Below are 51,355 nucleotides of genomic sequence, written 5' to 3'. Positions count from 1 at the left end.
ACATTTTTCCTCGACCCGGATGAAACTCGTGTTCGTTTGATGCCCAGTTAACTGTGTACGAGGCGCGTTTAACCTATGGGATCGTTTACATCCGACAGGCGGAAGCCCATTGGCTCGGATTGTCAGCGATACCCGCCCACGCGGAGTGCGCGTTATCACGTCCCAACCACAAAACTCTCGCGCAATCCTCCAATTTCCTGCTACAACGATCGAGAAAAAACTTTTTACTCTCACCAAAAAAATGCAACTAAATAACATTTCGACGGGGCGGGGGAGTAAAGGAAAAAACTAACAAGATTATCCAGTCTTTCCAGTTCATAATAATCTGTTAATATATTTTCGCGTCAATTTATTTACAGGAGCAAATAATAATGAACATAATAATAAAGATAATAATGATAATAATAGACAATTGATAATATATAATCATGTTTCATTTGTTCATTTTTTTCATATTTATATATATAATTTTGCTTCTTAGTTAGCATTTTTTGAAAATCATTCATAAATGTATTTTGACCTATGTATATATATATATTTATATGCTTAAGCTAGTCCTATGTTCAGTATTTATAAGGAGAGATTCGTCGATTATACTATAATTTAGCTAGATCGGGTGTCCTCGTTGATTCGTCCGATTGGTAGAGGGCATTTGAAAAATGATTTTTAAATTCAATGAATCGCGATGACAAATCGAATGCTTATCTACACGAAGAGTGGACGATCGACGGGGGCTTTGTGGGCAGGTTCATCATTCGTTAATAGTTTATATTTGTTTTCAGATTTGCGATAATGTAACACGGAGGATTCGCTGTTTTACTTCTGTATTACTTCCGGAGTAATGATTCGAAGGAAGGATAAATCGATGGGGCAATGGAAAACGTAGCGAGTTTGGGAATAGCTCGTACTTCGTTAAACCTCTGCTCGAGGAGGTTTTGTAATCGCAAGCAACTATGTACGAAGATCTACTTGAATAGTGCTCGAGATTCGGGCCAGGCAAAACGAGCTTTCCGTCGCCGGCGGGGCGCCCGTCGTCGGAGACTCGAAAGCGTTTCTTTGCTCCGCAATATTTGACACAAATGCTCCGGCACGCTCGCGGGTACCCGCGGAATTGGGGAGCTCTTTGACAGCCACAACAGCGCGCGGTGAGCACGTTTTTTTATTTTAGTTAATCAGTCTTTGTTTCCTCGACTTAATCGCAAAGCTTCGTCCTCTCGTCGGCGCTCCTGTCATCGACCTCCGAACGCTCTCTTGCTTCGGGAAACTCAAATTCATTCGACTCGTCGTCGTCGTCGTCGTCGTCGTCGTCGTCCCAGCTATAACGATCTCAAGGAGATAATTCACGGGCGAATAACGAACAAGAATTTTGCACGCACTCGAAAAACTTCAGTCAACTCGAGCGTTTGTGCTCTCAATAAAAAGTGAAATTTCCTCCTTTTTATGCACTCGGCATTTGCTTGTTTGTTTGTTATTAAATATTTATGTATAGATTATTTACAATAGTCTAGCGTACGAAAAAAGGCGGCGACGATCGGGAATCGTGCTATCGCGTTTACCGATTTTCGTTAACGTACATACATATAAGTAATAAATATATATATATACAGATGTGTAACAACGTATCGCGAAACTCACAGAATCTCAAAGGTCCGATTGCCGTTTAATTTATTATTATCGTCGTAGGACATTTCGACGTTTATTAATGACGCACTAATGAATTCGGTTCGGTATCACGCCGGTGAAAAGGGCCTGTGGATCTGGGGCGGCTTCGGGTTCGGCGGCGGCGTTGATACTCTGATGACACCGTGACCTTGACCCCCCGTGTGGAGTTGACTCGTGTGATGCTGATGGTGCTGCGACGACGACGTCGTCTGGTGCTGACTCGTCGGCGGACTGCCCCTGGACGAAGGCGTGTGCGGACTCGGCACCGCCACCCGCAGAGGCCCCGTCACCGTCAAATTCGTCGCCACCAGAGGCGGACTGTGAGCCTCGGACAAGCTGTCCGACAAACGCGATATCCCACCGTCCGACAGTCGCGAACCTTCCGATATCCTCGATATACCATCCGACAATTGGTGGTGCGGATGGTGCGGGTGGTGCAACAGCGTCTCGTGCGGGTGCAAACGCGGCGGCGCCAGTCCCAAGGGATCCGGTAATCTGGAATTTTGCAATGTGTTTCAGGTCATTTCTTTCCTTCAGCAGGGACGTTTGATCGAACGAGAATTCTAATGTCGAAAGTCTGCTCGGAGCAAAGTTTTTTGTGAAAGGAATTCCAACGATTCTCATTTCCTCGATGATCAAACTGAATATCGAGCTACTAGAGGCGAGAGGAATGACAAACCTCGATCCAAGGTCTCCCCGGGGGCCGACGGCCTGGAAGGGACTAGTCTCGGTGAGCCTGAAGATTCCACCGCCGGCGATGCTCGGATGATTGTGCTGTTGGGGGCTGTGAGGTCCGAACCGGAAGCCAGCGGGAGGAAATTTGAAGGCGGTCGCGTGGCCGAAACGGAATTGCGACTGGCTCGGATCGAAGCGAAAATTTAAGGTCGGAGGGGGGCCCAACGGACCCAAACTCCCGAGCGGTATCGAGGAGGGTTGATGGTGCGTCGGCGGGGGCGACGAACTCGGGGAAGGCGGCGATGTCCCACCCAATGATATGTCCGAGTCTTCGCTGTCGCTGCCACCAGCACCGGGACTCAAGGCCCGACGGGGCACTCCGTTTCCTGGGCCGGATTGTTGCTGCATTCTGAAACAAACCCAAACGTTTTCAACGTTTAAAAAAGCTCTCGAAAATTTCACGGGTTCTTATGACATCTGCGGAAACGCTTTTTTCACGATAACATTATAATTACGGTAATTCCAAGACACGAGAATACCGAGTCCACGGAATTTCTTACTCCGAAAAATACTCGTTTGCTCCTCCAAATTCGAGGCTCACGGTCCGGTTAGTGACACGACGGCTGAATTCATGACAAAACTACGCGTATCACAATCTTAATTTGCTGTTACAACTCCCGAGTCTCGTTTACTTCAAGATTCTCTTTTCAGATAACGGAACCGACGTGAATCATGCTGTGAATACTTGCTTGGAATGAAAAAAAAAAATACTCAGTTCTCAAGGAAGTTTCCGAGCACGAAAAGTCGTGAAAGAGTCGTCAAATGTATTTCTGCCTCGCTGAAAACTGCACGATCAATGGTTTCCTGTACGAGAAGCAGAAAAGCTTGTGACGAAAAAAATCTGAGACCGCAAAAAGGTGGAAGAAGGGGCGATGCAATCGCGTTCGATCGTTGAGGAAAAACGTTTTCCTGCATTGAGATGTCCGGGTGGGTCGGTCGCTGCGGTATGTACGTTGATAATGTACATAAAGAGATAAAAGCCGAGGTCGTTGTTGAGAAAATACTTAGAAAGTAACAGAGAGGCTGATGGGGAGCACAAACTCGAGAATTTTCAGCTGGTAGTCCGGGGGAGGATTCCGTGGAGTGAATGCTGATGGCCGAAAGGGAGAAAGCGATAAAAAAAGGAGGTAAAAGGGGTGCGTTGGATCGATTGCGAGCGGCAGAAACGGTGGCGGCGTCGTCGTCGTGGGTATTCGTGGCTGCGGAGAACGCCGAACGGCTGTGCTTTCCTTTCGACGTTCTTTTCGACGCGCGTCTCTGTTTTCGTTGCTAATCGCTTGTCGTGCTCGAATCACCGTTTAGTTTCGTCTTCCAACAGTTTTGTCTCGTTAAACCCCCGTCGGAGCTCTTCGCCGCTTCCTCACTTTTGCTTTCCAAGAGACACATTTATTACAAGCCGCTTTTCTCTCCTTCTTTTTGCCGCCCGCGCACTATTTTTTCTCTCGAGTTTTTTTTCTCGCCGTCTCTTTCATCGCGCGGGAGCGGCTGGAGCTCGTCACGACTTTATAAACTCTCGCACCTCCGCTGTAAATGCGCCTCCCGCCGCAGTCTATTTTCATTCGAGCTTTTCCGAGACGAGATTCAGTGTAACCGTCGACTCGAGCACTCGTTCGTCGCTCCCTACACGAATCCATTTGCCCATCACTCACCTTGCCCGTAAGATATTCGTTTTTGTTATCGTTGTCCAGGAGACGAGCGCACCGGCGACGTCGGACTCGAGACACTTTTTGTTCCTCATTTAATCGCCCACGAAGTTGTATTTCCCTCAACGTTTGCCTTCGCTCGAATCGTATCGTTCCAAAACTCTAGTAATTCTAATCTTATTATTTTCAGGTAATTTGGGAAATCGAAGCCGCTCCGAGGAGAATGCCCGATCCGAAATGAAAGGACACACGACACTCGACGCCACTAATTGTCCGGCGTGTCCGCCGCGCACAGCCTCCACGCGAAACGTCTTTCGCCTTTGTCTTTCGCCGAATAAAGTACATCGCCAGCGTGAATAACCCCGCACGTGGGTCCATCGCGACTCCATTGTGCCGCGCGAGCGAGTACGTTCCTGAATTATTGTCCCAAAGGAGCGAGTAGCCCGCTCTCGGGGCTGAGACAAAACGAAAGACAAAAAGGACGGAAACATCATTGAATTCGGACTTTGGCTGACGCGCGCGTATAATGGCTTCTGAGAAAATAGCTGAAGCGATTCGGCTTATTATAATTGCACGGGGGAATAATGCCGGTCAAATAGGCAGCGGAGCGCCCGAATTTATTCTCATTCTTCTTGCGATCCCCCGAGTATTTACTCGACGAAAATTCGATCGCCACCCAGTGTTGTTCAGCTTCGGATCGAGGAGCCGACGAACACACGTGCGTGTCCTGCACCAATATTTCGCCGCTGCCACTTTCCTATGCACAGGTGTGCTCACGCGTCAAGCTGACAGTCTCCGCGGAGAGTGGCTTAATTAAAAGCGTGGCGAGGCAAGAAAGAACGAAGTGAATCGAGAACGGAGGAAGAAAAAAGTGGAGTTTTGAAGACGCGAGGAAAGGGGGGCGAAATGCAACGCGTTGGACAATCGCATGATGCAGAGAGAAAAGTATCAGGTGCAAAAGAGCGCAACGCGATAAGTTCTCCGCTCGAGGATACGAGCGTACAGCGTTTTTTTCTCTTTCCCTCTCACTCGCTCTCTCTCTCTCTCCTGATGTATGGAACCTCGACAAGTCGGACGTCGTGTGTACGGCAGAAGCTCTTTGGAGGATCTCAAAACGCCAAGTGATCGAGAGCCCGATCCTCTCTCGTATTTACACGCAATGACGAGGCACTTTTGTTCGGCAGAAAGGAAGACTTCGCGAACTCTCTCCCTTCCCCCGCCCCCTCTTTCACCTCTTTTCTCTCCGTCTCCCTCTCATGAACAAATCGGCAATTAATACTCGGCAACGGTGAACGAGGAGTCACGTATCTCGTTACGTTCGATGACAGCGAGCTAATTTCTGAAGCAACGCGCAAAACGCTCTCAAGCCCGGATTCGGAACTTCGTGAAAATGGGAACGACCGTTATTCTCGAATAATCGTGAGCGATCGATTCAACCGGTGATACGCTCGGAGCGAGGGAAAATGCTGGTTTTGAGAATCCTCGAAATGCCGCTCTCGCCTCAGCGATCTCCTCGCAACGTTCCACATCACAACAATCTTAATGGAGGGCTACTCTTAATTCAATTGGCAAAAAAATAGAGGAGCAGGGACCCCGCGAAAGGGTTCGAGCACACATGACGGATGATCGGGGCTCTTTCTGATGGCATGTAAGCGAAGGCATATAGCGACATGTATAATTATACAAAAGCGTTGAGCACTCGCGAGGCTATCATTTTAAGAGAATCTCGTGGCGGGTCGCGTATAACGTGACACCGTCAGCCCCCATGGGGATTTTCGGTGCGCGGCGAGGCCAGCAGCGGGCATCCGTCGTCGTGTAAGTTCTCCTCGCATCGCATGCCTGCCTGCCTGCCTGCCTGCGCGAGCTTCTATATCGCTAAATACCCTCATACTCACAAAGGGCATGAATCCTCTTTATGTGCGAGCCAGATATATAGATATGCGGCCAAATTTCACTCGAATAAAAATTTGGTGAGCCGAAGCGGCGAGGAGAACGCGACGCGCCGGGTGAAAACACGACAAAAGGTAATCGGAGACACTGCGCGCGAGACCCCGAGAGCCGAGGAACACGTTTACAAGTCTCCGCGTGCAACACACTTTTCCATCTCCACTTTCGCATTGCGCCAGCCCAGCCACGTCGCTGTGAATGCTCGAGACGTTTTTGCCGCAACCCCGTGAAATCCACCCCTCGAGCCTCCATAATTTCAACGCTCCACCGCTGCATTTACGCCTTTCGCTTCGGCCCGAGTGCGCCAAGTTTTTCCGGAGATCGACGCTCCCAGTCGCTCCTCTGCTTTTCTCACTACGCGCTACCGCGGCCGCTGCAGTGTCGCCGAAAATGAGCCGTGAGCGCCGCACGAGGAACGCTCGGAGTTCAATCCCGTTTTTAAATCCTTCGAGAGTTGTAATAGACGCTAATATTGTGATGTTAAAACGATACGGGGGACTCTCGCGTTCCCCCTTCAAATGAACCATTTTTTCGTCCCCCCACTCATCCGCTGCTTCTGTACATATGGCGAACGAGGGTACGAGAGCCAGCGATGCTCAATTTTTTTCTCCCGCAGCAGCAGCGGCTCTTTACAATTCGTGTTTTCATCACGCTTATTAGAGAATTCGTCAAGTGATTTTACTCTTTATATAATCCTTCCCGTCCAATTGCTCGTTCCCGAGCAAACAAAAACGTTCAGACCGAAGGCTCCACCTTCGAAATTCAAATGCTTTCAAGACTTTCAATTCGATTGTTTAAGGTAGCTCACTCAAAATTTACACAGAGCTTTAACGCGAGTGTGTGACACGCCTATCAAATTTTAAGGGGCTCGTCTTAACGCTTATTTAGATAAACGTGTTTAAATATGAAGAAAAACACACGGGGTCACAGGGACTATGCGTAAAAAATCGTTCATCTTTCCATACAACGAATGAACGCTTCTTACGAAATTTATGAAAAAGTATACAACAACGGGGACGAATGAAATTTTGGGTTCTGTCAGTAATTGATCCCCGATCAATCAATGGCTCGTAATTTCATTCGCCAAAAGAAATAAGTTGAAAAAATGTATTTACAATTTTGAATGAATAACTCTGACATTAATTTAGAGTGATAATATCTTTAATCATGAAGTAAAAATCGAGCCAATTCGGATACCCATAAAATGCGATCTTACGTGCATGATCTACCTCAAAAAAGTGAGTTTTTCGCTACTGTCTAGTATTTTTGTGACGAGTTTCTCATCCGCGGGGCCCGACACAGAAAAGAGGATGCGTCAGGGAAAAAGAACCTGAAATTCAGAGACAAAGGAGCAGTCCGGAGTCGGTTACCGCTGCACTTTGCGATCCTGTAAGTGCATCCTGAGCAAAAACAAATGAGCTCCCCGACGCGTGTTTACATATACGTATATCGAATGCACTCGCGTATTAACGAGTCCTTTTTTGCTCGATCTTTCTTCATACGTGTAAGTGGAAAGACGTGCAAGTGTGAGTGCGTTCAGCAGAAGGGTTTGCCGAGGGAGAAAGGGGAAGAAAGAATGAGCGCAAAAGATAAAGTTTTCTCGTGAGTTCGTGTCGGTTTGCTACGCAACTCGAGAGACAGGTAGTCCATGATTTGCAACATTTTATCCCGCGCAACGATCGAAAAAGGTTCGTTGTTTTTTCCCCCGCGTATACACACATTTATATTTCGATATGTCTGTATACACAGACGAGTATTTTTTTCAGAGTTTAACGGAGCTGCAACAGCGCCACAAAATATTATGTTGAACAATATGGCGCCTGTGCGGCTGCTCGTGGCTTGCTTTACAAAGGAAGAGAGCAAACTGCAAGAGATTCGCCGGAACTCACTTTCGGTCGCTACGCCTCCCGAGAGCCTCGTCGACTTTCCTTCGAAGGGAAGATGAAAAAAAATGGGAAAACAAAGCTACATGACGAATGGCTGTTTGTCGACTGTAATGTTCTGCGTTACTCGCAACGTAAACTTTTAAGGCAGCTTGTTTGCTCCACTATCCAGGCCCTTGTATTTCGACTCTGCAAAACTCCGAGCATCGACTGAAATTTTCCCTCGTTCTAAGTGCACCGCACGAAAAACGATACAAAATGCTCCGAAATCAATCCCTCCTCTCAATTTACAAAGTTCAACACGATTTTTTATGTTTGCTCGAGCCGCGGACCCACGCGCGAGATCGTCCTCGTTCAACTATCGATTTTCTTCCGCCGTTTGCTCCTCGGAGCAGCGATCCGTTCGGGAGGAACTTCCTTCGCTATTCTCTCGAATAGAAAAAACATTTTGAGGGAAAATCGTCCCCGAATTCCATGCGTTTTCCTTGCTCTCGCCACTTTTTATTAAAACATTCGATTTTATTTCAGGTTTTCCGGAGAGATCCGACACTTTTCCTCGGTTCCAACGATCCGGGATTTTCGTACGTGCTTACCTCGAGGATTTCGGACCTTCGGCAGTCGTCGGACGAGGAACCGCCCGAGTGTGTTTGCACGAAGGCGAACGCACATCTCCGGGCCGCGTAATCGTTCGCTCAAGCATCGCTCCGTCCATGTTTCACCTTCGTTTTCGCTGGAACGTTGAGCGCGTATGTAAACTCGAGTAGAATCTGTTGTTCGAGTTATGGGATTCGACGCGGGCAGGAAGAAAGAAGCCACGAGAATTGGATCTCCGCGGGCGGAGATGACAGGACCAGATTTTAAACGGTCAGGACCGAGCCGCTGTTCAAGGGGCCCGGAAAATTGGCGGCACGAAAAACAAACGGTCGGTATGAGTATTTAGTGCGATTTGGAGGTCGAGAGAAAGGATGCTGAGTGATTTGGGACGCGGGAGTTAAACGAGCCGGCATAAACGAGAGGATAATTAGCGAAATTAGCGATACCTTCGTCGTCGTCCGGTAGGTCGAACAAACTTCCTCGATGTTTTCGGAGCAGCCTCGCCGCGGCGTTTCACTGGCCCAAGGAAAAAATGGGTGCGCACGTTGTCGAGTCCCGGCGCGGTCCGACGGAGTTTACAGAAGTTCAAACACCCGTGGGTAATTGCGAACGCGATAATGACCAAGCACCATTTATACTTTCGGTGAGAAAGGGCCCATTAATGCGATGAGACGCGAGAAAGCTTTCCGACATTTGGCAGACGCTCCGGAAGCGCAACTCGCCGATCCCTTATTTCTCCGAGTGTTTTTTTTCCTCAGAAAAATGGAAAAAGAAGGAATGGATTCTCCCGGCGATGGCGATCCCGTCACTCCTTCCTGAGCGGAGACCTTCCCGGACGGTTTTCAGCCCTCGCTCCTCCGCGCTGGCCGCATTTCCAATTTAACTGCACGTACGCGCACCCCAGCCCCGAAAATCGCTCGATCAATTATTAATGCGTAATCAGACTCCCTTTTGCACGAGCGCGTGAGTACCTTGAGGGCGTCAAAGGGAGCTTCCTCTCTCCTTTCCTCGCCCGCGGAGGAGGCCAACAAAAGCTTCCGCGATGGAAGAAGTGCCAGCAGGCCTTAAGAGTTTACTGACGCAAACGCGAGCGCAAACGTACACACCTCCAAGGGTCTAGACGCCTCGACAACGCGTCGACGATGCTTGCTCCGCATCGATCTCCGCGGACACACGTTCGTGTGTTCGAGCACAAGTTTACTGCTCGTATATGACACCGCACATAACGTGGACCTAATCGTTTTTTTTCTTCGAATTTCAGGAAAAGGACGCAAACAAGTTGGGGCCTCGTGATAAGGCGTGTCGCCCGGAGTCCCCGGGTTGGGAAAGCCCCGGAAAAACTGCAGTTTCAAAAGGCCGCTTCGATTGTTATCTCTCCTTGGAAAGGGACTTGCGGAAAGTACTCCGAGAGTCTCGGGACTACACCTCGCGTCATCACTCATCGTCCCGAAGGCTATAATTCTCTAATGAATAAAGTATGGGGCTCGAGTACTCTGGATATACATCGAGGCGCTCCTCGTGCCCGGGGAATGGGGGATGTTCGCGCTGGCACATTGCGCGGCGGCACGCGCCAAAGAGCTCGCTCGTGTTTTCTCGAGAGGCCTTCTTCCTCGGAGAGTTCGAGGGCCCTTCAATCGATTCGTGCCACCGTGGAGAGCCGCTCGCCGATCTCTTTCGGACAAATTGAGTTTCGCTCTTTCGAATATGTCGCTCTCGACGCTCCTTTGTACCCCGGAACTGACGTTTCTTCCGGGGTCGGGATACAAACAGTTGAGGAGTTAAATGCTCTCCGCGAGACATCGTCGAAGGGGTTCGACTATTTTCCAAATTTCATAAAAATACGAATGAAAATACGCGCGTTCGTCATTCGCAGCTCCTTCGAACCGCTCAATGACGAATGGATCGAAAGAATATTTGTAAGGACAGCCCGGAGCTGAGGCGAGTAACGAAATCCGAATCCGGAGGCTCTCGTGAAGCGTAATATCGCTAGAGTGGCAGAGAAAAGCAAGAAAAAGGAGGCGAACGAAGGAGCGAGCGAAAGGGCCACAAAAGGATACTCGGCCACACGAATCTCGAGTGTTTTTTTGCTCGAGCCCGATGCGAGAGAAAGAGAGACGCTGCACGCTCAATTAGGCATAGTTCGGAGGAGAAAAATTCGCGGTTGAGATTCTGGGCGACAGCCCGTGAAGCCCGAGGTCTCGTGTTCGGCCCGTTGGGACTGCGAGCGGAGGCTGCGACGATGAGTTCGTATATGCGCACGCAGCCAGGACACACGGCTCTGCGTCGTCCGTGTAAGAGCTTTTCGAAGCCGAAATTCGTTGTTAAGAAGGAAGAGATCACTGCCGAGCGTTCATTGAGGGAAGTCCGTACAGTTTTTCAAAGAGAACTTGTTTTTAGGCTCGCGCTCGTCTCTCTTTTCGCTGATCCTGTGCCCTGTGATCCTGCGGGATGAGACGAAAAAAGGAACGACAACGCGCGCTCGGATATAAGATTTCATGCGTACGCTCCTCGCCGTGTACACGATCGAAGAAAAAGTGGAGGAAGATCGAGACAGGAGGCACGGAGAGGAAGAAGCGCGACACACGAGGGGGTTGCAGGATCAGATTGGCTGCGGCCTTAAGCCGTTGCAAATTACCCGTTAAGCCTTTTAGTCGGCGGTGTCTGTTTTGCTGGCTTTCCACCAACATCCTCGCTCCTTGCACGCACACCCACGCATGCGCATGTCTTGTCCCACGGAGCCTGGAGACCCAACTATGGAGCAAAGTCGAAAAAGCTCAAACGGCCTTCAAATTCGTGTTTGAAGACCGAGAGAAAATTACGCCCTCGTATGTTTATCCTCCCCGTACCACGTCGCTCTTACAAAACGTTATAGAATTATGATGGCCCTTTTCTCCTTCCCCTCGCCCCACGAGCCCCACGGGCAAGCCACCCGACCGAGGCCTTTTCAACTCTCCGTTCCAAAAGGGATGAATCTTATACTCCTCTCCCTTATTTCTATGTATGAGACTTTCCGCGCGACTTCAACCGATGATGGGATCACTGTGCCCGAAAGAAAACTAGTTTCGATCGAATTGCCGGAGTAAATACACTTTTAGGGAGCTCAGACATCGGGAATATTACTTTCTAACTGTTTTTACAGATCGGACAAGTTCGTTGGGTCTCCGAAGACGAAATGATTTTTGGGCCGAACCGCGAGAGCCAACAAAACGTCTTGCAAGTTTCAAAGGAGCCAGGACGACGGAGGGCTCATTCATCCTCCCTTGGGTTTTCATCGGCGCGACAAGACCGACACCGAGGCACCGGCTGCAGGACGCATTCGAAACGTGCGTGTCCCCGAGAAACGCTCGAGATTGCGAAACTCCAAAAAATTGCTTTTCCAACATTTTTCCAAAGCCAGCTTCGATTTTTTTGTACCGTTTCGGCGGTCTCGTCTAGACCGCCGAATGTATTCGAGGAGCGAAGAATGAACGGTTCGAGTAAAAAATTTAAATTTAATGCAATTCCGGACGATTACCGGGCCTATTCCCCCGGGTCGATGTGACAGAGACCTCGTGTCTCTCGCACCCACGACGCGCCCTGCAAATCGGAGCAACTACCCTTCGTACCAGCCAACCTATCGTCCTTGATTGGCTTACATTGTTGATGCTTAACTGTTTCATGCACCAGTGACCGAGACACCCCGCAGGGAGGCGGAGGATTGGCATTGATATCATTGCTCTCGCGATAGGGGTAACGATTTCACAGCCCCGAGGCACATTTTCTTCCAGGACATCGATTCCCTCAAAAACGGGGCGAGCACAACTGCAACACAAGGCTTTTCGAGCATGCGCACTCGATCCTTTGTCACTTCCTCTCTTCCCTCTGCGTATCAGTTTCAGCAAACTTTTCGAGACTTTGATTTTCCGAAAGCAATACAATTTTAGAGAATTTTTTCAACTTCTTGCTTTCCTGGTCGTCGCTTCATTTTCACTTATTGTCAGTCCGAGTCGTACGGAGTTTCTTTATTTTGTTTTTTTCGACGACTCGTTGATAAAGTCTGCGAAACTATTCAACCGATCCTCACCAAAATTTTACCACGTGTTCTTTGTGACCAGAGCTTTAGCGCGTGTCATACGAATTTTGAAATGTTGAGCGGAACTATTTTTTTATTGCAAAAAACGATGAAAAATTCGATTCGGTACTTTCGAAAAAATCGTATGTGACACGCGCTACAGCCCATGAATCTAAAACCATCTTTTTCTCGGGTCATCCACTCCGGGGATTTTATCAACAACGCACATACCCATCTCTTTTTGGACCCGTCTTCTCGCCCACTTTTCTGTACGAAAACGTCAGTAAAATAAACATAAACAAATGTTTTTGTGTATTTCAAGAGCGTATTCTTTGGGCCCAACACTTCTTATATCCGTATTTATAATCTATACCAGTCAAGAAAATTCGTGAAAATTTGGCCGTCCAATTGGGGCAGACCTCTTAAAAATCAATAAAAAAATCTCTCCCTCGCCATATATCGTTTTACTCCTTCTTTAACTTAAGATCGAATATCTTATTTATCCCTCTTTTGAGGAATAAATTCACGTAAATATATACTTGAATTGAAAAAAAATGAGATAATATAATTCTCATTAATGGAGGTATCGAGTTCTCGTATATTGTGCTAACTCGGATCTGGCTATGCCAGCCGTATAAGTATTACTCGCTCGTATAGTAGCACGAAGGATCACAGTTGAGATACGGTCTCATTCAGAGATCAGGATCGCCCAGGAGATCGTCTCTCCTCCGTTCGTAGAGGTTCTCAGTACCGAGGCGAATTAAGGGGGTGCGAGAGAGAGAGAGAGAGAGAGAGAGCTCGGGGGGGATGATCCGCTGACTCGTCGTCGTTCCGTGTGCTCTGCCGGACTCGCTTCTTTCGGTATTGCGTTACATCACCCGAGTCTACGGTTATCCCTTAATATACCGAGAGTCTCTTTTCCTCTTTTAACGAGACCACAAACGAGCGTCGTGTTACGTGTAAAAGTAACGGCTCAAGCGAACAAAAATCGAGAGCAGAATCCTCCGATCGAGATCACAAATAATCCGGCTACTAAATGCGGCCCGGAGATGGAGAGATCGCGACCGGATGCTGCCGCTTTTACAGCCGGAAAAATAGTATCGAAAAAAGGCTAATTCTCCGCGCGCCTTTTATCCCCAAAATGATTTTTAGGCCCACTCGTCATTTTCGTTTTGCAGGGAAATGTAAAAATTAGTATTCTTCTGAAAAACATTCTTCACAACAATTTGAAAGAAAAGTTTGAATCTTCGAAATGAACGATCGACCGTCCGGCCATCGATTCTTTTCCGAAAATCTCGTTTCAGATATTCTCTCAAGGCAATAAACCTGGTCCTAACAAGCGAGTGGAATGTCCGAGATAATTCAGGTATCGAATATATCTCAAAGTGTGGTCCCAAAAGCATATCGAAGCGGATCGCATCCGCGGTGGCCGTGCGGGGTAATAATTCAATGCTATTGACGAGAGACACGAGTGAAAAAAGAGGACGAGCGATACACATCGCGCGTAAATGCCTCCGAAACAAGATTTATAACGTCTGATTAAGCAATTAAGACGAGGGGCTACGGAGCTGGCTACAAGACGATCCCCGTTTTTGCTCTGGCTCGCGATGCGACTAACTACGTTGCAGTATTGTACACACGCAGGTTGCAACTTTTCACTCCACTTTTTTCCGGGGCTCTTGATACGTGCTCCGAGATTTTTCGCCTTAATATTCGCAGGGAGCTTACGACGACGATTCGTACGTTGCTTAACTCCACTCGAACTTAAATCATTTTGATTTACGACTTCCTCGTATCATGTGCGGTTGAAGAGAGAAAAAATGAAGGAATTTCGACTCGCTTGTTTCATGCTTTCGACAAAAATCCGTTGGACGATTAAGCTTTTGCTTGTTTACCGAGCGCTTGCGGTGCGCGGGACATGCGAATAGAATTTTTAGTCCGAGTTAAAACGGAGTAACTCGGTTTAGTCGGGTGATGAAAATTCTGATGAGAAGCTCAATTTATATTTGCAGGACGGGAATGAAAAAATTGAATTTTCGATACAAAACCGGGATTAAACGCTCGGCTATAATATTGAGAAGCAGCGCTTGGTCTCGGGCGACGGAAGAGAGCAATAAGAATATTCGTTTAGTTAATTTGCGTCCTTTAGCTCGGTCGGCGAGGGAAGAAGAGAAAGAGGCGGGAGGGCTGGGGGCGAGAGTCCGCAGCGGGTGATTTCATTTGAAATTAATTTTGTTTTTTTGCCTCTCGCTGGTCCCTCCTTTTTTTCGTCTTCTAACGTGATAACTCGATCCATCGGCTCGTCTCGTCGGAGACTGAAGAAATTAAGGAGAGTAACCCTCGAAACGTTCCTTCCGTTCGAGCGAATCCCTTCTTCTGCTATTTCTTTTAATCTCACGTTTTCGTCAATCTCGTTCTCGAAAAACTCCGTCGCGACGACGAACACGCGAGAGGAGCAAAACGTATTTTCACATCGAGCACGCGAGGGTGGCTTCATCACCGAGTGGTTTATTATCGACGCCGAGAGCTTGTGTCAAGAGCCACGGAAACGTTTGACCAGCTACAAAGCACAAGCCGAAGTGGAAAAGCTCGGGTCCTCGATGCGCCACAATGCCTCGACGACGGGCCTCGCTCCGGGGGCGGTCACAACGAGGAAATTGACGACAAGAAAAATTAAACGATTCCCCAAGAGGCGAGGAAGAAACGAATCGATTTCTAAACTCCCGTCCACTCTCTCGATATTCTCAAATCACGCGAACCTCCTCCTCGATGAACGTACAGATATATAGACGAGCTTCACCTATGAACCAACAACCACTTCTTTTCTATACGCATAGTCCCGTGTAAACCAATTTCAGGCAATTTCCCGCCAAGAATAGCCCCTCCTCGAGACCCATCAATTGACCCTGCACGACCGAAAGGACCGATTTCCAATAGAGCAAGAAATACAAGGAAAAAACTCTGCCATCTCGCACCGGAGGACTCGGCTACCGTGTCAAAAGTGGAGAAAGAGATGCGCGACGTTTCCTGCTCGCGTGCAATGCGCCTCCCAGGAAACCCTTCCGTGTGACAAAAAGAGTTTTTCGTTATCCATTTATTTGAGAGAAATTGAGTCGACGAGAAATCTGCACTTTCCGTCGCGATAATCGACCGATAAGAATTTCCATTAAAGTGCTCCGGCCCCGAAAAAGTCGATTTCGAGGATTCGCTTTTACCACTTTTAATTGGTTTGGAAGGCGAGTGAAGATTCGCGGTTCCTCGCTAATGTGTATTATCGATGAGTCGAGTGAACGGGAAAATAAAATGCGAGTGTATTCGATACGGAGGTATTGCCCTGTGCTTTCCCACGGGAATAAACCGCGGTGGATTTTTCATCTCGGAGTATATTTTGGGTGCAGAGGCAGAAAAAACAGAGCGAGCGGCGGTGGCAAGGTCCGAAGTGAAATTAGTGGATCGAGGCTGGATTCCCGAGGGAAAAGAGCTTCCCGGGTCGGGCTGAAACCCCGTCACTTTTCATACGTATATAATAGGCTGTGCAGCGAGTTGTATATACGTGTAATAGAGTGCGAGGTCCTCGGAAGCTCTGGAGCACGATATTGCTCGTCGCAGCAACGGTCCCTTTTCAATGTTCCGAGTTCTTGAAGTGTCAAATTCAATAAACTCCACTCCACTCGATTCCCCTCCGTCCTCCCGCCGCTCTTTTGTTTTCGTATAATAATAAGATCGAGAATATTCGAAAGCGTGTTCTTTCGGGAGGCTGTTATCACGAGAATCCCGAGAGATCGGGAGGAGATTGCATTTTCGGTGCTCCGCATATTTATCCTCGATAATCGTGCACTGTCGAAGCTCCTTTTCGTATCGTCTTCGATCAAGTGGAATCCTTCAATGCGCTTGAAAACTAAACGAACTATTTTTCGTAATTCTCTCAATTATTACGCAATAAATTACGAGTCAGAAAGTCCGCGAGCGCGCTCCGGTTACTCGTTCTCGTGTCCAAGCGAGTCGCAGCTTAATGAATATGAATAAGCAATGAATCATTATTTTTTTCCATCCGAAAAAAAATACGGCCGCTCTCGTTTTTTGTCAAAGTAACGAGCGGGGCCCATCTCCGTTTTCAAGAGAATGGAATAAAGCGAGGGACTGAAGCTAATAATTACACCCCCACTCTCCTGCCATCACTTTCCCAACTCTATTTCACGTGCTTTTCCATCCTGCTCGCTTTTCTCTTGCTCTCTCTCCTCCTTTGCGCTACACTCACGCGCTCCACGAGGGTAACGAGCCTTCGCGCTTATTATCCCGTTATTACGGCATCAAGAGCACAGAGGCCAAAGAGAGCGCGAACCGGGGCTACTGCCGAGCTGGCTCGTGCAGCTACAGCAAATTCTCTCTTCCTTGCTCTTGTCCATACGTCACAGGTTCCTTCGCAAACGCTAAGGACACTGAAGCTCGTGCTTCTGCTTCAACGAACGCTCGCTCTCTCTCTCTCCTGAGCTTTTTTTCTATCGTGCGTAAAGGTCGCAGTTGTCCCTGCGCAAACTGCATCCTTTTGATCGAACTTGTCCAGAATATTATCTCACAGAAACGACCATTTTTTTGTTCGATTCCGTCATTGATCAACGCGAATGAAAAAAGCATGAAAACTTTTCCTTTGGAAGGTATTCGGATTCCGAGATGCGGGAATCGAAATAAATTATTATTCGTTAAATTGCGACTATGCGGCGATGTACGCTGAAAGACAATTCCAGTTTTTACTGCATGCGTAAGAAAAAATAGTCTGTCAGAGAAAAATACGAAATTTAATAGTTTTTGTTTCGAATTTACTCGGAAATTACAGTGTTTTTGGTAAAACCCTCCAAAATGGGCGATATATGGAACCCTAACGCTGCGGTGTCAGAGTACTTTTTACAATTTTTTTCTAAACTCTGTAAAATGAGCAATTAAGAAATTATAATTTGGTAACGACACGAAAGTTACAACGTTTTTGGTGAAAGCCTCCAAAATGGGTGACGTGGAACCCTAAAACTATGGCGGCATAGTAATTCTCTTACTATTTTTTTCCCTCCGTGCAGAATTATCCATCGACGCGTAATTTGCTTACGTACACGTATTATACACTGAGCACTCAATTACGCAGTGGTATTATGCTCGTAATAAAGAAGCAGATTGGCGAGTTGGCGTGATACGATCTCGAGTTTGCACAAAAAAATGGATGACCAGCCGAAAAGGTTGGCGTCTTTCGTAAGTTAGGCACACACGCACACAGGCAAACGCGGCCAGAGAGAGAGAGAGAGAGAGCGCCGGTAATGAAAGCCGCTTCGGCGTGTGTTGGTAAGCCATTAACGCCGCTATCTTTTATCGTCGCTCCCGATTAATTTCACGTTTTAACACATGTAACATGCGGCGCTGCTTGTTTTGAGGGCGAGCGGCATGTGCGCGTTCGCGGCGCGAATACACTCGCAGACACGAAAGTCCGACATTACACGATCTACTCGCGGCTCAGAACTTTCCCTCGGATCTCGTTTAATAATGTGGCGTGTGGGCGCTCGCACGGACGTTTTAGTCAACGTTGCCTGTGGCCGCGTTCGACGTCGGCATAATCAACGAAAAAGTTTCGTCACCGCGCCATCTCAAAGGACCAAACTCCGCGTACACCGCGCTTTTAAAAACTAACACTTCCGCCTCTCCTTCGTAGAAACTCCGATCCGCGCGCGTACGGAAAAATAAAAAAATGAAAAAATCAGCGACGAGCGCTAAGACGACCACCGTGAAGCCGCCAACCGGTCCGTTTATTTCGCTCGAATGACGCGGTTACTATTGATATCTAATACACCATGTATCTACGGCTTCTCATCTTCGTGATATAAATATAATCGAGTTTCGAACCTTTTTCGAATTTTCAGTTACCAACGCTCGAGTTCTAACCCGCTCGACAGATTTTCGTCTCCGAATCGATCGGAGCTTCGTCGTTCTCGTTGGTTTTTTAGAGTTCCTGGAAAAATCAGTCAGAGTCCGATCGTTGCGGGTCCGAAGAACCGTCAATTTCGATGCGGACTTGCCTCGATTTCGATATTCACCGGAGCACGCCGATGGCGCGTGAAAAACCTCCGCGTTTCGGATTAACTTCAACGTCTGCGTGGCCTAACAAAGTAAAATAAGAGCCGACGCTGAGGAGAAATCGATGCCTCCGACTCGTTTTTTATCCTCCTCCGATATTTATTCGCCCGAGGATGGAGTCGTTTTCGAGCCCGGGGATTAACGTCGATCTCGGCGCGTGCACCGCGACGAGCCGGGAGGCGAGTGACAAGTGTACTGTTGCATCGCACATTCGTCTGTGGGGGCCAGAGATATGGACATTTCTTGCGATACCTCGCGACGCGGGATGCCCTATATCGTGACAGCCGATGACACCTCGTTCGCAGCTTCTTTTCCTGCTGCGTGAGGAAGCTCTGTGTGAAAAGAGGCGCAAACTTTTGGGAGTCTCGATCCCAGCCAGTCAGAAGTTTCGCTCAAAATTTGTCTTTCACTCAACAAACTCGATTTTCATTGAAAAATCGAGTCGAAATCCCGCTCAAATAACTCTAATCGAAGGATCGAAAAACCAGTGAGACGACTGAAAACGACGATTAATACGGAGAGAAAAAATAGTAAGAATTACTATGCCGCCAAAGCGTTACGATTCTATGTCGCCCATTTTGGAGATTTTTACCAAAAACTTGTAATTTCCGAGTCAATTCCGAATAAAAACTATTATATTGCGTTTGCTCTGACAGAGGTCAAACCGTGCTATTTTTTCTAGCGCAGTTCACCGAGGAAACGTTGTAAAATTTATGTCGGCTCGATGATGAACCGTCAAGTAGAATTATTGTGCCGCATTTGCTCTCTTTGGTGCTGTTTTTACGATCGAAATTTGCCGTTGAACATCATCGAATCGAGTTCGTTTCAGCACCAAAAATTACTGTGTATGTTCGTAAGAATTAATAACATTGCTATTTAGAAGCCCACTCTCATGGCACCGTAGTAGTTTTCACTGGAATTTTCTCTCCGTGAAGAAACCGAGCGACGCGGATTTTTTCGCAAGGCTAATTAGGGTCAGGCGTATCGTGTGCGCAAGAGTCGTGACACGAAATCCGGAAATCATACATGAAAAAAGCGAACGAGGGTGGCTGTGTTTGCAATAGTGCAGCAGTTACTGCGCTCGAAGTATGGAGAAAGGGAAGGAGAATGAATAGTGAGAAGCGCGATGTTTGCTTCGCCTTCGTGCACCTTCACTCCCAGTCCTGCAATGCAATTCACAGCAGCGTGATACAAGCATGGAATCCTGGAGAAAAATGTTTTCCAAAACTATCTAGAAATTTTGGGTACATTATTTGTGTTTTTTTTTTGTAAAGCGTGTGGGATCTTCAGGCACTATAAAAAATATAAGTAGCGCAGTAAAATTTGCCGATCTCCAATGGCAAAGTTTTCGTCCGAGTTTTTATTTTTTGTCCGAGAAAATCGAAAATTTCCATAAAATGCATTTTTCATTTCCCTGTGCCACATCATAAATATTAATTCATGAAATGTCTAAAATAATTATCATTTTCCCCACTTCTTTTGAAATTTTAAACGGTGCTGTTTGCAGTGCTAAGCACAGCAATTTTTATAAAATATTTTTCACCGCGTGCTCGGCACTCCGGACTCTTTGGAAGTGCAACGAATAATCGGAGGACCAATTGTTTCTGGAGTCCTCGGTGGGGGGCGAGTCCGGAGAAGCTGCTTATCGCCACGCATCTACGATTTATATTTTATATTTAGATCGAGGTGGAGCTGCTGTCCACGTTTGCACGTAGACGCGGTGCCAAGGCACAATGCAAGTTCGTTAGACGAGGCTGGAAGCGAGTGAGCCGAGTCTCATGCCCGTGGACGCGTACTTTGATTCCGCAGGTCGAGTGTTGCGGTCGGACGTCTCGGGACGGCTCGTTACACTCCCTTTTGCTGGCGAGTCGCTCGCTCTCTCTCTCTCTCGAGTTATTACGAATGAAGAGCTTTCGCGACATCAGCGAGGAGAGCGAATGATGGGCAGTGCGAAGCTTGCGGTATTCTCACCGTTGCATTTATTCAGCGTATTATTTATATCCATAAATAGACGTACGAGAGAGTCTCGAGGGAGTCACCTGTCTCTTCGTGCCTGTTTTGCTTCTTCACGCCTCGAGATAAGGCGTGTCATCAGCGATTCTATGGGCGCACCAGCCTCGTTTTGCGCTCTTTCTTCGGGAGTATTTACCCGCGGCTGCATTCGCGTGTGTGCGTGTCCGGAGTCGGCTCGCGCTCGGGCGCGAGGGCTTCTGAGGCTCTTTTAGTGCCAGCGGGTCTTCTCCCTTCCGAACCTAACGTCAGTCCCCGTCTCGTGGCTCATCTCGATTAAAAAGTGCGGAATGACGAAAATCGAGAAATTTTTCGATTTCCCTGCAATCTTCGACCTCCCTCGGATTCGCCGGGCGTTCGAGCGATCTCCGCAAAGTACACGACGAAATGGAAGCCCCGCGCGGTCGGCACACCCTCGATTCGACTCGGAGCAAACCTCCTTAAATGATGATGTACTTAGCATACGATTTGTCGGAGAATAGATTGTTGTTTTTTCTTGTAATATATCACACCGGGAGGATGATGATGACGAGAACGATGCGCAACGACGATAATCGTAAATTGGATTATAATTCGCGTAGGCTATAAGTCACGCTCGTCACCTCGAGTGTACGAAATGGCTTGTCCCCCGCGCGCCTTTGCGAAGCCTCGGTGTAATATATGACTTTCGCGTTGAAAGTAACGTGGGCAGGAGCAGAGGCCCGAAGGGAGCCGCGCACTCTTCGTTTTCTTTCATCATATTCTTATATATTTAGCTCATAGTCTTACGATTTTTCAATTCCACAATCCTCCTGGCCCTTTTTAAGCACCTGTACACTCGAGTCCTGCTTTTTTTACGAGGCCTCCTCGGCACATCTGTCTCCCCTTGGCTCCGACGTCGTCACCCCCATCCGCCAATTATTTAGTAATTGAATTCGTGTTAATACAAATACGGGCGAGTGTGCGTGTGTCTGGATGGAGGAGGAATAAGGCGAGAGTCATCGTTTAAATGATCATTGCCGTTCTCCATGTCCTGCCTCCGTCACGTTTGTCCCCGGAGCGCGCTGACAGAAGCCCTTTTTTCGCAAATTGTTTATCCTTTATTCGCGCCTCCTGCGCGAGTCTCGGTCCCCGCGTCGTTTGTCAACCGGCGACTCGGCGCGGTGCGAATCCCGGAGCTTTGCAAAAAACTTGGAGAAGCCGCTCGCGCGACTTTTGCTCGTTGCGGAGCTCAGGCGTGACGGGTTTTTCGTCGCGAGCAATAATTTCGGAGCGCGCGGTGAAGGAAAATGTTGAGAAATTTTCCGCAAAATTAAGAACTCGATCCCGCTTCGGTCGTCGTTTACCCCCTCCTCGAAGTTAAGAGGCTCTTCGTGTCACAAATCGTTCGATTATCCGAGCAGGTATCATGGCCGAGGGAAGAGCAAGTTTGTTGGAAATGAAAATCGATTATATGCGTGACCGCCGAAGACAAAGGGAAAGAGGCGCGTGAATCGTCGGAGAAACGCGGGCGCGGGGGGCGGCGCGTTTTCGTCCGAATAGAGAAGGCATGCAGCGAGGAGAGATAGACCGCTGGGAGAAGAAATAAGACGGAGCTATGAGCGGAGCAGGCATCCCGACGAGGAGCGCGAGCAGCGTAGACTTTTAATAAATAGCTCGAAGCGTGACTCCAATATTTTTGACAAGTTAATCATGACTCTTTCGTGTGTTCAAGATTCGGCGGCTCGCGAGCCTGCCCGGCTAATCCCTGGGGAAGAGAAGCGCGCGCCGCTCCTTTCGTTCCTTCGATTTTTCTTCCATTCGCCGAAAGCAGCTCGATAATTCCGGCGCAACATCGTCGACGAGTCCTGCTCACTAAAGTAGCGTCGTACTTATGCAAATGCCGGGGCATTTCATCGCCTTTCATCTTCGCGTTTTGGGAAAAGCACCACCGCGTCACGCCGCCATGCATCTTTATCATCAACTCGGCGCCCGCTCGATCTTCTCGCTCATCCGCCTCGCGATGACTCGCACAAATCCTTCTTTTCCCCCACTCTTTCGAGACTTCCTCCGCGAACGATCCCCAGGCCCGAATCGTTTTCCACTTTCGCTGCAATCGCGAGTCTCGACTCACAGTGTTTCCCGTCACCCCGAGCCAACGCGGCAGCTCAATTTTCCGAGGAAAAGTCGAACCACGATTTCTCAACGGAGACACATCCCCGCCGGCGGGAAGGCGATCGATCCACGGAATTTTCCTTTTCACCCATGTTTGTACATCTCCGGATGAGAACAAGGGTCGCTAACGCAGCGACGTACTTTACAGGATATGCGATTGGGTCCGCGGAGCGAGAGGGGTGGACAAAGGGTGGGATTAATCCGAATGGTAATCCTCGAGGCGAAGGAGCGTGTTGATGGCGAAGATCGGCCGAGTCTGCAGGGCTTCGGGAGTCGGTTCGGCTGTGTTTTAACAACGGTTCAAGCGAGCGGAGATAAAAAAGTGTGAGCAGAGAGGGCTACGGATATGTATATAAGCTTATAGCGGGAGCGTCACTTGTTTGCTCATCTCGTTTGATCCGCGCCGTCGAGGCGCGCTCCGAGTTTCTGCATACGCTTCATTTGATACATTTATTGGGCAAACGGGCATCGAGGTGCGAAGGCGTCGAAATCAAAGAGAGAAATAGAGAGCATTTCGTCTTTGGCCCCTCGAAGATTCGCCGTTTCGCAGGATTCGTCGAGTGTGCGAGCACCGCCGTAGGATCTTTCGCCAGGTGAAGCGAGGAAAGATACGAGCGAGGGGCACCTCGTGGCTCTCGGTGACGTGTGAAAAATTCGAGGCACCGGTAATGAGCTCGTGCGCACAAAAGGCCCGCGAGAGAAGGACAGACGCGAACGGAGAGGAGCGAGAGCGCCGGGAGTTTTGTGCAGAAAACCACGCGCGCGGAGCATTCGACGGCAGCCACTGTCATTTGTTCTCGAGGGATTCGGAACGATTTGTCCGCTGGTCCGACACACTCGAACACCGATATATACGCCTCTGTATATCAACACATAATAGCACAGTCGCAATGCCTCGAGTTAGTACCTTCATATCCACCTTTCTTCGCCTTCTTTTGTCTGTCTCACCGTCCCCCCCCCCCCCCCCCCCCATTCGTATTTATATGTACCTTCCATAACTGTATACATGGATTCTGGAACGATGCTGTGTTCACGTCAAAACAGTATTGTCCTGTGCTAACGACTGCTCATCTGTCTTGAGAAGCAACGCAGAGAACTCGTGCTCTCGTCGTCAATCTCCTCCGTGCCAATGCTGCTCGTAGGCTGCTATTGTGTCTCTTCTTCAACACATTTGTCCTTTGCTAGGTCCGGTGAGATTTCTGATTAGACCGATGAAAATAATCCTCGTGTCGAAAGATTTCCTCATTTTTATTGTTCACGAGCTCGTTCACGTTTCCGGAGTTAAACTGGTCGAGCCGGGTCCGCGTTTCGTGTGACGATGCGTTTGTCTCGGGATTGTTCATAACTCGTGGCAGGGAGCTCGAGCAGTGCGGTTAGAAATCGATTGAATCGATTTCTAACCGCGTCGCGCGGCGATCAACAACGGGCTTTTCGATCGACGATTTTTCACGCGCGATCAGTGGTCCCGCCACCTACAACGAGTTCCTTTAATTACAAGTCTCAATTTATATTTTCGAGTGCGGGGGAATATTTGCAGCGTCGAGTTGTCGCCGGCCCTCGGGCTCATTACGACACGAGCGCTCGCACCACGCAGCCCGGGCGGCTCGGTGCGCGGCCAATTTATCGTTATTTTATGTATGATACAATCAGCGGTGCACTTCGTCGCGCACCGTTGCCGCGAGAGCTTCTATGAATGAGAATAAAAGAAGGTTGAGAAAGGAATAAATGAAAGGATCGGGACACGTTATTCCTGTCACTTTTACCACTATTTTTGTGACTTTCGTCATATTTTATTAACGCGTGATACGCGAGGATATCGAAATCAAGCCGGAAATCATATTCCATCGGGATTACGTTGAAACAGTTTGTTTCGAAGTTCACCTTGTCGCATTAGTCATCGAAGTCGTTGCTGCGCCTGTCTTCGCGCCTTAATCACCATTGAAAGCTTAAAGTAGTTCAGCCATTTTATGACTAGTCAAATTTGCAACCACTTTATGTTGATTAATTTAAAGTCTAAATTATTAATAAAATTAACAAACACTTGCATCGAGAATATTCTTATCACAAGAATCTAATAAAATGCTTCAAAAATATCATAAAAGATCAAATTTATACTTCAACTCGACCAGTTAATGATTGGGTCTGACACTTTTTATTGTGCGAAAGCAAGTTTATATCGGTGTAAAGCCACTGAGAAAAAGGAATGATCGATTCATCAAAAAAAAGCGAAGCTACTGGACGAATGAAAGCACGCGAGTCAGTCTGAAAAATAAATTTGATGAAATTCCCGCGATTCCCGAATTTGCCCGAAGTTCAATCAGCTGCTGTTACCAGCGGTCCAACTTAACGACCGACATTCGCTTTCGATGCGTTAAAAACTAAAGTTTTTTCATGTTTTCTTTCTTAAAAGCCCCGTAAAGTAACGTTTTTTTTTCAAAGGAACGGAATCTGTGATAAATTTTCTTCACGATACAGACTTTTCCGAACACCGTACAATTTTTTCACAATTAATATTGTTACGAGTTCTCCCATGGGGCACCATGTTAAAAACTCAAAATTGTCAATGAAGCGATTCGAACCGTGCTCATCGTTATCAGGGGACCTTAAACTATCATTAACCGCAAAAAAGTGGACCTTCACCGTACTCAATCGAACGGCCGAACTACTTTAATAAACGGATTTAGTGCGTTCGCGTTCCACCTGAAAAAGCGGGGACTTGATTAATATCGAGTCTTTCCAGACGATCCAACTTTTTTCATGATTAAAACACTCCAAGCCCGTTACGCAGTGGAACGAAAATAACTGAATTTCTTCCGGATCCCACGACATGACGAAATGTTTAATCAGAAACGTTCCTTTTTCCCGACAGAGCCTGCTCACTCGCCCCGAGGAGCTTCGTGTCACAAAGGCCTTCCCGTCGTTAGGTGCACGACCTGTCAAAATGCCTTATTCTACCAACAGTGCGACTAATTGACACGCGAAGGAATGAGGAGAGAGGAGCGAGACGTGAGAGCTCCGGGATATCAGTCTGCTGCCTGTTCAGGCTTAATCTAGGAAACACGACGTCGCATTATACTTTGTAATGACCGCTCGGTAGCCGCGGCGAGTTCGCTGATCCCCTGCTCCGAAGCAACGGCTCGTTGTAACGGCTCTCCAGAATTGCTGGCAAAGAATCGAGAGGAAAAAAGTTGAGGAAAGAGTAACAAGGACTCTTATATTTCCATGAAATAATAAAAATGAATTTCGATGCCGATTAATCGAGGAGGAAGCAGGCGATGTTCGCGCCCACGGAGCTCTTGGCGTCGTCAAGTTTGTTTCCTTCGGACGCGAGAACGCGTGTGTTTTATCGTTTATTCTTTTGTCTAATCTACTCTGGCACGTAACCTCGTCGTGTTACTACTCGGCGAGCTCTTAAAACCGATATAAACGTCGTCGAGTACACACACGGGAGGGTCGGAGAGTGGAGAAGACAAAAAGAGAGCGCGGGGCGGGGGTTGGCTCGGGCTTTTTCGATAGCGAAGAGCCGTGCGATCTCAAGATATACGACGTCGCGTTTAGTGGAGCAAGTGGTATGCGGGCGCGGAGAGGTGCGCGCTGCCATTATTTCTGAGGACTCGGAGCTCGAGGATCCGCGATCCGGATAAACGTCAAGGCACGTCCCCCGCGGGCGAGAAAATAAAACAATGAGAAAAACGAGAGGCGCGGAGAAGAAAGAAACGTTTGCACTCGAGGAGAGTGTCACTCGTCTTCCGGGGCTCTCGACACACCCGAGACGCGGCATCCCCTGGACCAACTTCTGAATATTCTTTTGCCCGAGCCTCCGGGGAATCGGAGTGAATTCCCACACTGTAAAGAATAGCTGCGAGTCGAAAAATCCTGAGTGAAGACCAGCACCGAAGTAACTTTGGCTCGGGGCGCGACCTTCGAGACGAAAACCACGAAATCTCAGTGCGGCGAAGTAAAATTTTCCAAAAATTTTAAACCCCCCCCCTCGTCGCGCTCCCACCCCGTCAAACGTTCAGAATCGCCCGCTCTTTTTCCACCCCCTTGAGCTCTCGGTCCTGGCGCGTGCTTCAGATCTCACGACCCCGACCGGGCGAGCTCTCAAAGTCGGAGAGTTCACCGCTTCGATATGTGCTTTTACAACGTTTATATATACAAGCGGACGGAATACAAGCGACTTTTTTCGAGGACAGATGTAACTGTTTCGCTCTCCCCTCTCCCCGTCGATTCGTCTTTAGTTTCTCTGTACACGCCGCGCGCGACATCCGCGCCGCTGTATCGGGCAAACGCATTGATCTCGACACATGTGCTCCCCACCCCGTGGAGGAGACGAGTCTGTATAGCTCTCGCGCCACCCTCCCTCGCCGTTTCTTCGATTGCGAGAGCGCGAACCCTCTTCAATCTGCAGTCAATTGTTTCCAGCTAAACTGTTTGCCTTTCAGAGTCGTGCCCCCGAAGCCAGTCTCTCTCCCTCTCGGTCCTTCTCTCCGAGCAGGATCCCCGTCGACAAACGTGCGCGCAGCAGAGTTTATCCAGCATCGATGTAACGCGCGCGCCTCGCACACCCTTTCTAACCTTTTTTTCTACGCGCTCATCCTCTCGTTACGATTCTGATGACTTGTTTAGCTTTAAAGTATCTCCGGGTTCGATCTCAACGTACCGCGTCTCATGAGGACTCTATTTCGAAATTCCATTCCACCTTCCTTGCCTATAATATCGAATGAGATTCGAGGGACGATAGTAATTGATAAAATACTTGGCGTTCCGCGGGCCATCGAGAGTCCCCCGAAGCCCTCGCCGAGGAGGATCACTTCGCAATGACGAGGACGCGAGCAAGTTTTTAATCTTCGAAACGATTAATCAGCGCGTACCTGTGCGGGTGCGGAGGAAACTATCGGGAGAGGCGAATCGAAAGTCACCCCTCGAGCGAACGGCTTAATCATGAAACAATCACGTGCTATCGTCCCAGTGACGCTGCTCGCATAAAGGTCAAATAAAAAATCTCACCTACACTCGTAGATTACGCGTCTATCCACGTACGTCGACAGACGTGTGGACGGTGCGCGAGAGCTCGAGAGGCGATCGAGTCCCGCTGAACGCGATGAGGCGAACGAGTCGAACGCTCAAAGCCACTCGATCCTCTCCCTCTCTCGCCCACATTCAATGTGCTAAATCATTGCCAGGTCATTTGTTAGCCGGTACCAGCCACGTCCTCGCCGCGGTGTAACTATCTCAACGGCCGATTGCCTCTAGCCCAACAACCGGCAGCTAAAGCCAGGATCCAACAATCTATACATGATACGCACACATTATTTTTACGTAACATTATAACGAAGGCGGGTACAGAGTGTCTCAAAAGCGAGCCCCGCGTCGAGACGCGTCGAAAGCTGGTCGAAGTAAAAGGATTGAGCGAGGACCAAATTTCCGTAGTTACAGCTTGGAACGGAGCAACGAGCGGGTGATTTCGAGAGCTCTGGATCTGGGAAACGAACTCTGCTTTTGGGTTAACCAGTATTTGTGCGCGGAGAGAAAACGGGAGAGAGAGAGGGACGCTGCCGAATCCACAATCGGGCCACGCGCGTTCACCTTGCAGCTTCCTTGCCCCCGAATCGTACTGCGATACGAATCTTCACCGAAATAATCATCTTCCATACAAACGAATGAAATCTTGGCCGGAATGAAAGGATCTGTATTACGGTGACGGGGGGGGAGAGACTCGAACGTTTTCGAGGAGTATCGATTTCGCCGAAGAAATCGGAGAGATCTTATACATATTATATGGATATTAAGGTGGATCAATCGGTTGAAAAACGAGTCGAGAGTGAGGGAGATGGACAAAGGTTCGCCAGAGATTTATAAAGAAAAGAGGAAAGATCGAGGGACTTTGAAAACTCGTGGGGAGGTCTCTGGGAAGTGAAGGAAAAAAAAGGTAGGAGCAGGGGGAGGGCTTGCTGGCAGGCAGAGACTCCGAGGAGCCTTTTCGCTCTTGGTTTTCTCGTTCTCCGTTATTTCGGGCGCTCCGACGCACTGGCAACAAAATCTAAGAAAGCAGCCTGTGTGTGCGCTATCTCCGAAGATCTTTCGATATTCTTGAAAAAAAGCGGAGGATCTCGATGTCGCTCGATTCACGGTCGAGGACTTGTTCGTGGCAGTGGCATCGAGAGGAGCGAGAGGCTCGAAGAAGCCCTCCGTCCTTGGCTGCTTTTCGGGGTTCGCTGCCAGGGCAGAGAGCCGCACGGGAGCAGCTACGGGCGAGATTTGTGTGGATACGGCCGCGATCCTCCTCACGGCTAACCGTCACGTGGTCGGATTGTCAGCCGGTTAATTAAGCGTGAAACAAGCGCGCGGGGCGGCCGCGTATGCTGCGGTTGAGGGTAAAACGGTGCGCATCCCCCGGAGGCATCCGAGGAGAGCGCGAGAGAGAGAGAGAGAGAGCGAGGACGCAGGAGGAGAAGAAAGGGCGAGCGCGGGCTCGGGGAAAGACACGAAAATAGCGCGGTGACCGCGCCACGACATTCGATACACCCTCGCCGAGGGACTGTCTCCGGTTCTTCTCTAACCACCGTCCAGTGCGATCTTCGTACGACGTTCTACACCGCGAGGGGGGGATCATTTTCCTCGGGTGCGTTTGCTCGTATATTTACCCAAAGATAGAATAAACTGCGCGGGGCAGCAAGTGAGCAGGAAAAGGGCACGGGACCGAGGGCCGGAAGCTCCTCAACGGCCTCGGCACGACGCCCTTTCGCTTCTCAAAACCTCCGTCCGTCGAAGCCGCGTATTCGGAGGACCGGAGTAGCAATACCTGTGCCTCCTTCGTGCCGATAGCCCGCGACGGAGCTGGCCGCGAGGAGAGCAGCAGGAGCAGCAGCGTGCTCTCTTTCACCTCTGAAATCGGACACCGCACACGAGATCCTCGTGTATACCGTTCACCGGGAACTTTATATACGACACAGGTGCGCGTACTCGCCGAGCTACATAATACACGTCGCGCTCGATGTATAGCTATAGAGGAATATTATTTTATAGGGAACCGGCCGAGCCGGGCACGGGATAAATTAGGCGGCGTGCACCGGCTCGAGCTAATGCTCGAATCATTCAGGGAGTTATTGGAACGTGAAATATAATGGAATTTGATGAATCGCGTAATAAAATCTCGCCGTTTGATCCTTCGTGTTCAATAATCATCGAGACTCGAGACTAGCACCGTTTTTTGTAAAAAGAGGCTGCTGGTTCGGGTCACGCGAGTGGGCGCTGCGAGGAAAAACGTTATTGTTAGTACGGACTATAAATATTTGATCGGCCCGTAACGGATACGAGTTTTACTCGATCCTCGTGTTTTTTGACCCCCTCGCTTCGATGACCGCACGATTACGAGGCAAACTAGTGAACGACACGAGATGCTGAGCCGGGGAATCCACGGGGATGGATTCCCCGTTGACAAATCGATACGCGAGCGATGAGTTAGTATTTCGTGGTCCAACAACGTGTCCGAATGCGTTCGTATAGTCGCGTTATTATTTTTATATGGAGCCGCAACCCTCCTCGGCTCAACGATACACTTTTTTCTAGTGCTGCCTCCACCGGAGCGGGAGATGTGTGCCGTCGGATGCTGTGGGGGAACCCCCGCGGCGATGCCGTGAAAACAGTCACGCAAGCCCCGTCCCCGTGTGTCTCCGTAACCAGCCGAAATTTCGTTTCTCTCCGATCCGTACTCGTGCATGCTCTCCACGACGATGCGATAGAGTTCAGAAAACAAAAAGCTACCACGGAAACAAGTGACAGCTGGCCCTCACAAGTCCCTGGGACACGCACGTCAATTACCCACTTGATGTTTTTTCCACTCCTCGTCTCCCGCCTCCCGAACTCTCGAAATCATTTCTCATGGCTCTCGCCGCTTGCTCTGCCCCCCGAAAGGTAGCTCGTGCACAGAGATACGCGCGCTGTCTCCATCAGCGGTTCATTGATTCTCGGCGCGCTAATTATCTTTTTCTCGCTCTCCTTTCCATCACGTTTTTTTCGACGCTCTATACCGGATCGCATTTCGTATTGAGCGAGCAAAGAGCCGGTTCTGTGTGCGCGCCCGAGAGAGGGAGAGGCCGAGCAATAGAGCCAGAAACACACTCGAGCTCTGCGGAGGAATATGAGTTTTGATCCAAAGCCCCGATCCGCGTAGCCGCGCTGCTATAAATCCTGTAATCCATCACTGAGAGCACACACACACACACACACACACACGATGGGGGGAGTGAATTACGAAACGAGAGTATAAATATATGTGTGGACGAATAATATAATAGGGAAGAAAAACGTGGAAGAAATGGGCCTGCGGGGTCAACGGAAAGGAAGAAAGAGAGAGAGAGAGAGTGCAGGTGTCATGGAATCGCCTCGTGGCCACACCGCACTAATGATCCTCGACAAGCCAACGTGGAAATTAATCATCGCCTTTGTCTTCGCGGATCCCGCGGCCTCCCCCCTCCTTCATTCCCGTACGCGCATTAGTATATTTTTCGGGCTCCGTTCTCTCGCTCGCTCCGAATTTCAAGCTCCAAATTCGAGGGCCAGGGAGTCTCGCGTTTTTCTGGCCTCGTATCGCCGGAGAGGCCTGCTCTCTTTTTGCTCGTTTTTCCTCGCAGTTGAGCTCGGAGCTGGCTACTCGCTATCTCGAAAAAATGGTGAGCGTGGAATAATGTGTCTCTTGCGGCGGAGAATCTCAGGCGTCATCGCGCGCGCGTCCTCGCGTCGACAAAGCTCCCGCGTTTCGGCTCGACGCGGATTGTTGCTTCGACATTACGTGCGTGTCCGCTCGCGCTTGCACACTCGAACGGGAAAATCTCACGAATCTTTCTCATCCTACAGCTGTCGCTGGCCGCTTCTTCGCTCCTCGTCCCAGTCCCAATAAGACCTTTTAATCGGAATGACAAACACTATGCACCGAGATTTTTCCTCCCCCCCCCCCCCCCCCCCCAGGAGACTCGCAGAAACGGCAGAAAGAGACCGCGCGACCGCAATGACATTTGCCGCAAGCTGTTACTTCGCACTTGCGCGTGGAAACGGGCTCCGCAATCGGCTTTAAGGTCATCTCCCTTTGAGCGACAATCTCGACGCGCGAAGAGCCTCGCGACATGAATTTAACAACGGCTTTTCGACCTCTCGTACACCTCGACGTTGAACATTCCTTTTCGGGAACGCAGACGAGAAAACTAGCGAGAATAATTCATCGCGAGGAAGGATTCTGATCCGTTGATTAAAGATTCTTTCTGAAGATCCAAAATTCACAAATTTTCGTACCAAATGTACGGGCAAAGGTGAACGTTTTCGTATTCTACGGACGATTTCAACCTGCTCGACGAATCGATGTACTATGCTCCCCGAGTAATATACTGGCGAGAGAGCAGCCAAGTCAGGTTTCCCGCAAGGATCAAGAGCCTCTGTGGAAAATCGGGGGCGGCTTCATCCCCTTTATCCTCACAAAAACATCCACGCTTATGTACCCGAAGTAGTTGGCCGCGATGCGGTACGTGTGCACAAACGCAGATGTGAAATCTCGTGCGCTTTTGCTGGCTATGGCGAGAGAGCCGTGCGGAGAGAGACACGGAGAGAAGAAGAGGGCACGAGGAGATTGCTCCGGGGCTTTTGGGGTCGAGCATATTGAATAACTCGCTCGCTGGACCGCGAAAATATACCGCGAGGCGGGCTCTCTGTGCGCGCATGGATTTTCGTCTCTCTTGCTCTTTCTCGTCTGCCTCCCCGTCGCTGCGGAAGGCAGACTCGCTCGTCACTTCATAACCCTCTGCCTCTCGATCCGTTTTCGAGGCTGCTTCGCCAGGCAGAAGCTTTAACCGAGTCTCGGGAGCGACGTGCGGAAGGATCTCGCCAGGATTCGACTCTCCGTCTCCCTCCTTCTCCGCCGTCTCCGCAAAGCCTCTAACGATCCTATACGGGGCACGAACCAACCCCTTTCCCGGTGGCGCACCAGGAAAGCGGCGCTCGTGCACCCCTCTCAAGGAGGAAACCTCGCGAGCCTCGCTCTCAGGAATTGCCTCTGCGTGCTCTGACGAAAACATATGGCACTGTTCCAGCTCTCAAAGATCTTGGATGCGAGATCAACGTTTTTATGGAGGCAGGCGAACCGTTAAATCGAATTAAAACGAATGCTTGTGCGGGTGCTTCGTCAAGAGTCCCCGAAAATACCGAGCGTCCAGCAGACTCTTCGTCAAAGAAATCGAGGACCTTCATTCCGGAACTACAACTCCGAAACAGGCTCCGACACTTTCGTTAACAGTCCGAACACACGCAGCATCGCAATTTAAACAAATTTCCCTCTATAGATCGGTGCACACGAATAAAATCAGGAACTGGAAAATGATGGAACGGCGATTTAATCATTCGATCGTGAATTACACTCGACGCAGCCGCCGCGTTCGTGTGGCTTCCACCGACCACGCATCTCGTCGCGTGTGTCTGTCTGTCCGTGTGTTATATGCAGAGCGTTTACAGGCTCGGAAATACGGGATTCTGTCGACGATTACGCCCGGAGGAAGATCGTTATTATAGTTTGCGAAGGTGATAATGACGCGAGTACCATCGAGAGCCTGTGATATTTGCTTCCAGGATGAGATCCATTCTCTCGGCGCAACGCGCGCCGCCCGCGTTAACCATTAAGGCGTAGAGATATATCGAGTGTGTGCGGCATCGATTTTCTTAGCCCCCGCCCGCGCGCCTCTTACTCGCGACCGTGCACTGAGCATGCATGCATGGAGAGTTGTCCCGGCGTATAGCATCGACGACGATCATGCCGTGAAATTAAATGAGAGCTCGCCAAGTTACGATCGAACGGTCACGACGATGCGACGGTTAACGATACGTCAATTATCCGAGCGAGTATTTATAAACGGGCTATAGCTATATTTAGATCGCGTGAAGGATCCTCGATGCGATCGTTATTAACGACTTTATTCGGAGCACCGTAATTGCGCACGACGCTCAAGTTTGCGTAGGGTTGGAGTCCAACGAAATGGAGAAATGGAAAAGAAACATTTGCGATTCGCCGAATTTTTATTTGACGAAGGCATCGCGCGTTGAAAAACTGCGAATTGCAAATTCGGGAAAGAATCACTGGAATTGGAGGCTTTTATCAACTGCAACGTCGCAAACTTCGGTTCGCCAACGACGAGGGGGCACGATTTTTCAGCGTCGATTGTCCATCGGAAAACAAAAGTACGAAAAAACTCGGTGGTTCGAGGAGAGAACCGGGGAGCAACTTTCGCCGAGACACACTGCTTCGCGGGAAAAGTCTCATTAAAAAACACTGCAATTTGGTCGCATCGACGAGCGGCGCAGGGGAAAACCCGTGCTGGCTGTAACGAGTCTCGAAAATTTCGTACGCCAGCGCTCCGCCAGTTGTTGCCGGGTTTTCCCGCAGTCGTAAATCAAAGGAATGATCGGGAGTGCGGAAAACCGAGAGACGGAGCGAGCGAGAGGGAGTCCTCGCACCTTCGCTTCTGCACCGACCGGAAGGAGGACCGAGAATTGTCACCAACGGAGCCGACCGTTCGATCGTGCTCTCTGTGTGTACGCAGTCAGGGGCGGGAGGAGTGCGGAGCGGAGGAGCGACAAATCGCTCGACAATATAGCCACCAGCTCTCGATACCTGCACCGACCAAAAGTTTGTCTATTGGTTTTTGTCGGTGCGTGAGAGTGTCGGAGAGAGAGAGAGCCGGAGGAGAAACTTGTCGCTGCTAATAGATTCGAGACGTCGCCGCCTCTCTGCTACTCGGAAATAAAACTCCACTGAAGTGAGCTGGCTCCGCGCGAAGGATGATCAATTGAACGACAGGTGGTCACCTGGCCTGGCTGTGCTGTCTTGCACTGCCAATAAAAACAACCGCGACACCAAAACATCTTGCCACTTTCGATAGAATCTCATTGACATCGGTGTTTATCGAAATATTACGACAATCGCGAGAATTTCACCGAGTCTGACCGATGGAGCTTGTTTGTTTTTTTATCGACTCGAAATCCTGGCCGGACGTCCGACGAGCCGAAGAGAATCTCGGCTCGCGCAGACTCGCGAGAAAACAATTGCTGGTCGGGAAAAAAAAACACGAAATGGGGCAGGAGAAGATGAATGAAACTCGAGGAGATGAGAATATAAAGAGAAAGAGAAGGGCGAGAGAGTTTTGTTGCGCGAAATACGATTTGAGACACGTAATTCGAAAATCGAGAGAGCATCCCAGCAAAACAGTCATCTCGCTCGCTCTCTCTCCTGCCAAGCATCCAGAAGCGCCCCCAGCAGCTACAGCAGCAACGGGACATCAACGTCCGACCCTCCGTCGGACCTAGAAATGAAATTATGCGACCCCCGTCGACGATTTCTCCTCTCTCTTTCTTCCTCCCTCGCACTGTCGTCGCTGCACCGAGAAGCCGCTCCACTTGTGTGCTTTATATACGTCGACGCATCTATGCTCGCGTGTGCTCCGCGCTTCTTCGATGCTCCAGGGGCTATCAACGGGCACAAAGGCCTTCTCTCGTTTCGTTGAGGACACGATACAAAACGCGCACTCACACCAGCCTAAAGAGGGCGTACAAGACCCCCAACAACCTCGTGATTATCGCTCAAGGGCGAAACCTAAACCGCTAAACGTTTCGCTATTAACTTCCATTAAACGCTCCTTTTGAAGACGCGAACTTTAACCCTTTGAGCCAGGTCTCTAGTCAACTTTTTCGGAAAACTTTGACCAAGATGCTGTCGAAAAATGTCGATTCTTGTGTCCTCGCTGCGGCGAGCGTCTTGACTCAAACTACTGGAAAAAGCAGAGCGAAAAGGAAAAAGTGGAGTACACTAATTTTGCGAAGCTCCGCGGGCTCCACGGTTTCGAGTCTCGTGATCTTTAGCTCGGAATTTATGTTCCCGAGCATTTATAGTTTTTATTGGAATCTAGTTTTCGTGGGGATTTGACGAATGGACGGAAGAGGAGAGTCGAGGATTGAAAATCCTGTTATTTGACCTTCCGGTTTCGATCCGATGGGTGATGTGGAATTATAAATGATAAAAGTAAAAACCAGATGAGCCACGTTTTTAAATGCGAAACAAAAATGCGCGAGCACCGGATTGCTCGATTCCGACGAGCTGCCTAAAAGACGGAGGAGAAAAGGAAATACGAGTTTTTTAAAGCGAGCTGCGGAAAGCGAGGAGAGCGCCGAGGAAAATTGAATTTTCCTGCGAATTCAGCGAACCTTTCTCGAGCGAAACAATGCGAAACTCTCTCTGATTCTCTCCGCCTCTCGCTTTCTTTCTCATCCACGGAAAGGCACTCGGAAACGTTGTTCGTGTGCACATGTGGCGAGCATTGTTTTCGTTCCTCGGTTCCTCGGTTCCTCGGGTGTGATATTTCTATGGAAATATTATATTTTCCCTCGTGGCAAGAGCGAGCGAAAAAGTTTGAAGTGTTGCGGGAAAAGCTCGAGAGATTAATGAGACTGGAGATAGAAAAGTAATGGAGAAATATTTGAATGATGAAACAATAAATATTCCGTTTGATCTTGTTTTTTATTGCGTGAAAAATCGTCGATTGTCGTTCCAGAATCGCGCCAATCGGTAACATCGAATCAATCGCGTTTTCGTCAAGTTCGTTTCTTCGACGCTTGCGTTACAAAACTACTTTATTGTCTCGTCACATGTAAACAAACGTTGTCGCAGCGAAAGTTAAACGTCGATCGAGAAACGGTCGAGGTCCAATCTCAATTGCTGCGTGCTTAAGCGACACTCGATTTTCGTTGAAAATGTGAAAATTTTCATGGAAAAATGGCCGAGAAGTTGGCTACTTTTTCATCACTTTCTCGACTAAATATCCAGCCGACCTGGGACCGTTTCCTGATCGACAGTTTTTCTTTCCCTTCGTTGCTGATTTATCGTCAAACAATTGATCGTTTGAGCGGATCTGATCATCCCTGAAGGGCCCGCACTACGAAAAAAGCCAGCGCGAGTTACAAAACTACGAGGATTCGCTCGGTAACTAAAGTATAGTATCACAAATCAAAATAAAATATAAATATAAAAGTGCGCGCGCATAAAAATTAGAGAGCTTACGTATCTAGAGTCGAGGTTCGTGGAAGAGTCGCAGAATTATGCGTCGCCTAATCGTAATAGAAATCGTACGAGTACATCGATGTTCTCGCCGGGGGGATAGCCGACGGCGGAAAGCGATTGGAACGCACATTAATAATAAGAGACGGGACAGCGTCTCGGCGCCGAGTTCATTTGAAAATATACAATTGAAGAAAAAAACATTGGCATAAGTAAAATTTGAACAATTTTTGTTCTCGTTGCTCTCTTGCACACTCTCGTTTCACTAAATTTGAGACTAAGTCGATCGCACAGATGAATTTTCTCGCCACGTATGCCCGTCACAGCAGTGACAAAATCGCTCGAATCGTTCGTCGCGCGCGGCTGAATCGGTGCGTATGTGTTTAATTTTTTTTCATAGCCAAGGATGAAAAAAAGGAGCCGAATCATTGATGATATCGCGGTCCTCGTGATCGTACTCGGAATGAAAATCATCGTCGTCGACGTACCTGTTCTTAGCAGCAGCAGCGCGATCTCTCTGCCTACGATTTTTGAACCAATTGCCAACTTGGGTGGGTGTGAGTCCGGTGGCGGCGGCGAGTTCTCTCTTCTTGCCGGGGTTTGGATAAGGATCCTGGAGGTACCATTCCCTGAGGAGGCTTCGAGTCCGCTCCTTGAAGCAGTGCGTCTTTTGTTCGCCGTCCCAGATGGTTCTTGGGAGTGGGAATTTCTTGCGAACGCGATACTTGTCGACGGGGCCGAGGGGTCGTCCGCGTAGTTTTTCGGCCTCGGAGTAGTGCGCCTCGAGCCACATGGCTTGGAGCTTGCCGTGGGAGTCTTTGGTGAATTTGTGCCTCTCGAGGATCGCGTACAGCTCGCGATAGTGTCCGGAGTGGAAAGCCACTATTGCTCGCGCTCTTAAAACAGCCTCGCTTTGATTGAGCTCCTGAATGTTTGGATGGGCGACGGGCAGGCTCCAGAGAAACCTCGCCAGCCTCTCGATGTCACCGCTCTCCTCGAGGTTGCCGCAGACCGCGGCGACTTGACTAGCGGTGAACGAGAGCGTTGGCAGGGCGAAAACAGGTGCCGGGACTATCGGGCCGTTGGCGTTTGGGACCGCTGATGCGGCACCGGCTGGAGCTACCGCTGACATTCTTTTTCAAAACTTCCGGACGCCCAGCCACCCGCGCGCCTCTTCGTCCTGGTTCCTTTCTTCTCGGGATCCGCGACCGGATTCTCCCTCGTTTCCCGTCGTCCTCGTCGCGAGAAAAACCCGAGTGTTGGCTGGGGGGCAGTGGCTGCGCTCAAACTCGGCACGGCATCGAAATCGCTCGCTCGGCAATCCCCGTCAAGTGTCTTGGCTCGCCGAGAACAGGATCGAAAAGAAAGGACGAGCCGCTACGAGCAACCTCCGCTTTGTACTTGCTCCTCGAGCTGCTCATCTCATAGCCGTCGATCGGCTTTCCTCGACTTCGCCACGATTAACGTAAAACAAACCCAAACTCGAGTCGCCGCTGGGCTATTCTCCGGGAAAAAAAACACACGCGAATCCACTCAGAACGCACTGCAACTCCTGAACGAATAAAAACAAAAGGGTTTACAAAACCAACAACGAAAAACTTTTTAATTTACGAATTTCCGGGATCGCGCGAGCTTTTTATCTCCGGCACACGATCCGAGCACACAACATTCGACAATTACACTGTCAACACGATATCTGGTCCCGTTCCTGCGGGTTATTCTCCAGGATCATGTTCGATTTACCTCTGCTATTTAAACGCATCAACGCGCTCGCCGGTGGCAGCTCAATTTAGCGGATTCCCCGAGCGGATAATCCCGATCCCAAACATAAAAATCTCGCAAAAGCTCGTTCGGTTACGACGATCGTGAGAGAAATATTGCTCCTCGGGGAACGACGACGTCACAGCCAGTAAAGGTAAATATAACCGTTGACCACCGTCTTATGTACGAGTGGTTGGGTGAAAAAAAACGTCACTTCGTTACACTCGAAGTAGCCGCGCGACAGTCCCCGACGAATTGATCGAAGCACAGCCGTCGTGCGCGTCGATAAACTCGGTATAAAAAGAGTAAATTCGGAGAGTAATTAGCGGTCGGAACTGTAACGGTATAAAGTCCGACGGTGTAATGCGATTTAGCGGAGAAAGAGTGGTCGGCGAAGCCTGAGCGCTTCGGCAGTAGGGCTAAGCGCGGTGGCGGCCGCTGCTGTTGCCTCGATCGTATCGGATAGCAAACTGGTTTCGCTTACAAGCCGGCATCTCGGCACCGGCCCTACCCCGCATGATACGTTTGTCAGAGACAGCCCAGCGTGGGCCAGCGTTGTTGCAACGGGCTGGTTATAGCGTAGACATGCCTGGAGCCTGTTTCGAGTGCGAGACAGAGAGGCTAGTTGCTCGGGGGGAGCGAGATAAGTGAAAAAAGGAGAAAGAGAGAGGGCTAGAGGAGCCGAAGGAGAGAGAGTAGGGTTAGGCTTGAGCCCTGAAAGGAAGGAGAAGGAGGCTCGTATGCGAAGTGGCGGGGTGGCCGAGTGAAACCGAGGATGAGGCTATCTCTCGCCGAGGCTCGTTTCCTTCGGCAGCACACGCTGCTGTGTTCTCCTCATCGTTGAATCTCCTTCGGTAGTAGTGGTGCGCGGAGTTTATGGAGGATTGGAAAAGCAACCAACCCAACGAAGATCCGTGACCCAACGAGTCGAGGGATCGGTGTAGCCAACGTCGTAGCCAATGACAGGCCACGCCTACCCGGGATCCGCCGATTGGCCGGATCCCCGACCCGTTTCCATGCCAACCTTTCTTCGACCTCTGCACCCTCTGCGTACCCTGGGACGGCGGAGCGGCTCGCGTCTCCCTCGCTCCCGCTTCCTCCCCGTTCTTCTCCCTCGCTCTTCTGACGTGTGCACGCGTTTGTGTCGGTGCCTGCAATTACCCCCGCTTCTTGGGGCACCCGCAGGCTTCCCCGGTCTCTCTCTCGCTCTCGCGGACCGCGAGAGCCTCCGCCGGAGTCGAGCGAGTAGGGATAGTTGCGGGGCTTTCCCTTTCCCCGTTGCGTGCGGGATCACCCGGTGTGTTCGCTGCATTAACTTCCCCCACCAAGCTCCGATGCTCCGGAGCTCCGTTCCCCGAACCCCCCCCCCCCCCCCTGTCGCAACCTCCCTCCCTCTCTCTTTGCCACTGAGAATCTTCGGAGCGCGCACACGTCTCCAGCATCCCGGAGAGAGGCGCGTACCCGAGACGGAGAGAACTCTCATGGCTCTCGCACGCCCCTCTTCGCCTCGAGCCGAGTTAGGATAAGAGATAAGAGAGCGAGACGCCGGCGAAGCCTCCCTCCTCTGATGCCTCTCGGTGTCGCCTCGTCTTCCTCGTCCAGGTCGCCCACCTATATATATACGTATATCTCGATGTTCCTGTCGCTGGATTCTCCGTACAGCTTCTGTGATCTGGTCTCTCCGTCTCTCTCCCTCTCTCTCTGCGTATTTCCGAGTGCGGAGCATCTCGCTCGTTCTCCTTTTCTTCCCTCTCGTTCGTGGCCTGCTCCTCCTCGTATACAAACTACCCCTCTATCTTCCGCAGCTTCCCCGCGATCGAGACGACTCGCGAAACGCCACTGACAGCATCCATCTCCGCGAGGAATTCAATATTTTTACGCCTCTTCGTACTCTTTCACGCTTTTATGTGAGGCGCAGGCTTGCTCACGTGTATTCTCGACTTTCCTTGGGACACAAGCCTCTTCGCCTCTTTCTTCCTGCTCCGGCCTTCCTCCCTGCTCTTCAAACCCGACCTTTGGTTACTCTGGATCTTCGAGGATTTGCAGCCCCACTGATCCGATTGCCCGGGAACACACCTGACTGTGTATCTTTTACGTCGACGATTCTCCAGTGCACTCGCGCATGCACTCGTCTCACTTTTTTATTCGGGGGGTCATTTAATATTGATATTGAACATTATACGAGGTTTCGCGAATAAGTAGTTTCAAATGTCCCGTCGCCTCCATCCATCGACGACGAGTCCTTGTCTCAGTTTCTCCAAGCGACGCGTCGTAGCAGCCCAATAATTACATTTGCGTTTCAACTGTTTTGTTCGTCCTTCGACATTTGGCTTGTCAACGATCGATGGACTCGTGTCACACGCGAGAGATCAAATCCCACGTCGACGTAACTCCAACAAAAGTTGGCCCGTCCGCGCGCCGTGTAATAATAGGCCTGTCGTCATATTGCGTGCGTTGGCGCGTCGAATGTGATTGGAAAGGTGAACTCTTGTTAGCGCGGCCGCCGCTCAAGTATCGACGGAATAAGCGGCTTCGACCACCTTTTTCATCGAGTCCTCGCTCTCTTCCTGCCAAACAAAAGGATCATCGTTTACTTTCCGCGCGCCTACGCGCACCGAGACTTTAGCAGACTCCGTCTGCAGGCGATTTTAAATCGTCGAGCGACGCCGGCGCCGCGGAACGCAAAGCGCGCCTTCGCACCCGGTTTATCGAGCGTTGCGCGTGCGACGACGCTCCTGCTCTGCGTTCTCTGCCGCCTCCCCGCGCCTCTCCCACTCGCCGAATCTCTTGCCAAATATTCTGATTTCTGATTTTCGCCACTCACGCGGATACCGCTTTACCATCCTCTGAACAGCGAGCGGCACCCGCACTCGACGAAAAATAAATTCCACACTCGACCAAAATGCGCGCGAGGCTTGGCTGTTACTCAACTGCATCAGCGGATTACGAGACTGCACGATTGTCAACGGTAGAGTAAAAAAAAACAAAAAAAAACAAATCAACAGAGCGTGATATTCGATACTATTTTTTGTGTAGGATATAAACCGTTTATCTGTCAAATGTTTTATATCGAGCGAGCGTAGGAACGAGGGAAATAAAAAAGGAATGAAATTTAGGATGTGAAGAGCAAATCGATGTCGGTAATTGGAATTAAATGATTAATAAAGATTACTAATTCGTCTTATTCATTAACTAATAAGTCACCGCGATCCCATTTGTAAACACTGAATTTATATATTTTAGTTTTTACACCCAGAACGTTTTTTGAACACGAGTTAATCGATAATGAAAATTTTTATGCGAGCATATTTCGATATTCCAAAATATAATATACAATATGATTCTTGTTTATTTTTTTTAACACACAGTAGGTTGTTTGAACACGAATTTATCGAAAATGGAAATTTTTATACGAGCGTATTTCGATATTCAGAGAAAAATGACGAAGAAACCGGATCGGGACGTGACCATATTTCAGTGCAGGACGCGACAATGTCTACTGCACTTTTAATCGATGCACGGAATGGTCGTAATAAAAAAATTTGGAGCAATCCGTATCTTTCGTTTTTTATTAGAATTATTCGTCTTTTGAGGTGTCCCCACCAAAGATCGCGCGCTCAGGCTAAACCCGGCCGGGATTTAGTCCGCACGATGATTGAAATGACGCCAGTCGCAGCGATGCCGAGCGGTGGTTAGATGCACTCAGGTCGACGGTTCAGAAACTTTTAATTAAAGAGCGATCGACGAGGATCTCGCAACGCGCCGAGACCCCCCACTCTCTCTCACATAAGAGGGTGCAAATTATAAATTTCGCACCCTCGTTACAAGAGATGGTGAAATTTTTGGTGAGTTTGGATCCGCGGATCGCGAAGGATTCCAAAACCACAACGTTCTCACTCAGAGAACACCAGTCAAAATAATAACTGATTCGTGTAAACAAAACTTTCGTTTCACGATTTTACGGTGCGTGAATCGATCGAATTAGTCTGTAATCCATACGCGAACAGTGAAGACCATTAAGCAGGTATGTCAAATAACGTCGAAAGCTGAGTGCATGGAATTGGTGAAGGATCGTGAGATCGAGGTAAATGAGTTCTGGAACGTCGGATTATATGTGCACAGGTATAAGCAGATAATCGAGAATACACGCATATCTGCATATGTACGTACGTATACACAGCCATAGAAACGTGTATCTCGAGCACAGAGAAAGAGGGCTTGCCTGCCCTCAGGTCTTAGTGGATCGATGATACAGTTTCGTAACGAGCGAGCGAGCGAGAGAGAGAGCGAATGGGAGAATTGCCTGGGCCTGGCACGAGATCCCGTGGAAATCAGATTACGGGGGAGGCCGGATTACCGGTTTTTCGGAGTCGACGCGTATAGCCGCAGAGCACAGATATACGAGAAGCAATATTCAGCTGTATATATACAAAGCCTCCTATATGGACTGCCACGATTCTCATCCCCGGTGAAAATCTACGTACAATATACGTACTTTCTACGCTGGTTACAGATTTCAGGTTGTTCCCTCTGGCTATATAATCTTCAACTATACCATTGGGTTTTTCCAAACGCCTTCCGGCGTAGCCCACTTCTTCTCCTCTTTGTGCCCGTGTCCATTTTCGCTTTTTCTTTCTCCATATACCTGCTCATTTTCATTCTTCGATCAGTGATTTTCGCGAGGACGGGAGGGTTTTTCCAGCAGGCTCCGATTATCTCGATTCACTCCCACTTAAACTTCTACTGTTTTCTAACAACCTCCTCGCGTGACTTCCACTTGAGTTTAAATGCACTCGTCCCTTTAAGGATCACGAAATCAAAATAATGAGAATTTTGTAAAATTTCGTTATAACACATTATTGCTGGGCATCGAGTATACAAATGTCATTCCTTCCAAAATTTTTTACCCCATGCTTATCGAATAATTGAGCGTTAAATCCAAGTTCTTATGCACGAGACGCATAACTGTATAAACTCTATGCTTGTACACGCGAACTTTGGTGTTCAATTTCTCGAGAGCTATGTGGTAGAAAAATCGAAAAAAAATGATATTGTCTTATATATTTAAAAAAAATACATTTACCAAATTTTATGAAATTCTTATTATTTTAAAATTCTTAATATTTTTAACATGGTTTAGCATGGCAACGTTGTATCGTCGCGATCCACCCCTTAAGTACGTTTCCCTCCGTATTGTGGTAAACTTCACGTTTATCGGGCTCTGTTCTCCCTCATTATAAATAAGTAACGACCTGAGAAGTGCGATTATTTCGCGCCTCGGAAGCTTCATGTGCGAAACTGCGAAAGATGAGTTCGTGGTGAATTGAAAAATGCCTCGAATCATCGTGGAGACCGAGAATCCGAGGGGCCGCAGACGAGCCGTAAAACCAGGTGTCGAGTTCGTCCCGTTTTCAAAACATGGTAACTCGCTCTCGTGCTGTACTCCGCTGGAAATGCTAGGAATCGGTGTTCCTCGAGAGCTGACAATAAAACACAGATTCCAGTGATCAAGAGGCCCTCTCGAAACGTGGCTCCAAAATTTAAAGAACCACTCGCACTCGAAGCTCGACACTTGCCTTCTCGTCCCGTCCTACTTTCTGAGCGCCCGATCGTCGCGGAGCGGCGGTTCCTACGATCACAAAAATATATGCGAAAAACTCGAAACTCGTCGAGCGATTGGGGAAAATCTTTGAAAAAAGGTCCCAGGCCAAAAGCCACTGCAGCTCGTGTCCACCGCCGCGTAATACGTCGGGAAAGAAAGCACGAGGTACTCGAACCTGTAAAATCAGGTGTCAGGCCCACCGAGTGCGCGCAGCGACGAGCATATTTAAGAGTAAAACATCGAAAAAATGGCACGGAGAAGGGGCAGGGCAGAACGCGTGGAAGGAGCCTGAGAGAAAATCCGAAACACATGTTTGGCTAGTTGGGCTCGCATGCCGCCGGACTCTCGAATACAGCGGTCCTTTTCCGCATTCGTCGATGACAGCAGCAGCAGCAGCAGCAGCAGCAGCAGGGAAGAGCGCAAACCCATGGGATTCCCCACAGGGAATTTCCCCATGGGTATACCTATAGAGTGCATCGGTAAAGTGCGAGGATGTATCGTTTTATATATCATCGTATAGACCTCCGCAGGATCCGGGGGTTTATGTACTACCTGAAGTAATACCTACGAGGAGGGAGCGTGCATGTGCAGGGAACGAGAAGGGACTCTCTCCCTGCGAGTGTAAATAATACACACAAAGCTCCGAGAATAACGGAGGGGATTGATCGGCCGAGAGGGATGTTCCGAGACAATGGGATACCAGCAAACCCCCCGCGGTCACGAGTGACCGTCCGAGCATCGCTCAATCGGGAGGTGGTAAATACTTATTGGGCCCAATTAGCCACCGACTGGTGGTGCATTCTCGCGCTTTCCTCCCTTCGCCCTTTCTCTATATCTATACATATACATCCGCCAGGATCCGTGTTTATACGCTGACCAGCAGCCGGGGCACGAGAAAAATGAGGGCCGCTATTTCGGGCTCGCCCGCGTGGCAAGTTTCAACGTTAAAAAATCGACGAAGCGAATGCGCCCATGAAAATTCAATAATTCAACAATTTTTTGCTGATCCTTTGGTCCCAGTTTTTTCACGTCGCGATCTCGAGTCATTTTTTCCTTATAGAACCACGAAAATCGACGGTTCTGGAGAAGAAACGTGCAGAAACGAGATCGCAGTAATTCGAGGCGTTGTTGAAAGAAGTTTTCTCGCATCCCAGCAACGGAGAATAAAATATCGCAGTGATAATGGATTACAGTGGCGTGTGCGATCCACGAGGCTGGGGAGGGGCAGGAGGAAATAAAACAGCACGGAATCATTGGTGTGGTAATTCCTCTGATAAATGGCTCGATAAAGCCCGTTCGTTCGCTGTGTAGCATTCAAGTGTTCATAGATACAGACACAGAGACTGTAATACGTTACACAACCTTGTAATAAAGCGACTCGTATAGCGTTTTAAATGTATAGATATAAAGGGAGTTTTAATTCAAACGCTGCATTAGCTATTGTACCGCTCCATCATCACGAGCCTCAATTATTATTGTTATTTTCTCTCCTCATCATTATTATTATCGTTGTTATAGCAAACGCGGGTTAATGAGATTGATTTATCGCGTGATACGAGAAAAACCTTGCCGCCCGCTCCCATATTGTGCTTCCCTACCGACGCCGCGGGGAAAGAAATTCTTCGACTTTTCTGCACAACGATTGCGGGACGAATCCAAAGTTTCTGCGCGCTTCGCAACAAAAGTCGAAAAAGTTTGTAAACATTGTTTTCGACGCAGAAATAAACTTCGCTCTTCGCTCCGTCCTCGATACAAAGCGGTCTGCAGATAGTTTTTTTTCGCTCACTCGGGAAATAAAACTCGCGTGAACGAGCCGCAGCGACAACAGAATTTCCGTTCCAGTGTTACCCGCACTCGATGACAATTTCTCGAAACGACGTCGCCGATTCTTTCGAACCTTCGCGACTGCTGGATAACGGGAAAGAATTGCTCGAAACTGCGAGGGAAACGGCTCGTTGATCCTGCGGCCGGAATAAAAGTTGCTCAGGCCAAGAGAAGGGCCGTTGCGAAATAATGGTACAGAGCCGAAGCCAGCAAGGAAGACGCAACTTCGTATAATGGGCAGACATATCGTTGTGCATGGGATAATCCCCCGGTTTGATGGTGTCGTGCGAGGAACGTGTATACGCCGATGATTTTTCGACGCGGGGTGTTTCGGGCTCTCGGAGGAGCCTTTGGGGTGTGTTTTTCTCTTATGCCTAATATGGCGGCTTTATTATTTAACGGCTTCCTAATGGGGCGTCCCCTAAACTCTCTTTCTCTCTCTTTTGCCGCGTGCATCCGGAGCTCCGAGCGAGAGCCCGATTCTCTCTCGCAGGGATACGCTTTTACACGTATTTACACGTAAACTGCTTTTAGCTCGGAGCTTATTGTGCTCCAAACCACGATATATAAATGTATTAGCCCCTGTACATGCTCCCATACAATCTCGATACAGGCTGCTTGTAATATATTCAGGAGGTATAAGTCTAATCCTCGCTCCATTCAATAACCAGCCCCGCGCGGTATTATCGACGCGCTATTATTGCGAAAAAAAACATTCGTAAATGATCTAAAAAGATTACACGTATTTACTGACCCGACGACACACCACCGGGCTACGCGCTTTATTCGAGCTCTCACCTTAACACGATTTTCTCTCATAATTCGGTCCCGTAGCTCTCGAGAATTTTCGTTTTTTGACTCCCAGCAGCGGAGCCGATTTTAAAGAAGTTCGGTCCACTTCTTTGCGGTTAATGATAGTTTAAGGCCTCCTGATAACGACAAGCACGGTTCCGGGGCCTCTTACGGGGGCGAAATCTTGAATCATTTACAATTTTGAGTTTTTAACACGGTGCCCTACGAAAGAATTGGCAACAATATTAATTGTGAAAAAATTGTACGGTGTTCGGAAAAGTTTATATCGCGAAGAAAGTTTTATCACAGATTCCGTTTCTTTAAAAAAAAACGTTACTTCACGGGGCTTTTAAGAAAGAAAAGATGAAAAAACTTTAGTTTCTGACGCGTCAAAAACTAAAGTTGATAAAAATATTCTCAATGTGAGTGTTTGTTAATTTTATTAATAATTTAGACTTGAAATGAATCAACATTAAATAGTTGCAAACTTGACTAGTCACAGAACGGCGAATTATACTTTGATGACAAGGAAAAAATTGAACTTTATTTTGCTTCCCGATTTCTGGGTAGGTCAATAATTTTGGAAAATTTATGTTTTTTGGGAATAGTTCAAGAAAGTGTGGGCCTGGAAGGTGTGTTGCCTTCGGATCGTTCTCGCCTGAGCTTTTCCGCCGGTCGGAATGCTTCGGAGCTCTTAAAACGGAGTTGGTAACTGCACGGAAAGAAAATCCAAATCCCGGTGGACGCGCATCCCTAAGAAGATTATTCCTGGTGACCGAAAATATTCCGATCGCGATTGCCGGGAAGTCAATTTGGAGAGAAGCACACGCATGAGTATACGGGAGGACGCGATGAGCAGGCGCCACGGGGAAGACGAGAAGATAGAAAAATAAAGTTCTCCCCTCGGTCGCGTCGTCTTGGTCGCCGCTGTCGTCGTGCAGTCGCTGCATGAAAGGTGCAAGTGCGCTGGCGCCTTCGTCAAAGTTATTCTCTTGAGTCTATTACTTGTTTGCTCAGGAGCATGAGGAGACCGAGAATGTTCCGTCACTCTACACCGACTTTTGACTTCCTCGCGAGGTGGTAACGTTATATGGATGTACAGGCTGTCCGGGAAGTCGCACCCTCGGGGAGGGGGGAAAGCCGGAGGCGGAGGATCCCGAGGAGCAAAGTTCTCGGAGGCGAGAATCAGTGTATCGCCAAACTTGAGACGATCGTCGAAGCGTTGAACCGAAAAAAGTCGTTTCAGCACTCGATTTTTACTTCCTAATTGAAAATCTTATCACTCTAAATTAATCTCAGAGTTATTCATTCAAAACTGTAAATACATTTTTTCAACTTATTTTTTGGCGAATGAAATAACGAGCCATTAATTAATCGGGGATCCATTACTGACTGAATGCGAAATTTTATTCCCCCCCTGGCTAAAATACACCATAGTTTTTTATGTTAAAAATCGCTTTAGAGAGGGCAAAGGGAAATGGATCAAGAAAAAAGTATTAATAAAAAGACAGGAAAGGCTGCGACGGGAATGGGCCAAGCCAAGATGAAACAAAATGCTGAAATAAGCAAATGTGAGGTTACGAGTGCTCATTTTGCCAATTTCGTTCAATCTTTAACGTTACATATCTTTATTACTAGTGAGACAATCTTCTCAAATTTTTTCCCAGACCTTCATTAAATACTTCGTTGTCATCGTGTACTTTTTCATAAACTTCGTAAAAAGTGTTCATTCGTTATATGAAAAGATGAACGATTTTTTACGCCTATACCCTCGTGTATTTTTCCTCATATTTAAACACGTTTATCTAAATGCCCAATAAGACGAAGATCGCGACGATACAATGTTGCCATGCTAAACCATATATGTTAAAAATACAAAGAATTTCAAAATGATGAGAATTTAATAAAATTTGGTTTTTTCTACCACATAGCTCTCGAGTAATTGAACACTAAAGTTCACGTCTATAAGCATAAAGTTTACATACGTACATCTCTCGTGCATAAGAATTTCGATTTAACGCTCAATTATTCGATAACCGTGTGGTAAAAAAATTTGAAAAAAGTAGTATTTGTATACTTGATGCCAAAGAATGTTATCACGAAATTTGATCAAATTCTGATGATTTTGATTTCGTGACCCAGCACCCTCCTTAAAATTTGATAAGCGTGTCAGTCGACTACCCATTGAAACTTTGAGTAAACTTCAATATTTTCTTGAGAAAATCGTATCGTGTATGAACTACCTTGAAGATTCGGAGATCGATATTAATTTTGAAATGGTCGAGGATGACTCTAGAGACACTCTGTATAGATTGGGTAGTGGGCGGCTCGCAAGGGGATGCGCGAGGAGAATGAAATTCGAGGCTTCTCCCGAGACGGAGGATGAGTCGCACATAAATGTGCGCGCATGTATATACGATCGTTTTCGATCTTTCTCCGCGGTTAAAAAATACTGACTGGGAGATGAGCCCCGGGATGACGAGACGCATCTGCGTTGGCGCCACGTCGGATTTGTTTGTTTTACTTTCAGGGGGTTAAACTGGAGAGCGGAAAAGGTGGGCGCGGGGGCGGGCAGGAGGGGAAGAAAGGCCCAGGGCGCTTATAACAGCAGCATAACCAAACGCTTTCCCCACACATCCATTAAATATGTATCTCATCCTTTGCCAGCTTCGTCTCCGTTAATCTCGATACACGACGGGCCTCGATTGCCGCTTAGATTTTCTCAGGGGTTAATGAGGTCGCTAACGAGGGTTTCGACTTCATCCACCGAAAACGCCCACGAGCCTCGCTCGCCTTTTTTTTCCCCGTACGAAGAGCTTCCCTCCAAAACGCGCGCACTTCGACTTTTTTATATATACGACTCTGTATTTCATACTTTGAAGTGTCTATAATTATGGGCTCTGAGCAGAAGTGACGGATCGGTGGATATCGATGCAGGCGAAGGGATTCGATAGAGAAAATATTGAGCCATGTAATTTCTCATTGAATTTATAAATCAATTTAAAAAATTGAATAAAAATAGAAAAATTCTCCCCTCCGTATTCACGTGCTTCGTGAAATTCTACGCAGACAATCAACCGTCTGTAATCACCCGCGAATCATTCAATCGATATTTCCAATTGTGTCCAAAAAAGATATAAAAAAAAAGCTTGCCTCGCTGAACAGTCGCGAGAGAGTCACTCAGAGCGAATGATCAGGGGCTTTTAATCCCTCTCGTGAAACAAAATATCGCTGATGTACTCCCCCCCTCTTCTCCCTTTCACTCCGTCGTGCGGCAACGAAACTGCACACTGCACACGATGAAAGCTCTAGAGAGGGTGGAAAGCGGGATATAGTCGTTGCTTTTTCTGCCTCAATAATACCATATGTATATATGCCACTGTATCCGCCAAATCGAGTGGTTTTTCCCCTCTCGTACGAATTTATAAACCGTTCGTACTCGCATCCGGCTGACTTTTGCTCCCTCCCTCTCTATCAGATTCGATCCTCTGCTCTCGATGAAACAGCCACGAGCGAGAAAATCGTTTATATTCAACCATACACACGCCGCTACGGTTCCCTCAACGTTTTCGGACTCGTGCCCCTCCCCCCCGAGCCTCCTGGCCGAGCTTTATGCATTTTCGCGCATTAATATATCCAACATTATCGCAATCACACGCTACGATGCTCTCGTTCTCGTACCCCTGTATTTGCGCTTTCTATACAAAGTGTCCGAAAATTCGTAACTCGCTTTTCGATGGAGGTCGCAAAATACTCGAGAATGAGTAAAAAGAGGGTTTGGGGACTCCACTTTTTGTGAGAATCGAAGACTCTTCGTGACAAACTTTTTACCACTCTCTTAGGCTAAATGCACTTTTTTTCATTGTTGGAAAATCCCAAAATGAGTCACGTTTCAGTGCCGCTTGCCATCCTCGTCTCGGGCTCGTGCTCACTTTTCTCAACAATGCAATCGAGCTCAGAGCCTCGAAGACATTTTAGTAAAAGTGTCGAAGCAGCAGGTGCAATTCTCCAAATTTATTCTATTCTCAATTCGAGAAGGAAAATCAAGAATAAAAATTTCAGAGCGCCAGTAAAAACTCGGAAAACAAAAATCCACAGATTTTGTTCCGAATAACATCGAACGAAGTTCTCACCACAAAGTTTGTTTTGCCTCCCTTTGCTGACTCAATGAATGATGAACTTTGGCTGAAAATGCAACGACGCATTTCGGACATCCGCTATATCGATAAATAATGTAGCCGGCGCATCTAGCCGCGTCTCTACTCCGGAGCTCGATGCGTAACGCTGCATTCACATTTATTGCGAGTGCAGGTTCCGTGGGTACAAATTTATCGCGCTTTTAATCCTCCTCCCGTGCCTCCCCAATGTGTGATATGGACGTCGATCGACAGTTGATAAAGGAAAGGGCTCGGGCGAGCGAGCTCCGGGTTCGTTTCGTCGCATTCGTGGGCCGCTTTATCGCGCAGCGGGTCTCGGCTATCCCGAGGAAAAGCGCGTTCGCAGTATGGCATTTAT

General features: G+C 48.6%; 1 protein-coding gene across 1 annotated transcript; it reads right to left on the bottom strand.

Annotated features, from left to right (window-relative positions):
• Positions 1-307: 307 nt before the first annotated feature.
• Positions 308-39,075, bottom strand: Optix (optix). The gene is made up of 3 exons (XM_043426606.1): positions 37,350-39,075; positions 2,342-2,746; positions 308-2,157 (listed from the first exon to the last, which is right to left on the bottom strand). Exons 1-3 carry the CDS (start codon positions 37,991-37,993, stop codon positions 1,731-1,733), a joined length of 1,476 nt encoding a protein of 491 aa, XP_043282541.1. The 5' UTR covers positions 37,994-39,075; the 3' UTR covers positions 308-1,730.
• Between the last annotated feature and the right edge of the window lie 12,280 nt (positions 39,076-51,355).

This window comes from Venturia canescens, chromosome 8 (genome assembly GCF_019457755.1).
Source record: "Venturia canescens isolate UGA chromosome 8, ASM1945775v1, whole genome shotgun sequence".
NCBI lineage: Eukaryota > Metazoa > Arthropoda > Insecta > Hymenoptera > Ichneumonidae > Venturia > Venturia canescens.
This window is presented reverse-complemented; position numbering and strand designations above follow the sequence as displayed.

Bases quoted from the DNA above. Each gene is read 5' to 3' on its own strand.
- Optix (XM_043426606.1), bottom strand. From the start codon at position 37,993: ATGTCAGCGGTAGCTCCAGCCGGTGCCGCATCAGCGGTCCCAAACGCC. The intron at 2,747-37,349 runs GTACGTCGACGA...GGTTTGTTTCAG, and splicing joins GCTGCTGCTGCTAAGAACAG to AATGCAGCAACAATCCGGCC. The intron at 2,158-2,341 runs GTTTGTCATTCC...GCAAAATTCCAG, and splicing joins CGGGGAGACCTTGGATCGAG to ATTACCGGATCCCTTGGGAC.